Source organism: Heloderma suspectum, chromosome 3 (genome assembly GCF_057233095.1).
Source record: "Heloderma suspectum isolate Gila_16-S chromosome 3, 16-S_ref, whole genome shotgun sequence".
In the NCBI taxonomy this organism is placed as follows: domain Eukaryota; kingdom Metazoa; phylum Chordata; class Lepidosauria; order Squamata; family Helodermatidae; genus Heloderma; species Heloderma suspectum.
The window spans coordinates 83,394,160-83,466,248 of record NC_139460.1 but is presented as its reverse complement, the minus strand read 5'-3'; the positions used below and the strand labels follow the sequence as shown (position 1 = coordinate 83,466,248).

The 72,089-nt window shown below is 43.4% G+C and overlaps 1 protein-coding gene across 1 annotated transcript; it reads left to right on the top strand.

Annotated features, from left to right (window-relative positions):
- The first annotated feature begins 43,096 nt into the window (after nucleotides 1-43,096).
- Nucleotides 43,097-63,192, top strand: LOC146349825 (uncharacterized). The gene is made up of 4 exons (XM_084841711.1): nucleotides 43,097-43,334; nucleotides 52,058-52,143; nucleotides 61,097-61,270; nucleotides 62,956-63,192. The coding sequence occupies exons 1-4, from the start codon at nucleotides 43,291-43,293 to the stop codon at nucleotides 63,027-63,029; spliced, it is 378 nt and encodes a 125-aa protein (XP_084697837.1). The 5' UTR covers nucleotides 43,097-43,290; the 3' UTR covers nucleotides 63,030-63,192.
- Nucleotides 63,193-72,089: the final 8,897 nt, after the last annotated feature.

Genomic DNA, 72,089 nt, shown 5'->3' with positions numbered 1-72,089 from the left:
TGTGTGAGGGAATCATAGGTACACCCCTCATATTGAAACTCCAGGTGGTGAGGAAATCTTATCACTCCTTACTTCCATAGATTCCTGATCAGATACAGAGATCTGTTAAGATTATTGCTTAACAGACCGCTGAAAGGAGTGATTTGTGGGGTGAGTGAGATTTGCTGCCAAATTGGACTCCAAAAACAGCACTAGATTTTCCAAGCAAGGTTGTGACCTCGCTTTGGAACCTTCTGGTAGGACCTTACAGACTTTTGTACAGTTATTAGAATGCAGGAGAGGCCCTTCTGAATGGCCCCCACTTGCAGAGGCCTGTTCGCTGAGCTCACATGAAGGGGCTTTCTCCTGCATCACTCTCAAATTGTGGAGTGCTCTCTCATGAGAGCTAAGATGGAAAGAGCTTTCTGAAAAGCTCTTTCAGCTTTTCAGAAAGGAGTTAAGACACATCTCATTTGGCCATCTAAATTGTGAGCAGTGGTTTTTATATTGTTTCAATTGTTTTAATATGGTTTTATTGTTTCTATGTATTATTGTTTTTATTTTTATTTTTTGCAAACTGCCTTGGTGACATTTATGGAAAGGCAGTATATCTACATTATTAATAATAAGTAAGTAAATAAACAAACAGAATAAGAATTTTTGGCTGTGCTTTGTTATTACTTGGCAAATGGTTGTCTGCATGTGCCCCAAGTATAGCAGGAAACAAGCAGCAGAGCTCTTGTCTAAATTCCATAAATGTCTCCTGAACACAGATTTGTAGTGGCTGAAGTGTCCATTATGCCATTGAAGCAACAGCCCTATTTAGATCTACCTGAGAGTAAGTCCCATTGAACTTAGGTTAAAAACAGAAGACCTTTTCTAGAGAACAAGGAATGTGCATGCACAGGTGGTAGCGTGGAGATGGGGAAGAGGCAGCATCACAGCAGCAGGTTCTATCCATGCTTTTATACATATTCACTGGATGCCTGTAGAGAGCCCCCATGTGCAAAGGCTCTGTTTGCATGACTGGGAGGATGGAATCACGCCATGCCATGAAAAGATTTAAGTGATATCTCTGCATATCAAACTTCTATTAAAAGAAACACAAGTAAAGGAATACTGCAGGGGCAGGGGGGCGACTTGTGGCCCTCCAGATGTTTTGGCCTACAACTCCCATCAGCCCTAGCCAGCATATCCAATGGTAAGGGCTGATGGCAGTTGTAGGCCAAAACATCTGGAGGGCCACAAGTTGCCCATCCGTGCCCTACCCCATCCCATGGACTACAGTTTCCCAGGATCTCTGGAAGAGGGAACGACAGTTAAAACAAAACAAAACGTTTCACAAAGGGAATGAATTATGTTAATCAATAGTAACCCTAGGCTTAGAGAGCCACACTGATTTTCCTGTATGCCATCGTTTGGAAGGATTCAATCAAGAATGGCACGCCTGTATACCAACAGACTCTTCCTGAAAGGAGCGATTTGCAGGGTGAGATTTTGCTGCCAAATTTGACTCCAAAAACAGCACTTGATTTTCCAAGAAAGGTTGTGACCTTGCTTTGGAACTTTTTGTGCCCTCTATTTTATTAATGAGGGTTCAACCATTCATCTTTGTGCTTGGGCAAGTCTGACTTTTTACTGCTTCCCTTGTTAATTCTGAAGCAGTGTATCACTTCCCATTGTCCCACTCTCCAACAAAGGCATTAGTGTTCCCTGGTATTTCCACTGTTTCCTACTTTTGTACCTGCTTTTGACACCTCCTTAATGTACCACAAGTTCAGCCAATCCAAACATACTTTATTGGATTGGGTCCCAAGAGTAGGGTCGAGAAACAATTTCATATTTATTTCCAATTATTATGCATGGATCTGGAGAAAAGAATATTTATCATTCAGCCTTTCCCAACTTGCTGCCCTTCAGATATGTTGGACTACAATTCCCATCATCTTCAGCCAGCATGACAAGTGTATTTGTTTCCAATAATGTTGCATACAGCAGCTTTTAAGGAAAAGAACATTACATTAAGGCCCATGAGGAAAAAAAAAGTCATTCCACCATATAAAATGGTAACAGAGGGGTTGGTTGTTCTAACCTTTATAACATCTGAACGCTGTCACTAATCTTTCTGAAATGTACAGGTACCAGAAAGAAGTGTTCATTTTATGTACCCTGAAAATGTCAGGAAGATTGGTAAAGAGTAAAAACAATCCCCCCCCCCAAACCCCTCTCAGCCAAAATGACATTGAAAAACTGATTTGCGACTTTCTCTGCACACTATTTCTGGGAGGGGGGGGAAGTAGACTACCCACTTAAATCACTTCCTTGTTGTGGTGAAGGGGCTTGTGTAACTCAGTGAAGCCATAAGCTATGCTGTGCACGGCCACCCAAGACGGACAGGTCATGGTGGAGAGTTCTGACAAAATGTGGTCCACTGGAGAAGGAAATGGCAACCCACTCCAGTATTCTTGCCAAGAAAACCCCATGGAACTTTTCACAAGGCTAAAAGATATGATGCCGGAAGATGAGCCCTTCAGGTCGGAAGGTGTCTAATATACTACTGGGGAAGAGCAGAGGGTATTTCCAAGTAGCGCCAGAAAGAGTGAAGCGGCTGGGCCAAAGCCAAAAGGACACTCAGCTGTGGATGTGTCTGGTGGTGAAAAGAAAATCTGATGCTGTAAAGAGCAATATTGTTTAGGAGCCTGGAATGTAAGATCAATGAATCAAGGTAAGCTGGAGGTGGTCAAACATGAGATGGCAAGATTGACCATCCACATCTTGGGAATCAGCGAACTAAAATGGACAAGCATGGGCGAATTTAATTCAGGTGACCATCGTATCTACTAGTGTGGGCAAGAATCCCTTAGAAGAAATGGAGTAGTACTCATAGTCAACAAAAGGGTGGGAAAAGCAGTACTGGGGTACAATCTTAAAAACGATAGAATGACCTCAGTACAAATCCAAGGCAAACCATTCAACATCACAGTAATTCAAGTCTATGCCCCAACCACTGATGCCAAAGAAGCTGAGGTTGATCAGTTTTATGAAGACCTACAACACAATATGAACTTGAGCACACTCCGGGAGAGAGCGCAGAAGGCCTGGCATGCTATGGTCCATGGGGTCACGAAGAGTTGGACATGACTGAACGACTGAACAACATCAACAACAACACCTTCTAGAACTAACACCAAAAAAAGATGTCCTCTTCATCATAGGGGATTGGAATGCTAAAGTAGGAAGTCAAGAAATAACCAGGATAACAGGCAAGCATGGCCTTGGTGTAAAAAATGAAGCAGGACAAAGGCTCATCGAGTTTTGCCAAGAGAAGACGCTGATCATAGCAAACACTCTTTTCCAACAGCACAACAGGCGACTCTACACATGGACATCACCAGATGGTCAATATCGAAATCAGATTGATTATGTCCTTTGCAGCCAAAGATGCAGAAGCTCCATACAGTCAGTAAAAACAAGACCTGGAGCTGACTTCTCATGAGCTGCTTCTTGCAAAATTTTGGCTGAAATTGAAGAACGTAGGGAAAACCATTAAACCATTCAGGTATGACCTAATTCATATCCCTTATGAATATACAGTGGAGGTGAGGAATAGATTTAAGGGATTAGACCTGATAGACAGAATGCCTGAGGAACTATGGACGGAGGTCCGTAACATTGTTCAGGAGGCAGCAACTAAATTCATCCCAAAGAAAAAGAAATGCAAGAAAGCAAAGTGGCTGTCTGATGAGGGTTTACAAGTAGCTGAGGAAAGAAGGGAAGCGAAAAGGAAGGGTGAAAGGGGAAGATATAGCCAACTGAATGCAGAGTTCCAGAGAATAGCAAGGAGAGACAAGAAGGCCTTCTTAAATGAACAATGCAAAGAAATCGAGGAAAACAATAGAATGGGAAAGACGAGAGATCTCTTCAAGAAAATCGGAGATCTCAAGGGAACGTTTTGTGCAAAGACGGACATGATAAAGGACAAAGAAGGCAGGGACCTAACAGAAGCAGATGAGATTAAGAAGAGGTGGAAAGAATACACAGAAGAACTATACAGGAAAGATATTAATGTCCTTGATAGCCATGATAGTGCAGTCACTGAACTTGAGCCGGACATCCTCGAGAGTGAAGTCAAGTGGGCCTTAGGAAGCATTACTAACAACAAAGCTAGCGGAGATGACAGTCTTCCAGCTGAGCTATTTAAGATCCTAAAAGATGATGCTGTTGAAGTGCTGCACTCAATATGCCAACAAATTTGGAACACTCAACAGTGGCCACAAGACTGGAAAAGGTCAGTTTACATTCCAATTCCAAAGAAGGGCAATGCCAAAGAGTGTTCAAACTACCGTACAATTGCGCTCATTTCACATGCCAGCAAGGTTATGCTTAAAATCCTACAAGCTAGGCTTCAGCAGTATGCGAACCGAGAACTACCAGAAGTACAAGCTGGGTTTCGAAGAGGCAGAGGAACTAGAGATCAAATCCCCAACATTTGCTGGATCATGGAGAAAGCAAGACAATTCCAGAAAAACGTCTATTTCTGCTTCAGTGACTACGCTAAAGTCTTTGATTGTGTGGATCACAACAAACTGTGGCAAATTCTGAAAGAGATGGGAGTACCAGACCACCTTACCTGTCTCCTGAGAAACTTGTACGAGGGTCAAGAAGCAACAGTAAAAACCAGACATGGAACAACCGATTGGTTCAAAATTGGGAAAGGAGTACGACAAGGCTGCATTTTGTCACCCTGCTTATTTAACTTATATGCAGAGTACATCATGAGAAATGCCAGGTTGGATGAATCACAGGTCGGAATTAAGATTGCTGGGAGAATTATCAACAACCTCAGATATGCAGATGATACCACCCTAATGGCAGAAAGCGAAGAGGATCTAAAGAGCCTCTTGTTGAGGGTGAAAGAGGAGAGTGCAAAAGCTGGTTTGAAACTCAACATTAAAAAAACAAGATCATGGCATCTGGCCCCATCACTTCCTGGCATATGGAAGGGGAAGAAATGGAAGCAGTGACAGATTTTATTTTCTTGGGCTCCAAGATCACCACAGATGGTGACAGTAGCCATGAAATTCAAAGACGCTTGGTCCTTGGGAGGAAAGCTATGGCAAACCTAGACAGCATAGTAAGAAGCAGAGACATCATCACTTTGCTGACAAAGGTCCGTATAATCAAAGCGATGGTTTTCCCAGTAGTAATGTATGGCTGTGAGAGCTGGACTATAAGGAAGGCTGAGCGCCGAAGAATTGATGCCTTCGAACTGTGGTGCTGGAGAAGACTCTTATGAGTCCCCTGGACTGCAAGGAGGTCAAATCAGTCCATCCTAAAGGAAATCAACCCTGACTGCTCATTGGAAGGACAGATACTGAAGCTGAAGCTCAAATATTTTGGCCACTGAATGCGAAGAGAAAACTCTCTGGAAAAGACCCTGATGCTGGGAAAGACTGAAGACAAAAGGAGAAGGGGACGGCAGAGGATGAGATGGCTAGATAGCATCACTGATGCAATGAATATGAACTTGAGCACACTCCGGGAGAGAGCGCAGGACAGGAAGGCCTGGCGTGCTATGGTCCATGGGGTCACGAAGAGTCAGACACGACTGAACAACAACAATTCCTCTTCTACTGTAGTTGGTGGAATGGTATTTCTTTACTTTTCTTTATTTTTAAAATTAAATTTACTTCTTTTTTAAATAAGTTTTTTTTAAAAAAAACATGTAATGAGAGTCTACGGAACTGAAAAACATGCTTTGACATTTCTCTTCTTTACTGACAAAATCATCAGTCACAATGGTGCTAGGAAATACAGTTACAAGTACCCTAAGTCATTAGCAGCAGCACCACTCTCAGCCCTGTTCCATCAAAGGAGACCCCCATCTCCCACCGTCAACTCACAGAGTAAAAGCATGGTTCAGTTCACAGGAGGATTCCTCAGTGAGGCTCAGATGCTTCATAAGGAAATACAGGACCAGGACAATGTGGGCCATCTTTGCTGGTCCCAGGCACTCCATCCTCCCCATCTGGCTTTGGGCCTGAAAGGCCCAGAAAAAGTGTGGGTGCATGGAGGATAAGTTGTAAGCAAGCATAATTTGTGACATTGAACAACATCTTCATTGATCATGGGACATATCAATTAAGGCATGAGCCTTAGTTTCCATTTTCCTGGATTTTTGGAGATTGGACCAACAAAAGATAGCCTTAACTCTGGTCTTTTAAACTAGCAGGTTTTTTTTTTAAATCATTGAATATTACTATAGGGAGATAGCTGGTCCGAAAGTAGTGGCTTACCAGAAATGATTACACTTAGGGGTTCATCACACGGAGCTCTTATCCTGCTACTGAAATGGCTCTCTCTCAGAACTTTGTGGGCTCTTTAGTTGACACCGTTACCCTCCAAGGTGTCTCCCGCCATTTCCTCCAGCCTATCTCATGTTTTCCCCAAACACAAAAAAATGTGGTATTTTTTCCAGCCCACAGAACAGGAGTGCCATGACCTCCCTGTGAAATTCTCCAGTATCGGAAGAAATGGCTGAGTCTGCCTGCTGTGGGTGTTTGTTTTCAGTTGTTGGGGGTGCGGTCAGGATGAGATTTGACAGGAGCGAGGGTGAGAATCGCCTGCCGGTTGCATCTCCTGCCTCTGCATTTCTCAGTTGGAGGGAGAAGAGGGTAAAATGCCTCCTTGCAACGAAGGGAGGCACATCTGATCCCCCACCCCACCAAGCTCAGAAGCAACATCCTCTGTTGTCTCAGAGCATCCTATTAAGTTCAGTGGGGCTTACTCCCAAGTAAGTGTGCCAAGGGTTCCAGACTTACAGGGTGATCTTATGTCTGCAGCTGACGCCCACATAAGTGTGCCAAGGGTTGCAGTCTTACATTTGTAAGATGTCTTACAAGTGTGCCAAGACCGCAATCTTACATTTTATGTCTACTTAGAAGTAAGTCAGAGGTTTCATGGGGGCTGCAAGAGAACAGTACAGGAGAAGTTAAGCTATGAAAACAAGACTTCCTGCCCCTCCTTTGCACACATTCCAAGCAGGGAGGAAGGCACTCCCTCAGTTCAGACCACATGGCTGACGTGTAAATAAGCCCTTCCTAATACTGCAAAGAAACTGAAAGCAGGAAGCTCCGGAAAGGATGTGAGTTTTTGCGGGGGGGGGGGGTTGCTTAATGTAGAAACTCCCTTAGCTTCACTAACCTTCTATATGTAGATTTTATTTTCATCTAGAGAACAAATCGTTATCTTCTGAATTACAAGCAACCTGAAAGGACATGTTCTTTAACATGAATGTTAAAAGGGAACATAATGGTATTTTCTTTCTGATAACCTTATAGCAACTTAGGGCTAGTTTACACATTCACATTCAGCAGAATCAGATGGTAGTACTACTACTGATTGCAAAGGCATGTGTAACTCAGAAAACGTATGGTGGGGCATCTGTCTTAGACAAGGCAATATTCAAACAGGCAACCCACCACTTGTATAATCAAGAAAAAAACAAGGAAGTTCTTGTTATAAATCTGTTCTTAGGAGAGTCAGGAGGGCTTCTAGATGCTCCAGGGATTGCCTCTTCCACCAGAAGGAGACAGAATCCCATGTACTTCGATTGCTCTGTAAGGAGGTGCTTCTATGCTCCTAGACCAGGCTGGTAACAGCAGGGACTTACTCCAAAAAGAAAAAAAAGGCATAGAGTTAGTCATACTTAGAGTAGCCCCATTAAAACTAATGGGATTTAAGTTACTTATTACTAACCTAAGTCCCATTCATTTCAATGGTTCTACTCTAACTAAATCTGGCTCTGACCCATACTAAACATCCTGTTCAACATGGCTGAAACCCCAGATAGCATCCCAAGGAACAAACTATCATTCAACTTAACCTATAATTAAGAAGGCAAAAGTGGGAAAAACACACACCCAGAGCCCCTATTGGACAGTAAGTTCTCAGTTAACATATGTCTACAGGGAATTACATTTTCAACTGCCATTGAAGCTAATGTATGATTTGACAAAAGTTGTATTTTATTGCCAGAGATGAGGTGAAAATCCACCTAATAGTGGATATTTGAGTGCCAGAAAGCATGAACAAAACATACTACATATCTTTAGGCAGATTTCTAACCGTTACTTTAGAGCTAAAAGGTGTGATTTGTGACCCAAACAAGCAATATGCAAATAGAAGTGATTGAGATTTTCCTTACTTAAAAGGTTTTTTTTTTAATCTGTTATTTATATATTGGTATATTATGCTAGATATTCTTTTAGTAGTTGGAATATTTTGCTTTAGAGTTTATACGGTGTGTGTTATGATGGTATGGAAAGAAAAGTTAAACCATCTAGCACTGTGTTCTCTTTGCCAAGGAAAGAAAGGAAATCTGGGTATCATTCATAGGGAGATGTAGTTTGGTTCCATATTTCTTTTAACTTTGATTTGATTTAATCAGCAGTGTCTATAAATATGTGTGTACATGCTTTCCAAACGCGCACACGTGCACGCGCACACACACACAGACACACAGAGAATGAGAGTGAGAGAGAGAGAATGGTTTTAAAACTAAAGTGCACGTCCTTGGAAGTTAGAAATCATCCAGATCCAGCCCATTGCTGAATTTAGGACTGATCCAGGACTTGCACAGCCTCACCTGATTCAGATGTCACAGGGAGACAGAGCTGTGTCTCATCAGCATAGTGATGGCATTTAGCTCCAAATCCCCTAATGTCAGCTCCCAGTGGCATATAGATGTTAAACAACATTAGGGACAAGATGGTACCCTGAAGCACCCTATAGCTCTATTGCCAAGGGGCTGATGTCCAATGTCACTCTCTGAAATCAGCCCCGTAAGTATGACTGGAACCACTGTAGCATAGTGCCTCTGATACCCATCCCACAGAGTCAGAGGATACCATGGTCGATGGTATCAAAAGCTGATGAGAGATAGAGCAGAATTAACAGGGTTGCACCCCCTGTCCCTCTCTCGATAAAGGTCATCCATCAGGGTGATCTAGGCTGATTCAGTCTCATAACCAGATCAAAACCCAGACTCAAATGGGTCTAGATAACCAGTATCCTCCAAGAGTGCCTGCAGTTGCTCCACCACAACCCTCTCAAATACCTTCCCTAAGAAAGGGGTATTTGTGACTGGGTGGTAGTTGTTTAATACCGTTGGGTCCAGAGTGGGCTTCTTCAGGGGTGGCCTCACTAATGCCTCCTTAAGGACAGCAGGGACAACTCATAATACTCAGCAGAACGTACTCCCAAGTAAATGCATGAAAAATTGGATAGTAAGGCCATACCAATACATATCAGGCAAACAAACCAGCTTGTTTAGTCTGCATAAAACAACAAGGAGTCATCAGTATGAAACAGCTTTCTTAATAGAAATCATCTGGCTCTGACACATGTCCATCCGAATACCTGTAGTAAACCAACAGACTTCTTAGCAAACCTTCAGGATAAACTTTCAGAAATCTCCAGACTACCTTGGGTGGAACTGATTATTTGGATCCTTTCCAACCTGCCTTCAGGCCTGGTTTGGGGAAAGAATAACCTTGCTTGCCTTGAAGGATGACCTACACCAAAAACTGGACAGGGGAGTACATCTGTGTTTGTTCTGCGGGACCCCTCAGCTGCATTCGATACGCTGATCATTGTATCTTTCTGAGGCATTTGGCTTCTATGTGTCATGTTTTCTAGCCTCAGACATCTAAAGGAAGGAAAGAAAAGACATTATAGTTTCTGAGAAATCTCATATAATTTTAGTTTTTTAAATCTTATTATTTCATTCTTATCCTCATCTTTCCAAGGATCTCAGCTCCACATATGTGTTCCCTCTGCCCTTATTATCCTCACAACAACCCTGTGAGGTAGGTTAAACTTAAGAAAGTGTTATTGGCATCATGGCTGAACAGGGATTTAAACCTGAGTCTCTTAGCTGGACTTTAAGACTCTAACCAGTGCGACTCCATACTAGCTTTCAGGACCATGTGCAGAGATCGTGACTCTTATAAAATTTGAATTAACATGATGATTTTGTAGGGGAAAAATGAAATGGGATGGATTACAGGGCAGTTTTGCCATTTGAAAGTATAAACAGAAAAGGGAGGTGTAATCCTAACAGCAGGTGTCCTCAAACCAGTGTGACTAAACCCAGGCATTACAGGATATATGTACTAATCCACTTTATCTGGTGGCCTTAGGGTTACCAGGTTGCAACCTGTATAATGAATGTTTACTTTTAAATGAACTGATAAAGTGGAAGGTGAGACAGCCACAGCTGCTGCTGCTGCCTATTCTCCCATCAAGCTTTTTGTCTGCTCTCCTGCAATAGTGAGTAGGACTCCAGTTTTTAAGCAGCATGTGCCTCTTTGGTAAGCTTTTGGGGCCAACTTATATTTCTTCTTTTCTCTTTACAGTTCTAGTTCTCTTTAATTTTCAAGTTGATTGCTGTAGTCCTGATATATTAAAAAATCTATAGAAATATTGGTTAAAAGGCAGCTGCAAGGCACTTTTGTACCATAAGTGTGGACAAGGCAAGCACCAGCATGCTAGTGCCAATAGCTGTTGCTGTGCCATTGCCGCGAGCGAATAGCAATTCTGTGGTGAATGGTTTTACGAAGGATAAGATAATTTCACCATTAATAAAATACATCCTCTACTAAGATTTGCACTGGATCAAAATGAAAGTATGGTGCCCTTTAGGGTCAAACTACACGTTACACACGAACAGATGTAATGGTAGCCATGTAATGGCTTTTTAAAAACTGGATCAGGGGAGGTGTTTTGGACTAGAAAGGTAGCATAGTGATCAGTGTATCCCTTCTGCACCTTCCATTTTCCCTTTCTAAATCAATCCCTAGCAAACTTCCACATCCACAGGGTTTTAGACACATGTTCATTCTCACAAAGACACTAGTACCCTTCACATGTTATTCATGGCAAGGGGGAATCCATCAGAAAAGGGCTGCACCACTGGCTCAACGTCCAACATGATATGGCTTCCCTGCCCTTTGTCCCAATGTCCATGAGTTGGGCATGGACACAGGCAAAAGAGAAGCCCATGTGTGTAAATATCTATGCTCATGATTAGGGATAGACAGATTGTAAAGTCCAGTTTAGTTCAGTTTCTCATTTTTTCATGGTTGAGTTCATTTCTGTACCATTTTCTCACCAGTTTAAGAACATAGAACACAAGAAGGGCCATGCTGGATCAGACCAAGGGTCCATCTAGTCCAGCATTCTGTTCATACAGTGGCCAACCATCTGTCAACCAAGGACCCACAAGGAGGGCATGACCACAACAGCACCCTCCCACCCATGTTCCCCAGCAACTGGTGTACATCGGCTCAGTGCCTCTGGAACTGGAGGTAGCACATAGCCATCAAGACTAGCAGCCATTAATAGCCTTTTCCCCCAGGAATTTGTCTACCCCCCTTTTAAAGCCATCCAAACTAGTGGCCATCACTACTTCCTGTGGTAGCGAATTCCACAGTTTAACTCTGCTGTGTGAAGAAGCACTTCCTTTTTTCTGTCCTGAATCTCCCACCAATCAGCTTCATGGGATGACCCTGGGTTCTAGTATTTTGAGAGAGGGAGAAAAATGTCTCCCTATCCACATTCTCCACACCATGCATAATTTTGTAGACCTCTGTCATGTCTCCCCTTACCCTCCTTTTTTCCCCAAGCTAAACAATCCCATCTGTTGAAACCTTGTCTCATAGGGGAGATGCTCCAGCCTCTTGATCACTTTAGTTGCCCCATTCTGCACCTTTTCCAGCTCTACAATATTCCAAGAGTGGTTGTACCATAGATTTATATAGGGGCAGTATGATGTTGGCAGTTTTATTCTCAATTCCTTTTCTAATTATGCCTAACATGGAGTTTGCCTTTTTTACAGCGGCTGCACACTGGGCTGGCATCTTCACTGAGCTGTCCACCACAACCCTGAGATCTCTTTCTTGGTCAGTCACCACTAGTTCAGATTCCATCAGGCTATACTTGAAGCTGGGATTTTTTGCTGCAACTTGCATCATATTTGCAGTTTTTGCAGTCTGCAATTTTTAAAAAAATATTTGTGCATTTTTTGTGCCAGTTTTTCAAAATATATGCATTTTTGTACACACTGCTCAAAATATATGCACCTTTATATACACTTTTTCAAATATACCCATTTTTGAAGCAATTTCCCCCTAAAATAAATCAATTTTGTGCACTTTTCTGTAAAATATGCATTTTTGTGTGCACCTTTCTGTAATATATGCATTTTTTGTGTATTTTCTGTGCATTTTGCACACATTTTTTAATTTGCAAACTGCATTGCAAAATTCTGAAAATGTGAATATTGCTGTAGAACTACGTTTTGGTTTGTGTGTCAGTTCAGGAAGTGTGAATCTGTTAAGTTCACATTAAAATGTACACCAAATGATTTTCTCACCCATCCCTATTTATTATGATATACTTTCACTAGCAGTCTCTTGAATAAAATTCAGAATCCAGCACTTCTAGGAGCAATAATCTTTTCTTTCTTTTTTTCCTTCCAGCAAAGTAGGATTCAAGAAGTCCCGAACTATGGGCATGTGTTAAATCAGTTAGTTCAACAGCATAGCTCAAATTGACTGTTCTCCCAAACAGGTAAAAATATTGTGGATAAAAAGATGGAGATACAACAATTCAATCTTTATTTGTAAAGAAAAGATCAATTGAGCATACATTTGAAGAAAAGCCTTTCACTCTTTATGGTGGAGTTTAATACAGTGCAAAGTATTTTGCTGGTTGGAATGCCAAAATGTTTCTTGAAGAATAATGACTCATATTTTTTTTAGTAGAATATGTTACCAGGGTTGCCTTTTCACATAACTTTATTTCACTTAAACACAAAATGTTTAATGGGAATCCAGATGGGATTGTGATGTCAGCCTCTGAACCCAGGCATCCTATGTAGGGCGGGAAGAAGGAGCATGGAGGAAATCATCATCTCTGTACTCTTCTCACCCTGCATTTTTGCTAGACGGGCAATTTTGCCTGTCTAGCTGGAGCTCTGCAGAGCGGGAGGGAAGGAGGCTGGAGCAGATGAAGGATTCTTTGTAAGCTGGCCACCTGGGTCTCCTCCCCTCCCTGCCCACAGAACCACCCCCTTTCCTTCCTCTCGAAGCTCACATTTGCAAGCTCGTAGAGGCAGCTGGCATGGCTGGAGGGGAGCTCAGACTCCTGGTTCCAAGGTCAGAGCACTGTCTTAGGCCTCAGGTTCAGGAATCTGAAGTATCTTGTGGCCGCCTAGAATCTATTTAGCAGCCATAGGATTGCTCTTCCCATTTCTAGAGCTTCTGGGCCTTGACATTTTGCACAACCCTTGGTGACTTTCATCATCATCCCATGTTAATGATGATATTGAAAAGTGACTCATGAACCCCTAAAGCTCCATCTTCCATAGCCATCCTTTGTAAAAATAGCACAGAATCTGTTGGCTTGAGTGTTGCAGACACTTGGGGTTATGGTTTGTTTAATGTGATTTCTGACAGAGAATGGTCCTGTTCAGATGTCATGCTAACCCATGGTGGTCAGGAATTTCCAGTAACTACTGTGGCCTAGCATGTCATGTGGGGGGGGGGAGAAAACTATGTTTTGCATGGTTACTAAGCCACCCGGGTAACCTTTCTCTGCAAAAGGGTTAAGGGGCCCTGGGAAGGCTTACTGTGCCTTCTGGAGGGCTTGCTGACAGTTAAAACCAGCTTTGGAGGACTTCCAGGCTGTGACTGTAGAGGCTACCAGCTAAAGCATCTGCTATTGCGGGTGACACTCTAGCTGCCATGGACTTTCTCTATGGTCACGCGGCCATTCAGGATGATGAAGCGGCCATTGGGAGCCCATTCGCACTGCAGAGGATGTCGGAATGTGCCCTAACCACTCAGGTAAGCTCACCTGGTAACTATGGGGAGGGGGTAGTGGAACCACTAAGTGCCGCCTGGTTCCCGGTCATCTGGCAGGCCCATGTGTAGTGATTTCACTAATTCCCCCTGTAGTTCCCCTAACCACCCTTCTCCCATGCACATGTGAATAGGCCCAATGACAATGTCCCTGACCCTTCCTCCCCTGCACAACGTGCTAATTGTCAGACCAGTTACGACAATGTCCTTGCTTAGTTTGCAGAGAGGAAGACTGTTTCAGGTTTCAGATTTTTGCTTTTGTTTTAATGCTTTTCCACTGTTTAACGCCTGCAAGGAATACATGATTTTATTTAATGTTCAGATTGTCATCATTTGGTGCTTGTAGATTTCACTTTATTGCATGTGTAAAAGGCTACAGCATACATAAAAATAATGTCAGAGCCTTAATTTCTCTGTGTCTGTTTTTCTGTTCACTGCTAATAGAAGAGTTCATTTCCAGAGATATAGATGAACAGCATAAATGCACTTGCCATAAATTGACTTTGTTATTGTCCATTCCCAGGAGGCAATGGAGTTCTGTATGGAAAGAGTCTGGTTTATCTTTCTTGCTCCATATTGTAAATCAGGAACTAATACCATTGAAAAGCTTCAAGGAACAAAAAAAAAAAGGGGGAGGTATAAACAACAACAACAAATGTAAACAACAACAACCTACTGATTAAATTACCAGCTCTGCAGTCATTATTTTGCTTTATTTTATACAACTTTTTCTGTTTTATTTTAAGCAACTCATTTTTCATTGACCTTTAATTAAGAGTTGGGGTCAAAAGCACCCTGACAACACTGAAAAACATTAAACTTTTGTCTCAGTCTTCCACAAATCCACAATCCAGGCAGTCCTCAGCTATGACATGGTGCAAATTGCTGTGTAGTATTTCTCAGCCACCCTTCTTAACTTAGCAAAAAATTGATGTTCTTACTCTTACAACTTTTGGGGTCAATTCCACCCTACTGGAATGACTGGGACAACTAAAAAGACCACACACATAAGGTGGCAGGGGTCAAAGTGATCCCGCCAAATACTATTTAAATTATTAGTAGTTACTTGTCATGTGTACAGATGCTTAGCTCAGAACCTGCTCTATCCATTCCATATGAGAAAGGAGCACAGAGGGTTGAAAAAACGTTTTTGGTCTATTTTTATAACAGACAAATTACTCACTTCCCTTAACATCAACGTTAACAGTATCAGGATCAACAGCACACCACAGCTTTATGAAAACTCTTTACAAACATAGTTTTACAAAACATTTCCTCCCCAGTTTCAATCTTCTTTGTGATCCAGCAATACCGTTTTTTAAAATTGTTTTTAAATCATAGGTATAATTTGCACAAAACACACTAATCCAGCCTTTGGGTCATTTTGACCCCAACTGCAAGATTCTCTCAGAGTGCTTCATAACATATAACCATGTTACAGTTGATGAACAATTAGTGCCATTACGTTGTTGTTGTTCAGTCGTTAAGTCATGTCCGACTCTTTGTGACCCCATGGACCATAGCACGCCAGGCCTTCTTGTCCTCCGCTCTCTCCCGGAGTGTGCTCAAGTTCATATTCATTGCATCGGTCATGCTATCTAGCCATCTCATCCTCTGCCGTCCCCTTCTCCTTTTGCCTTCAATCTTTCCCAGCATCAGGGTCTTTTCCAGTGAGTTTTCTCTTCGCATTAGGTGGCCAAAATATTTGAGCTTCAGCTTCAGTATCTGTCCTTCCAATGAGTAGTCAGGGTTGTTTTCCTTTAGGATGGACTGATTTGACCTCCTTGCAGTCCAGGGGACTCGTAAGAGTCTTCTCCAGCACCACAGTTCGAAAGCATCAATTCTTTGGCACTCAGCCTTCCTTATAGTCCAGCTCTCACAGCCATATGTTGCTACTGGGAAAACCATAGCTTTGATTATACGGACCTTTGTCAGCAAAGTGATGATGTCTCTGCTTCTTACTATGCTGTCTAGGTTTGCCATAGCTTTCCTCCCAAGGAGCAAGCGTCTTTTAATTTCATGGCTACAGTCACCGTCTGCGGTGATCTTGGAGCCCAAGAAAATAAAATCTGTCACTGCTTCCATTTCTTCCCCTTCGATATGCAAGGAAGTGATGGGGCCGGATGCCATGATCTTAGTGTTTTTTTAATGTTGAGTTTCAAACCAGCTTTTGCACTCTCCACTTTCACCCTCAACAAGAGGCTCTTTAGGTCTTCTTCGCTTTCTGCCATTAGAGTGCTATCGTCTGCGTATTTGAGGTTGTTGATAATTCTCCCGGCAATCTTAATTCTGACCTGTGATTCATCCAACCTGGCGTTTCTCATGATGTACTCTGCATATTAGTTAAATAAGCAGGGCGACAATATGCAGCCTTGTCGTACTTCTTTCCCAATTTTGAACCAATCGGTTGTTCCATGTCTGGTTCTTACTGTTGCTTCTTGACCCTCGTACAGGTTTCTCAGGAGACAGGTAAGGTGGTCTGGTACTCCCACCTCTTTAAGAATTTGCCAGAGTTTGTTATGATCCACACAATCAAAGGCTTTAGCATAGTCAATGAAGCAGAAATAGACGTTTTTCTGGAATTGTCTTGCTTTCTCCATGATCCAGCGAATGTTGGTGATTTGATCTCTAGTTCCTCTGCCTCTTCGAAACCCAGCTTGTACTTCCGGTAGTTCTCGGTTCACATGCAGCTGAAGCCTAGCTTGTAGGATTTTGAGCACGCCTAATAAGGGACCATATGCCATTCAAATTATATTTATTTATTTATTTATTTATTTATTTATTTCTATACCACCCAATAGCCAAAGCTCTTAGCAAAGTATGGCACAGAAGTCTGAGTGTGCTGTGATTCCAAAACATCATATATTTATGATGCTGATATATTTAAGGGTGCTCCAGCAGCTCAAAGACATTGATAAACTACTAGCATCATATTTACAGGGTTCCAGATGAACTATAACAACCAATGGCCTTTTCCCCAGTGTGTTGTTAGATAAGGAATTAGCTAAGAAAAAATCTGACTCTGATTGGCACATTGAAACCAACCAAACAAAAATTTCCCAGTGTCCCTTGCCCACAAATCCAGATGTGTGAGAGTAGCAGCATTTTGGAGTTTCAAAAAGATTTCATGCTTGTTACTTATATACAAAAGGAAAGTATGTGATTCTCCTTTCTTCAGTGCATAAAGATATAGCAATGTCAGATACCAAAGCCCAAGATCATTCATTATTATAATAAGACTGAAGGTGGTCTAGAAATCTATGGCCAGAGGGTATCCATATACAACTTCAAACACATTTATTTATTAATAATGACATGGGGAGCACAGCACAGGCGAAGCATCCCCTGGCCAATCTGCTGACTTGGTCTCAGGGTGAGGTACTTAAATACAAAATGAAACAAAATAAAATCCTGTTACATACAATCAAAGACTGGGGGTGGATCTCCACAGTGATGGGTTTAGTTCATTCTACACTTTGCTGTGGTTTTTACTGGAGTTGAATCTGCTCCATCTGGGGATTCATGGGGCTTGATAGCCTGGATCATCCCAAAGCTAGCCTGGGGCTCTCGGCAGGTCACATGGCAGTTTACTGCAAATTGTTTGGGTGGCTACTGGATGGAGTCTCATCCACGTCATCACTTAGAGAGCCTGTTTGCGCCCACGCACTCTTGCATTGTTCTGCTCGTTCCGCTTTCCCTGGCCAGTGTGTGTTAGCACCTTCCTCCCATTTTTTTTGTTATTACTGCCCCTCTAAAACCACAGTAGCACAATAGCAGTTATAGCCACTCCTGTACAAATGTGCTATTTCCCGATAGCACTATTTTGAGATAGTGCTATAGTGCTATAGGGGGTATAGCTACTCCCACTTAAATGTGCTATTTCACAATAGTGCTATAGGGGGTATAGGTATTGCAACACAAATGCACTATTTTGCTGTAGCGCGATAGGAATATCTTTTAAATGTGCAATTGCAGGTTCCCCACTAACAACCTTGGAACCGCAATCTCACTGAGTATATGTATTCCTCAACTCATGGCATTTTTATCAGTGTAAGCCTTAGCTCCTGATGCAGTAACAACTTTGAATGTCCAAGATCCATACAGTTTACAGTCCACAGGCGGCTGCGGTTGGTGAACCTGGAGTGCTTACTCTGGTTCATGATGTAGCGCTAATGTGCTATTTCAACCTTGTGCTTTTATGCTTTATTTTTTTAAAAAAAGTTACAGGCTGACCAGAGCACACCTATATTTTGGGGTAAGGCCACCAGAGTTTAGTGGTAGGCAAGATAAAGTAAATACCGTGAGGTAGTTCAGAACTCTGACAGCCAGCCATGAAATGGCGGAAACATGTCCAGGGTAAACACTGGGAAAACACCCCTTGACTGGGGTCAGTGAGGTCACAACCAGGTGAAAGAGCCCTGGTTAGGGCTATCATGTAAATGTATCGGTAAATGCGGAGGGTTGGTGCACTCCGCAACAGAAATGCAGACAAGCCAAATTAAGGAAAACAATCAGACTAAGCATAGTCTCAGAAAAAATGGTTTTTCAGTGCAAAACTCCAGGGTGGTGTGGGATGGCCACAATGTCATGTTTCCTGAACAACCTCCAAATGCAGCAAACGCGCAGCAAATTGCTTGTGGAAACACCCCCTAGGTGTGGCACAAAAACATGAAGACTAAAATTTCAAGAGCAACCAATATTAAAAAGATTGAAAAAATATCTACAGAAATAAAAACAGCTCTTTAGACACAACTGGGTAGCAAATTGAAATGCCTGTGACAATAAGAAGGTCTTTGCCAGGGAAGCACTGAAAAATCAACAAAGTAGGTGCCAGGATGATCTCTCTGTGGGGGAGAGATCATTCCATAACTGAGGGGCTACCAGTGAAAAGGCCTGTTCAAGAACAGTCACCTGCCAAATCTCAGTATATAGGGGCTCTTGGATATCATCTGATGATATCAGGGCATGGGAAGGAACATATGAGAAGTGCCAGTCCTTCATATTTGGTGGCCCTAAGCCATAGAGAGCTTTATAGTTTAAAACCACCACTTTGACTTGAACCCCAAAATGAACTGGCAGCCGGTGAAGATGATACAATACTGACATAATATGATGATAATGTTCAATTTCAGTCAGTACTCTTGCCACCAAGTTTCTGGACTGTCTTCAGAGCAACCGCCCCAAATGGCTGAGTGCTACAAGGGAATATCGGGGACTGGGTTAGTGGTATTAGTTGGCTAACCAGGGAAGTGGCTGTCCTTTCACAGTTGGGAAAGGGGGGATTGGAGATCAGTGTATACGATAGAGAGGCAATGACAGATGTAACAGCAGAAAGGGAGCATAAATGCAGGGCAAGACAGAAGGACAAGAAGCAAATAGAATTATTACTAGCACTTTAAAGCGTTTGTTGTGCATTATCTTCACTGATGCAATGAATATGAAATTGAGCACGCTCCGGGAGAGACAGGGAGGCCTGGCGTGCTATGGTCCATGGGGTCACGAAGAGTCGGACATGACTTAACGACTGAACAACAAATCTTCAAAGAGGGCAATACCATTGGTTTTTTTATGAGACATGGCAGATAACACTGCTGATTGTCTAGACAGCTACAGTTCTGTCTTCTGTAATGCAGAAGGGGAAAGGGGTTTCTTATTCATTCTGAGATGCTTTGACATTAGCTTCTTTTGCTACTACATCTCCACAAAAACATTTCAGTCAGCTGCTCCATATGAGCTTAAAAGGATGAGAATGATCTGAGGTCAGGCAAAGTGAGTACTTTACCGAAACTGAGAGAGACAAAGGAAGTCTCCTTTAAAATACAGAGTGGTGCAGAAGCTAACTTCATGTGAACCATAAATCTGATAGAAGCTAAAAAATATTAAAGTGGTAATTTATTTGACACATTGTAATAAAAGAAACTCTTTGTTTCATGCTTTTTTATTACTTCTTGTGGACAATAAAAACATTCAACCCCTGTAAATTTTCCAGGGGTATGCATATGCTATATGTGTGTGTGTGTGTGTAATTTGGGAAGAGATTTACAATTTTTGATTTTGCTCTTCTTTGTGGTTTTAATACAGCTGTTCCCTAGAAACAAAACAGATTTCCAAGCAGTTACAAAACTGACACGTTATTATGTAAGTACAGTTCTGGATTACTTTTAATGTTATTTTTCTTCATAACAGAAGGCACTAAAGCTGGTGGGGCAAAGTTCTAACATCGGGTACCTGGGTTTATTTTAATACAGTTGAAGGAGTGTTGGGTAGTGTGAAGCAAAGCAGGCAGAGGGCAATCTAGATGAATCTACCTAATCAAACCATATCCACCTAATGTTAAAGCATAGTAAATAAGGGATACTTTTTTTTTTTTAAACACCTTGCAATTTACATGCAGGTAGCAGCCAGGAAAGAATCATGCACTTGATCTCATGTAGTTTAAAGGAAAAAGCCCCTTGATTTATAAATGCATTCACCAATTGTAATTGACAGAATATACATATGTATAACTTAGGGAGCAGTGTTATGGCTCCTATGCAGTGTCTGAGGGGCCATAGGATAGTTCAGATTCTTGGATCCAAGGTTGGCGACAGCACTCACCCTCTCCCTCGCCCCCTTGCAGCCGGCATAGAGAGAACTGCACAGGCTGCCTCTCTAAGCTCTCAAAAGTGACGTCGGAGAGGAGGGAAAGGGGCTGGTTCTGTGGGCGGGGCGGTGACTGTGGAAACAGGGAAGCAAGCTCTCCCCAGCTCTTCCTACTGTCGTTCCTTACCCCCCTGCAGAGCCCTAGCTAGATGGGCAAAAACGCCCATCTGGCAAAAACGGGAGAAGCACAGCAGAAGCCGAGTGGGAGAAGCATGGAGGCGACATTCGCCTCTGTGCTCCTCCCACTCTGCATAGGATACCTATCAGCCTTCATGTTCAGAGGCTGATGGGCATCTGGATGGAATGGTGGCCTTAGTCCCTAAACAAAAATGTAAGGGCGCAATCCTATGTATGTTTAGACAGAAAAAAAGGTCTACAACTCCCAGCATGCTCCAGCCAGCCATGTCTTGCAAGCAATAGGGATGGGCAAACCTGTCACTTTTGGTTCTTCTGCATTCATTTTTTTCTTTTTTTAATCTCAAGTCCTTTCTCTGAAGAACTCTGCAAATTTTCGTAAATTCTTATCAACAGCAATGTGAAATGAAAATCTCACCTATCTGGACCATCAAAATTCTACAGGTACAGCTATTCCCAGCATGGAGAGGACCATGGCTTACCTGCCTGCTATATAGCTGTTAAAGATGATGGGCTTGTCGGAAAAAAGAGGTGGCAGCCCTAACTCAGCACTAGCATGGCTGAATACAAAGGGATTCAAACCCAGACTTTTAAGAGCACTTCGAATACTGAATGAACGTTTGTAAGAGTAGTTCAACATGAAAATCCATTGTGGATAGTAAATCTAATCATATTGACCTTATTATGTTAAAATGTGACATTACTGCACTGTCTTTTAGCCCCCTTTAATTCAATGAGCTTAAATCCAATTGAACAGGGTTGTGGATAGTGTTATCGATAGTTACATACCTGCTTATTTTTGTATTTCTTAATCTTTTTTATTCTACCATCTGAGCAAGTCACATAAAGATACCATTGTTATTTTAGTAGTAGTGTCTATTACTGCAAAGTTATGTCTGCATATATTTTCAGTTTTGAGGAGAACTTGGTTTCTGTTATGCAGAGCTGAGCCTAGCAAACTTGCCATCCAGGACAGGAACTATTGAATTATCCACTTCTTTTGCCTTTACCATGGCATTAAGGCTGCAATCCTGTGTGCCCTAGGAGGGCACTCCAGGGCCATAGGATAGAGCGGATCTGTCTCTGAGGTTGGCAAGGGAGATCTGTTCTATCCTATGGAGGGGTAGGTACCCTCCACAGGGTTTGTGAAGAGCTCCAAAAGGATCTCTCCAAGCTGGGAGAATGGGCATCTAAATGGCAAATGCGGTTCAATGTAAGCAAGAGTAAAGGGATGCACGTTGGGGCAAAAAATCCCAAATTCAAGTATAACTCCATGGGATCTGAGCTAGCAGTGACTGACCAAGAAAGAGATCTTGGGGTTGTGGAGGACAACTCAATAAAGATGTCAGCCCAGTGTGTGGCTGCTGTAAAAAAAAAAAAAGGCAAACTTCATGTTAGGCATACTTAGAAAAGGAACTGAGAATAAAACCGCCAATATCATACTGCCCCTATACAAATCTATGGTGTGACCACACTTGGAATACTGTGTATGGTTCTGGTCACCACACCTAAAAAAAGATATTGTAGAGCTGGAAAAAGTGCAGAAAAGAGCAAGTAAAATGATCAAGGGGCTGGAGCATCTCCCTTATGACAGAAAGTTACAACAGCTGGGATTCTTTAGCCTGGAAAAAGGAGGGTAAGGGGAGACATGATAGAGATGTACAAAACGGTGCATGGTGTGGAGAATGTGGATAGGAGACATTTTTCTCCCTCTCTCAAAATACTAGGACCTGGGGTCATCCTATGAAGCTGGTTGGTGGGAGATTCAAGATAGATAAAAGGAAGTACTTCTTCACACAGCAGTACAGAGTTAAATTATGGAATTGACTTCCACAGGTTGTAGTGATGGCCACCAACTTGGATGGATTTAAAAGGGGGTTGGACAAATTCCTTGTCAGGGATGAGTCCAAGCCCCTTGAGTTGTCTGACAGCTCTGATTCTGAATCAGAGTTGGAACAGCTAGATCAGAGCCCAGAGGAGGGGCGTTCCATAGAGCCCCAAGACACTGGGAGAGATTCCTCTGAAGGCTGGACTCGATGGACCAGTCTGATCCAGCATGGCTCTTCTTATGTTCTTATGTCTGCCTTTGGAGAAGGAGGCCTGCCTTTGCAGGCCTCTCCACTGTGACTGCAGAAAACTCCATAGTCCTTGCCTCACCAACATCGGTGCCAGGTGATGTGCCTAGGGCAGACTTGTCGAAGTCTTGGATCTGCAGAAAAACCTCCAGTTTCCCTGACACTGCCCCCCTCCGACAGCAAAATTTCCCTCTCATTGGAATCAAAATTATGGTGGTGGTGAAAGAAAACCCAGTGAAGGAACCAAAGGCAGTGGGGTGGGGGTGGGGAGGTAAAAAAAAGCTGCTCCTCTCACCTTCTCTGTTAATGCAGCCTAAGACTGCATTAGGTTTTCACATGTACTGCTGCCAACAAGGTTTCCCACATCCTGTATTTGTGTCCTCCTCCTCCTTTGTATCTAAATGCAGGACTTTACTACACTTACCTTTGTTGAATTTGGCTTTGTTGGTTTTGGCTCAGTGTGCAGCCTGTCAAGATTGTTTTGAATCTTGATTCTGTCTTCATTGGTGTTAGCTATCACTACCAGCTTTGTGGCACCTGGACATTTAATAAGCATTCTCTCTATACCCTGATCCAAGTCATTTTTAAAATATTGAACAACACAGAGCCAAGAAAATAGTCTTGTTGTGCCCCACTCAAGACCTCCCTCCAGGTTGATGCAGAGCCCGTATGCTTACTCATCCAGCTGTGGATCCACCTAACAGTAGTAGTGTCCAAATCACATTTGACCATCTTGTCAACAAGGATATCATGGAGTACTTTGGCAGATGCTTTGCTGCATTCCCATAATCTATCAAACCAATCCTGTGCTTTTTAAAATTGATGTATAATAAGAAATGTACATGTAAACAACAAAACAAAGGGCATAATATATCTCTTCAAATCGACTGAACATATTTGGACAGACTCATTATCAAACTAAAGATAAGGCCTAAACTAAAATGTAAGTAAATATCAGTGAGTCAATTAGTAACTAACTAACTAACTAACTAACTAACCCTGTGCTTTAACTCAGAGTTTAATGTGCCTTATTTGTTAGTGAATAAGAATTTGGTCACATTTTAGACGGATTTGGGCCCATTAAAAAATCACAATATGCCACACTCAAAAAGCCATTTTTATAGGTAAAATGGCAGTGCTATCTGATTCCTTAGTGCTAAAATTATTAAGGACCTCAGTATGAGCATATGATAGAACTTAGAATATATGATGTAGGTAGAATATATGATGGAGCACAGAAGGTGTGTTGGCATTAGTTTGAGATGAACTCATTATTTGCTTGTGGTAAAGCCAAGAGTGGCTTATGCAGACAATTGGAAATGTGTGGCTTAATAAAACACCTATATCATCCACATTGTGTACTGTGCCTTTGCCACATGTTTTAGAGGAAAATGATCACAGTATTCAGGAGTTTCTTTTCCTTTTAGTTTTATTGGCAACTCCCTTTTTTTGTATCCTTCCATTTGCTAAGCCAGATGTCTTAGAACCATGAATCCTGCCAGTAAACTCTAAAACTGCCTACAGTAAGTTTTGTGTAGATAATAATGTCACAGTTTTATGGTCTAATACTTTCTCACAATGCATATGGGCCTGAAATATGTTTCTTATATAAATGCTTATAAGGTTTATGAGGCCGTAGGAGCTCAATAAGTTCTGGTCCAGAGCAAAGCATGTTTTGTACTGTATCTTGGACTAGAATAATTCTGGTGGAGAAATTAGATTTTGGAAAAGAAATACTTATTTGGAAAGAAGCAGGGGTTCATTTATGAACATAAGTGGGTGTTATTTAAAGTTCCTCTGAAGTTGGAATGTTAGATTAAGTCCCAATGGAAAAAGGTTAGGTGGGCAGAATACCAGACTGAAGGTCAAAGCGAGGTGAATCATAGAAATATTCTGGGTTTTTCAAAACTACAATAGCAATGCTACATTTTGTCACTGTCTTTATTTAATCTTATATATATATTTTAAAGAAAATAACCAGCTATTGGGACAGCTTGACAATAGGCCCTCAAAAGAGTTGCTATCAGTTATAGAACCGGTAAGTATACATATAACAAACGGATGAGTGACTGCAGGGCAGCTGCATAATTTAGGAAGCAACCCTATAGCCCCTAGGCAGAGTCTAGTAGGCCATGGGATAGTTCAGATTCTGGATCTGAGGTCGCAGTCAGCGCTCCAGCCTCAGAGCCAGGAATCTGAGCTCCCTGCCCCCTCCCCTCCCCCTCACAGATGGCATGGAGAGAACCAAGTTGGCTGCCTCTCCAAGGTCACAAAGGAAACCTCAGAGAGGAGGGGAATGGTGCAAGCCAGTGGGTGGGGAAGGGACTGGGGAGGCCGGCTCATGGCGTATCCTCGGGCCTTCCTAGTCTCCTTCCCTCTCAGGCTTACAATGTATCCTCGGGCCTTCCCTCCCAGCTAGACAGTGAAAAAGCCCAACTAGCCAAATTGCAGAGTGGGAGGGGTGTGGAAGCAAAGATCACCTCTGCCGTTTCTCCCACTCTGCATTGGATGGCTGTAAGCCTCTGAGTTCAGAGGCTTATGGCTATCCCTATAGGATTGCACCATTATCCATTTAATACCAAGGGACACATCTATGACCCTGAATCAGCCTTCTCCCTTAAGTCCCATTCTTTTCAATGGGTCTCTCTAAGTAGTACCAGCATTGGATACAACCCATGTTTTGGAAGAGAGATTTAGTTAGGAGAAATGCAGGGCTGAAATTCACACACTTCAGTAGACCTTAAATTACAGCTTTTGTATGAACCATAAATGTTAAAATGAGAAATATTTTTACAATGATGTCTCACCTTGATTGTGCATCCATTGGCCATGGAACATGTGCAGTAATTAAATCTTACTAATTAAATGTGCACCAATTTATATTACTAATATTATTAACTGTATTATGAGCAACATTATACTAATATATTTAGAAAAATCTTAATGAACGCTGTGGTCCAACTACACACTGAAAACACCTTAGAGTTTAAGACTTAGACCACCTTGCATGAAAACATATTCTGTTCCATATCCTTTGCTTGCCTCCCAACATGCTTCGTGCTCCCCAGTCTTGCCTGTTCTTGTGCTTTCCCTTAGCCTTCTCATTCAGACCACCTATCTGAAATCAGCAACCACCTGTTTCCTTGACTACGATTCAACCTAGTCCTTGTTAAAAGGCTGCCTTTCAGTCATCCTAGCTGGTGAAGACTGTGTTAGTTACATACTGTTGACTTTTTTTATTACTAAGGCATGGTCAAAAAAGCAGAAATTCATCATGAAAAGAGAGGATAAAAATGACACAGAACTGTATAAAATATACAAATGGTAGTTTAAATGTAGAGATACAAATGTATCCTAGCTAATAGCCTAGCTACAGTTATCCATGCTCTGATAACTTCTCGTCTGGATTACTGCAATGCGTTATATGTGGGGCTGCCTTTGAAAACGGTCCGGAAACTTCAGCTGGTCCAAAATAGGGCAGCAAGATTGTTAACAGGGACTGGCCTGCGAGCTCATATTACGCCAGTACTTTTCCAGCTGCACTGGCTGCCAGTCCATTTCCGGGCCCGATTCAAAGTGCTGGTGTTAACATTCAAAGCCCTTAACGGCTTGGGGCCAGGTTACCTGAAGGATCGCCTCCTCCCATATGTGCCTGCCCGGACCTTAAGATCATCATCAGCGGCCCTTCTCCGTGAGCCCCTGCCAAAGGAAGTAAGGCGGGTGGCTACTAGGAGGAGGGCTTTTTCTGTTGTGGCACCCCGGCTCTGGAATGAGCTCCCTAGTGAGGTTCGCCTGGCGCCTACATTGTACTCCTTTCGGCGCCAGGTGAAGACCTTTTTATTTTCCCAGGCATTTTTGCTTTCTAAATTTTTATCGTTGCTGTTTTAAATCTGTATTTTAAACTCCTGCACTGCTGCTAGGTTTTATTGTGGTTGTATTGTTATATTGTGGTTTTAATGTTCTATATATTTTAAATTGTTTTATTGTGTGTTGTTTGGTTTTAATTTTTGTGAACCGCCCAGAGAGCTTCGGCTATTGGGCGGTATAGAAATAAATAAATAAATAAATAAAATGTAGAAATAATTGTTGTTCAGTCGTTAATTCGTGTCCGACTCTTCGTGACCCCATGGACCATAGCACGCCAGGCCTTCCTGTCCTGCGCTCTCTCCCGGAGCGTGCTCAAGTTCATATTCATTGCATCGGTGATGCTATCTAGCCATCTCATCCTCTGCCGTCCCCTTCTCCTTTTGCCTTCAGTCTTTCCCAGCATCAGGGTCTTTTCCAGAGAGTTTTCTCTTCGCATTAGGTGGCCAAAATGTGAGCTTCAGCTTTAGTATCTGAATAGAAATATGATACATCTCACTATAGGGGGGAAGACTGTGACCAGGAGCTTTTCTACTTGAGACATTTATTGTGCACTTGTGATTCCTTACTCACAGTTGTTTATGGGTTCTTTAGATGATGTTGTGATCCTCCACTTTTGCCAGTGTTTGTTAAGGGAACTTCCCTGGGTTTCAGAGTGGGGAAAGTGGGGTATTGTTTCTCAAAGCCAAAGAAAAAAAGGCATTTTCTTCCTCGAGTATTTGAGCTATTCTGCTATAGCACACCACCACCTAGATGTTATGTAGCAGAAAAACAGGAAAGTAAAATCTCTTTGTGTAGAACTTGGATCTCAGTTATATGTTGAAACTGAAAGTAGATACAGCTATTAACAGACTCATGTAGAAAGCTATAAGCGACCCGCATGCCTGTTTAGTCTGCTGTCCATGTACTAAGTATTGACGGGCAACTTCACAGCCCTACTCTTATGGTCCTTTATCTTAACACTGGCCCTGGTCTAGATAGTCCTTAAAGGAGAGGCCATTTTCAAATAGAAGACAGTCCCCTGTAATGTTGGACACCTAGCCTACAAATCTACAGTGCAATCATACTTGGATATAAATCTATGGTCCATCCACATTTAGAATACAGTGGAGAAGTGCAAAAAAGGGCAACTAAAATAATCAAAAGGCTGGAACAACTCCCCTACAAGGAAAGGCACTATGTCTGGGGCTTTTTAGCTTAGAAAAAAGCTGATTAAGGTGGGACATGATAGAGGTGTATAAAATTATTCATGGTGTGGAGAACGTGGATAGGGAGACTCCCTCTCTCATAATGCTAAAAGCCAGAGTCAGTCAATGAAGCCGAATGGTAGGAGATTCAGGACAGATAAAAGGATGGACTCCTTCACACAGTGCATAATTAAACCCTGGAATTCGTTACCACAAGATGTAGTGTGATGACCATCAACTTGGATGGCTTTAAACAGGGGTTGGACAAATTCATGGAGGATAAGGCTATCCATGGCTACTAGTCACGATAACTATATGCTACCTTCAGTACCAGACACACTATGCGTCTCAATAGTGATGGTACTGTTGTACTCATGTCCTTCTTGTGCTCTTCCCATAGGTATCTGGTTGGCTGCTGTGGAAACAGAATGCTAGACTAGATAGGCCTTCAGTATGATCCAGCACAGCTCTTCTTATGGCCACCCTACTGCCTTTACCCTTTACATGCCAGTCCTGAAAAAACTCAAACATCTTCCAGAGGGCCTGATCTTGCAAAGGGGTAGTTTTCTTCTGGCATGGTCCAAAAGCAGCTTGCTTCCCCTTCATTTTCTTCTCTAAAAAGGTAAAGGTGTCCCCAACCAGTCGTGTCCGACTCTAGGGTGCGGTGCTCATCCCTGTTTCTAAGCCGAAGAGCCAGCGCTGTCCGAAGACGCTTCCGTGGTCATGTGGCCAGCATGACTGAACACCGAGGTGCACGGAACGCTGTTACCTTTCCCGCCGAGGCAGTACCTATTTATCTACTTGCAATTTCTTGCTTTCAAACTGCTAGGTTGGCAGAAGCTGGGACTGAAGATGGGAGCTCACTCCGTCACGCAGCACTTGGGTCTCGAACTGCTGTCCTGCCAACCTTCCAGTCTGCAGTTCAGTGTCTTAACCACTAAGCCACCGTGGCCCATTTTCTTCTCTAGTTACTTTAATATTTGCATCAGGCCTTGCATGCTCACTAGCTTTGTCCTTTCTAAGGGGCCCATTCTTCCAGCTGCTCCTTTCTAAACTATTTGCCCAGCTCTTAAAAAATATAAAGTTTCATAATTACATCATTACATAATTCTAAATGTGGTAATTGTTTCTCTTTAATGCAAAATATAAAAGTAACTTTTGGGAAGGTTGGGTGTGGGGCACAGAACGGTGGTACACACATTGGTTGCTTAATTCACTGCTGCAGTTCTGGAGTGAAACATTTTTTCTTTTAGGCACAGGATGGCAGCAGAACTCTGTAAGAATGTATAACCTATCACTGTTTAACTGTAAAGAAAAGGTCTCATGAATCTCACTGCCATGAAATCTCTCTCAGGCTATCCTTCAAAAGAGAAGACCAATGAGTAGTACCTTCTTTATTGGTCACAGGAGGATGAAAGGAATGGCTGAAGTTGGTTTTTGAGTTTTACAACTTGTGCTGCATAGAAAGAATGTGGGGAATTTGTGACATCTATTATGATCTGGCCAGCTCAGATTTCTCTGATGGTCAACCAGCAGTGTGTATTGCTTTCTTAGGAATCTCAAAATCATCTGGAATATATGGTGCAATTAATTTCTAAATGTTCTTCTATTGGCTATGCTTTTTTCTATGATCATCAAACCACCTCTTATATGTTACATTTATTTATTTGTTTCATTTTGAGCACAATCCTAAGGGATTGATGCCCTATAGAGAGAGGACTTCACTCCATCTACCCTATGCTCTGCTCTGATGGCTATATCACATGACTTTCCAAACAGAAGACACAGCCATTTTTGACCATGGGTTAAGATCAATGGGTCTGCTCTAAGGATGACTAATTCTTGATTCAACCCCATGCAATTTTATCTGAATCCTGATTCTAATTTGTCGTCTTCAGGTCTGCATCAAACTGCCTTCTTCAAAGATCAATTAGTTTGGTTAATAATACTAATACTAATTTCTACGATATTTAACAATAGATGGCAGTGTTGCATTTCTCTGTTACTGGGGAAAATTGAGAAAATTATTATTCAAATAGGTATATATGGGCCTCAGTAATTCATGCTGTTTGTAGTGCATTATAATTAAAATATATGTAAATTATGGAGTTCATTCTGAAGTGGTATGAGATGTAAAGTTCATTACACAATTCTTTGTAATGGGGATTAAAAGGCAAGGACAAAGAAAGCTAATAAAATGTAGCAGAGAGGGATTGACTGTCTGAGCTCAAGAAGTAATTCATTTCTCCTGAGAGGGAGTGATGTGATCCCAGTTGCTCTGAAAGAGGCAGCTGTGAGACTTCTTTTAAAAAAAGACTTCCCTGGACTCTGAAGATTTTATCAGATATCTCGTCCACTTGCAGATATTTCCTTCCTTGGCAAAATGCGTGTGCAGGTGATGGCTGGACAACTGCAGGCATTCCTGGATGGAGCTGTCTAGACCCACTTCAGCTTGGCTTTAGGTCTTGTTTTGGCACAGGAAGTGCCTTGTCAGAAAAATGGCAGGGAGAATTCTCCTGGACCTCTCAGCAGCTTCCAGGACCATTGGCCAGGGTTTCCTTCTGGATAGACTCTCTAGGCTTAGAGCTGGAGGCCCAGTGGTTCCACTTCTGCATGTAGGACCAATTCTAGAAGGTGCTGGTGGGGAATTTGTTGCTCAACCCCATTATATTTATGCTGTGGGGCTTTGGGACATTTCATCTTGTATTTCATGCTACTTAAAATCAACATGAAACACTGGGGGAGGACGTTCAGGGATTTGGGCTGAGTATGTCAACATGAGTAGGTGGATTACATCCAACTCTATTTCTCATTTTCATTTATATCAGGGAAGTGCTCAACTGGTGTCTGGAAACAGTGATGGGCTAGATAACAGCCAATAAATGGAAACTTAACCCTGACAACCCAGGAGGTTTGTCTGCTCAGGGAGTTGGTGTTCAGCCTGTTCTAGATGGGGTTGCACTCTCTACAAAGATCAGGGACACAATTTGGGGGTGCTCATAGATCCAGCACTGTCACAGGATGCTCAACTAGCCTCTCTGGCATGGATAGAAATGGATAAATCCATCAAGCTTCTTTTTGCTCAGGCTCCCATTTTTCCAGGTCTAAGTTTGTTCTGTCCCACTTTTGGATTGGATTGGATTGCATTTTTTTGGTTTGCACAAAATTGTGTATGCGTTTTTGTACACACTTCCTTTAAAAATACACATTTTCCCAAGTGTATACATTTTTTGGGGGGGACCTTTCATGAGCCTGGTGTGTCAACTGCAACTCTTTATGGACAGAGATAGCCTGACCACAGTCACCTATGGTCTGGTCACATTTAGGATTGATTCATGGCTTATAAATGGGATTACTTTTGAAGATGGTCCAGAAACTAGTTATTTCAGCATACATTCACTAGCTTACTAATTGGGACTGAGTGCTGGAAGCATATCACTCCAGTGATTAAAGAGTTACACTGCTGAAATTGTGTTTCTGAGCACAATTCAAGCTATTGGTATCCACTTCCAAAGCCCTACATAGCTGGATATCTAAAGGAATGCCTCTTCTCATATTAACCTTCATGTGAGCTGAAATAATCAAGTCAGGCTCTCTTCTGTGTGCCCCTGCTTTCTGAGGGGAGGTTGATGGTGACTGAGGAGAGGACCTTTTTGGTGATGGCTCATTTAAGGAATTCCCTCCCTAATAGAGAGGCTCAACTGGTGCCTATGTTACTATCTTTTCAACACTAAGACCTTTTTTATTCTCCAATACCTTTTATTTAGTTTTATAATTGTTTCAATCAATCTGCTGTTCTAACTGCTGATTTTAATTGTGTTTGACCTTGTACTGATTTTGTAAATTTTATTGTTAGTTTGTCTTGTTATGAACTGCCCTGACAAACTTCTGGTTGAAAAGGAAAGGTTCCTCCTGTGCAAGCACCGGGTCATTACTGACTCCTAGAGGGACATCGCTTTCGCTGGCATTTTCATGGCAGACTATAGCGGGGTGGTTTGCCATTGCCTTCATATAAATATATAATGACTGAATAAAAGCCTACTGTATCCTGACTCTTCATGCCTTCTCACATCAGTAACCAGATTTAAGTAAACAATATATGCAGTATGTGCACCTCATATTATCCAGAGTTGTAAATGAATAACAAAGGTTAATGTTTTCTAAGCTGATCACTCTCTCACTGACTGCATGTGCTTGCATGTGTATAATGGAAAAGTGTTCCTCTAGAACCAGGTATCTAGTTCCGGGAGGTTCACAAGCAGGGCATGATAGTGATGTCCATCCCTTGTTAATCCCCAACATCTGGTTGTCAGAAGTAACCTGTCTCTGAAATTATTCATTGCCTGTCCAGCTGAGAAAGTGACTGTCCCACAGAAATACATTAGGGTCTTACACTGTGATACTAAACAGACTACATGGAAGTAAGATGCATTAAAATCTATGGGACCTGCTTCCAGTATCTGCTTCCGTGGTGCCTTCTGGACTGCCTATCTGGAGTGAGGTTTTGGGGGAATGGTGTTATGGTGGCTCTGGCCTTTCCTGGAGGGCCAGTCTCAGAAGGTGCTGCTGGACGACTTTCGTTCCACTCTATGGCCCAGGGTTTCACCTTGACTCCCATGCATTTTAATATTGACATGAAATCACTTGGTTTTGACTGCAGCAATATGCTACAACTCTACTTCTCATTTCCATCTGTGGGTCCAGGAAGGCTGTGACAAGATAAGCCATGATAAGATAAGTGATGCTGTGGGTGTGTGGGCCTCTGTCTCCAAAACTGGATGGCCATGTGCCCTACTTTACAGAGCACAGTCTGCTATTTGAATGGCTACCCAGGCCAAGTCCAGTTAAAAGACAAAGAACCATAACAGGGGAGATCAGAGGCCTTGATGATGCCCATATTAGCACCTGGACAGCAGACTACACAGGCACACAATTCACCTGGTCACCTGCTTCCCCACTATAGTGAGATATATTACCTTGCTATTTCAGTTATAGTAATTATTTCTATATGTATAAATTAGCTGATTCACTGATTGGTATTTATTAATTACTTATATTAAATAAAGGTATAAGCAGTATACAGAGGACAAGAGTACCTTCCTGGGAATACCACAGAAAGGTTGGCACCTGCCTAGTTTGTAATGGAAGGGAGTTCCAGAGAGTTGGCACTATGACCCTGAAGGCTGTATTCTGAGCCATGATGGGCTGAACCTCCAACATCTTGGGCATCATCAGGAGGGGATGTCCTGATGATCACAGCAACCAAGCAGGCCAGTAGAGGATCAGGCAAGTACGTATCCTGGTCCTTAGCTGTTTAGGGCTTTGTAAACAAGTACCAAAACCTTAAACCTGGCCTGGCAGCACATGGGCATCTACTGTAGTTCCCTCAGCATAGGTTTAAGATGCTGGTGATAAGCCTCTCTGATTGCCAGCCTGGCTGTGGCTAGGGATGGCAGAGAAATCCACCACAGACTCCAATGAGGCCAGATTCTTGAGGCCAGATTCTCAGAGTCCATGGCGGAATGGACTACCCCCCCGCGCCACCCCACGCCATTTTCCCTGGCCAGTCTGGGTCCATCCTCTGCCATCCGTTGCCCTGGTCTGTGGACTCAAATGGCGTCCAGCGTAGCACACGCCATCTGCGTCCCTGCTTTAGCCTTGATAGGCTACATAAATCTTTACGTAGCCTATCACAGCTGAAGCAGGGACACAAATGGCATCTGCTATGCTGGACACTGTTTGCAGCCGCAGACTGGCAGCTGACGGAAGTCTGGCTGCAGATGGGCCTGGCCAGTGGCTCCATGGACTCGCTGCAGAGCGGAGCTGGCCAGGGAGGATTCCAAGGGGAGGGATGGATTGCCTCCCCCCTCCCAGCAGATGCCCCAACCAGATGGGTGAGTGGGGTTTGTACACCCCTAGCTGTGGCATTCTGTACCAACAGAATTGTCCGAACCCAGCATAAAGGCAGCCCCACATAAAGCTCATTACAGTAATCCCCTTTTGAGGTTACCAGTGCATGGTCCACTATCCAGGAATGGCCATAACTATCTTACTTGCATTTGTAGCCATTGAAGACACCTTCAGTGACAGTACTGTATTTAGGAGCACCTGCTCCTTCAGGGCAAGTGTAACCCATCCAGACCAGGCAACTGACTGACATGGGAGCCATTTGCCCACAGAACCTTTGTCTTGTCAGCAGTCTGACTCAGTTTATTGGCTCTCATCCAGCCCACCACTGCATTCAGGTACTACTGGTCCAAGGCTTGCACAGCCTCCCCTGATGCAGATGTCACAAAGAAACGGAGCTGGATTTCATCACCCTACTGATGGCACCTTGCTCCAAATCTCCTAATGACTGCTCCCAATGGCTTCATATTGATGTTAAGTAGCATCGTGGACAAAACGTACCTTGTTGCACCCACAGCCTAAATTCCAGGGGCCCACTGAGCATTTCTCCAAAACTACACTTTGAGACCAACTCTGCTGATCAGATTGGAACAGCGCCTCCGATACCCATCTCACAAAGTTGGTTCAGAAGGATACAGTATTCGATGGCACCGAAAGCCACTGAAAGATCCAGGAAGAGCAACAGGGCAGCACTCCCCACATCTCTCTCCCGGTGAAGGTCATCCATCTGGGTGAGCAAGGCCAATTCAAACCATGCCTGAACCTAGACTGGAATGGAAATGTTATGCAAATTGGTGTCCTCCTCTGTCCTCTTTTTGGGTGATATTTCCTCCTTTTTTTTGCCCACACACAAGCGTACACCCTACTTCAAAACCTTCTTCTTTCTTCAAAGACTAGGGAGAAAGTAGTCTGCTTTTCTTTATTACTTTCCTTTCCTTTTCTCTGTCTTCTTTCTGAAGACGTATAATGCTTTCCCCTTTCTGCCTAAGATTTGTTCTGGTGTGACAAGAGCATGGGCTCACTTTTTCTAGTTACTCCTGATTGCTATGGTCATTACACACTGGGCTCAGTCCAGAGAAAATGGGGTGCCCTTGCTCTACTGAAAACTGCTTACCTTTAGACAGTGGATGCAGTCCTTCTATTGCTGTAAATGGCAGGAACCCCCCCCCCCCATGACATTTCAATGGGGCCCCACTGCATTTGTTCTGCTTAGGATGGTTGTATTAGTCAGCAATAATTTACCTTCTGCTGTTTCTGGCTGTTGGTGTGCCAGACCCCTTGAAATGTTGTTGAGTTTTGACATGGCAGATTAAAAGTGCTGTGCAGCAAGATAATACCCATGTTGACTTAGCGGTCTTCAAAACAGAAAGACCCAAAGGTCTGTCCATATCAGTTCTGAGAAAATGTCTTTGAAGTTGGATAATTAAAATAAAGCTGATAAGACTGGAGGGTAATCCAAACTGGCAGTCAGGAGTACCTTTGAAAGATATCGGAGGTTATACACAAGACACTTCTGAACTAAATCCCTTACTTCTCTTGCACAGTTAGCATCAACATTGGAGTAAGACCCAGATTGTTTCCTCTTCTTACGGCTTTGCCTGCCTTATATATTTTCTGTCCATAACTTTCTCAGAGAAAAGCACTTTGGGATTTGCTTTTTCAACAGCTCATTTCTGTACAAAGGAGGCCAGTGAAGGACTGTGTACACTGAGCCATAAGAATGACTTGTGAAGTGTGTTAAAAGTAGGGATGGGTGAGAATTTGGTTTGAAAAATTCACAACATTTCTTCATAAAGAACTTGAGATTTTAAAGAATTCAAATGTTTCTCCAAAGAAAAACTAACGTATTCACCCATCCAGGCAGAGGGTTTTGAGCGCTTAGCACTTAAAAGTCTGGTTTTAATATGGTGCGTTCAACCACGTTAGTGCTGAAGTAGGATTGCCACCTCTTTATCTCTGACAGGCTCCTCATCTTTAAGAGTTCTATGGCAGGCAGGCATAACACGGTCCTCTCCATGTTGTGAATACTTATTGAATTTGGCCAGTGCAGATGGGTGAGAATTTGTTTGATTTGGGGGTGGGGGTAAGAATGTGCCAACATTTGCATGTACCAACATTTGCAAATTTCTTCATAAACAGGACATGTCAAGGGCTCCTTGGAGGCCTCTCTCAGTCTAATCCAGTAGCCAAGTCCAGACACAAAGGACTTTTCAAAGCTTTATTCCTCTTTTACAACTTAACAACTCTACTGTTAGCAACTAGATATGAGCAGCAGAGTACCTATGCCCTAAGTTGGAACAGTTGGTCCCCGTTTGAAAGGGAATCACTGGCAGACCCCGAACTTATGGGCTAGGGAGAGTCCCTCCCCTTTTCCCTTGGGTCCTCTGGGCGCAACCGTTGTTTGCGCGCCAACCAGGCACTTCGGCTCCTTTCCGCGTCCTCCATTTGGCGCCGTTCCCTGCGTCGGTGTCGCGTGTCCAGCAAGTCTGCTTCCCGCGCTCTGTCACTCCCAGGACTGCTATCTAAGCTAGGAATGCCAGTGGGAGGAATCTCTGTCAGCTGTTGGCCCTGGGAAAGATGAGCGCACTCCTCTCCCAGGAGCAGCTCCTCTTTCTCAGAATCAGAACTACTCTGGGATTCTATGGGCTCAGTGTCCACCCTGACAGGACAGAAAGAACTTGAGGTGTTTTTTTTTTTAATTGCATGCGGGAGTAAGTATGGACAGATTCATCCATCTCCTAGTGTAATTACCATCAAGGAACAGTAATTCATTAGAAATCAGAGCCCACAAGAACAGAGAACATGCACTAACATGTTGAACTTATTATCCTTGGGTAAGAAGCCAGTGAGAGTGGTCTTTAAAATGGACAACTGGAGAAAATAGACTATTGGTGGTAGTTGGGGAAGTTGGAAGTGTACTGCTTGGAAGATGACGAAAAATGGACAAAGCAAAACCATGTGATTTTGGAGATGTCTCCAATGAGAACATAGCTGCCAAGAACCTGGAGAGATTGCAGTGTAGTGTATTTCATTAAATATAGTTAATTTCAATATTCAAGATTGAACAAATGCATACAGATATTTTATTAAAAATATTAAGGAAAACAGTTTCTTAGTAGACATCTCAACAACTCAGGTATCCAACTGAGAATCTAGTATGATCATTTTAATATTAAGACAGTATATCTCTTATTATTGATTTGGAAAATTAATCTATTTTTTGATTATATGCATGGAACTGCCTTATGCGGAGTCAGAGCATTGGTCTATCTACTACAGTACTGTCTTTTCTGGCATGCAGTGACTCTCCAAGGTCACAGGGGACAGTATCCTCCACTGCACCTGAAGGAAGCAGGCTAGATACTTACAGGCACAGGAAAGCGATGTGACACACAGCTATCTCCTCCAACAATTTGCTGCCAACTCTCAGCATCTGCCTGCCACCTGAGGCGACTGTCCCAACTCTGCCTAATGGTAGGGACGGCCCTGCTGCTTCTGAATCAGGAGCCAATATGACTAATAGCCACTGAGAGACATATCCTCCATTAATTGTTCTAATCTTCCTTTAAAGGCATCTTAGTTTGTGCCTATAGGTATATGTAACAATTTTAATACCTCTCTATTTCTCAATAGATAGACAGAACTATACATAGAGACATAGATATTCTTCCTGGAAGATGGGCTGTTGGCAAGAGATGGGTTGCACCTCACAAAGGCTGGGAAGTTCGGGATGTCAGAGAATTTCTCCACGACTCTCGGGGAGGCGGAATGCCAGCGCATTCGGCCCCCCGAAATTGGTGGAGAAACGGTCTGCCCCCCCGCCCCCCCGGGATGAGACTTACCTTGCTCGAATGTCCCTGGCAGCGGCGGCTCTGCCGCCATTTCCAAGTAAAACAAACAAACAAACATGATAGGCTACGTAAAGATTTACGTAGCCTCTCACGGCTAGATTTTTAAAAAACACCATGATAGGCTACGTAAACATTTATGTAGCCTATCACGGCTGACTTTGAAAAAAAAAAAAAAGCGCGTACGCAAATGGCGGCGCCCATGGGCGCCGCCATTTGCGTTCCTTATTTTGGCACATGTAGTCTATGTAAACATTTACGTAGACTATGGCGAAAATAAGGGGAACGCAAATAGCGTTGCCCTTATTTTCGCCGTAGTCTACATAAATGTTTACGTAGACTACACGTGCCAAAATAAGGAATGCAAATGGCGGGGCCCATGGGCGCCGCCATTTGCGTACGCACTTTTTTTTTTTTTTTAAGTCAGCCGTGATAGGCTACGTAAACATTTATGTAGCCTATCACGGCTGACTGCAGGGATGCAAACAGCGGCGGCTAAAACCGCCGCCATTTGCATCCCGGCAGGAGATGAAGTTTCACGGCCGGAGGGACGGGGTGCCTCCCCCCCGGACAGAATTTCGGCGGGGAGGGACAGGACGCCTCCCCCCCGGCCAGAATTTTGGGGGGAGGGACGGAGTGCCTCCCCCCCACCGCAAAGCAAGCGTCGGGATCAGGTAAGGGACTTTTGTCCATGCCTAGGAAGAATGTGTTTGGCCACAGCATGAAGAACGTCATCAGGAGGGCTTTAAACTGAATCCTGCGGGGGAGGGAGACGTAAAGTCAGGGGTAACAATGGATGAAAGCTCATGCACCACAACAGAGAGAACAGCTCTAATAGCGCCCAATAATAGTCTTCAGACACATGTAGCAAGAAAAGCCAGACTATGAAGCACATGAACTTCAGTATCTATATACTATTGCCCAGAGTATGGGAAACAAACAGAACGAACTTGAACTCTTAATACAAGAGGGAAATTATGACCTGATAGGTATAACTGAGACTTGGTGGGATGACTCTCATGACTGGAATACAGAAATTGAAGGATATAACTTGTTCAAAAAGAACAGGAGGAACAGAAACGGACGTGGGGTTGCACTGTATGTGAAAAATACATATCTCTGCACAGAAGTACAGGAGGATGAGCTTGGTAGCCCCATCGAGAGCATCTAGATCAAAATAAATGGAGCAAAAAATAAAAGGAACCTGGTGGTTGGATTCTAGTACCAGCCACCCCATCAAGGAGAAGATGAGGATGAAACTTTTGAAAAGCAAATAGCCAATGTTTCAAGGAAGCATGATGTAGTAGTAATGGGGGACTTCAATTTCCCCGATATTTGTTGGGAGACAAATTCTGCAAAACATGGCCCCTCCAGGAAATTCCTGACTTGTGTGGTGGACAATTCCTCCTATAGAAAGTAGAGGAAGGAACTAGAGGATTGGCTATCCTTGACTTGATTCTAACCAACAGAGATGACTTAGTGGATAAAGTAGCAGTTACAGGAACGCTGGGGGAAAGCAACCATATTATACTTGAGTTCTTGGTTCTAAGGGAAGCAGAAGCCGAGTGTAGTCAAACGCGTACCCTGGATTTTAGGAAAGCTGATTTTAATAAACTCAGAACAATGATCAGTAAGGTCCCATGGCAAGTGACGCTAACGAGAAAAGGAGTCCAAGGTGGGTGGGAGCTTTTAAAAAAGGAAATTCTCAAGGCACAATTACAAACAATTCCAACAAGAAGAAAAGGTGGAAGACAACAGAAGAAGCCAATGTGGCTTCACAAAAAGCTTAGAGATGACCTGAAAAGAAAAAAAGGACACATAGGAAGTGGAAAGAAGGCCAGGCAACAAAGGAAGAGTACAGGCAGGTAGCAAAGAATTGCAGGGATGGCGTCAGGAAGGCTAATGATGAAACGAAAGGTGCCTGACAACCTGTGAAACACAGGCGGAACGGATTTTACACAATCCGTGCATCCCTAACAGGGGTGGGCAGGAAGTTGCATAGCATGATGGTGTCACTTCAAGCATTATTTCTCTTATATGCTACAAGAACAGGGAGTAAAAAACAATGGAATGGCAGTGTCTCGTTTAGCCCTAAGTAAGGTAGTTGTCAACTATTCATCTTGGCTGATGTCCTAACTTTTTAATAGTATTCATGGCAGTCGTGTTTAAATATTTTTCCTTATTCTGAAAGTCAGGTTTCTAGTGAAGGATTTGTAGATTTAATTATACAATATCGTAGAGATGGGACATGCCTTTTTAGATGCATATCTTATGTTTGGGCTTTTGGATCAACTGTACACCAGATTTTAATATCTCTTATAGGCCATAGGATTATTAGGAAAGCATTACCCCACTAAAACATGCTTTGCTTGCAATCCTCAATGTGGATTCTATGCCATTGCCAGAAAAGCACAAAAATAAATCTGCCCTAGATTGGAGGTCTACAGTATTTCTTCTGTTGGCCACATGTTTCCATATATAAATTTATATTAAACAGACCTGGATGATGAAAACCAAAGATGGTTTTGACTTGACCAGTCTGTTACCAAAAGTACATACACAACGGCAGGTGTCTTCAAATGGGATGGTTGTAGGTGCAGCTGGAGTAGAGGAACCTACTGTCCAAAAAAGAAGAGATCATTTGCAGGGCTCCATAACCTCTAACGTCACTGCCTGACAAATGCTACTTTCCAGAATTCTCTCAGGGTCTAGGTCAGGAGTGGGCAATTTGTGGCCCTCCAGATGTTGTTAGAACACAACTCCCATCAGCCCTAGCCAGCATAGCCACTTATGACATTCTGGGCCCCCCAATTCTCTGGAGCAGATTTGGGAGTGCATGGGGGAATGAAGGGGGTGAGGGTGAATCTCTTTTGCCATCTGGGTCCATTCTCCTGGTGGACGGACACGCCATTGAATGCAACTCCTTGTCAATGTAATCATGTGCCAACACAAAGTGAACAGTGAAAGTGTCTGATTGCTTCTAGGGATGTCAGAGAATTCCGCCACGGATCACGGATTCTGCCTGAACGGATCCCCCAAAATCTGTGGCGGAACGGCCTGCCCCCCGCGCCCCCGGGACGAGACTTACCTGGGGCGGATGTTCCGGGTGGTGGCGGCGGCGGCGGCTGGTCTTCTGACTGGCTGCCACCGCCATTTGCAGTCTTGTCGGGTTTTTTTTTTTACAGAGACGTGATAGGCTATGTAAAGATTTACGTAGCCTATCACAGCTGGGTTAAAAAAAATGCGTATGCAAATGGCGGCAGCTACGGCCGTCACCATTTGCGTTCCTTATTTTTCGCCGTCTTAGTCTACATAAATATTTACGTAGACTATTACGGCGAAAATAAAGGGGAATGCAAATAGCGTAGCGGGTGCTATTTGCATCCCTTTTTGATTCGCCGTTTTAGCCTACGTAAATATTTGATTCGCCGCCACTTGCGTACACGGTTTTTGTTTTGTTTTTGTTTTACCCAGAGCCCTCCACGGCCAGAAATCTGGCTGCGGAAGGCTCTGTCCTGGGCCTGGCTGGCTGCTCTGCAGAGCCGCCGCGGAGCACAGCCAGCCATCGAGGATTCTGGGGGGGAGGAACGGATTGCCTCCCCCCCCATCGAGGATTCCGCGGGGAGGGACGGAACGCCTCCCCCCCATGAGCATAATCCGCAGAAAGGTAAGTGACTTTTGTACATCCCTAAAAATTGCTTCCTATGAAGGAAACAGAACCTTGCCCTAGAAAATGTGCATGTATAAGAAAAGGCAGTAGTTATCCATTCTTATTGGCTGGAAGATTTAGGAATGTTCCTTAGAATATGGCTGGCATGTAGAGCAGGGATGCAGAACTTCCATCTGGGCAGGTGGCAAATCTGGCCCTCCTGGATTCCCAATCCAGCCCTCTGGGGTTACCCAGATGGCCCAATCCCCTTCCTCTGGCCCCACCCATTCCCCCCAACCACTGACCATTCAGTGGTTTCTTGGCTTTTGTGCAATCCTCCCCCCCATTTGAAATGCCTCTTCTAAGGCTTAGTTACTGGCCTTAAACTAAAATATGCTGGTATTTTGGCCCTGCCCCCTTTGCCTACAGCCACACCAATCACTGGAATGCAGGGCCTAAATGCTTATTCAAATGGAATTTGGCCCTCAGGCTGAAAGAGGTCCTCTACCTCTGATGTAGGGGCTTCTTGAAATTCCCTCTGTGGGGCAGCTTTTCCTCTTGATGAGCCACTTGCTCACTATGTGAATCAGCTGCTGATGTGTTATGTACTTTGCCTCCCTAGTGTCACAAGTGGGGATCGTGTAAAATCTGCTCTATGTTTTGCAAATTGTCAGGCAGCTTTCATTCAGCTGTCCACTCATGGATGGAATTAGATTTTTTTTGTTTCTGAATTTGCACAAAGTCTCAATGGTGTGAATGTGCAGTTGCGCAAATTTGCAGATGTAAAAATGCAACCCCCTCCCTAAATGCACATTCTCTCGCTTTAGGTTAAGGGGAAAATGCACATTTTGGGCTGGGTGTTTTATTTTGTGTATTTTTAATTTGCACAAAAATTTGGGAAAGTTGAAAAACTGGTCCCCAAGTCCACAGAATCCACTGGACAGGGGAAAAGCTGGTCCGCTACAGAATCCACAAGTTGGATTCATAATAATCTGAGGGTCAGGTTCATAATAATCCAAACTCATTTAGTTTCATTGCGGATTTCTTTGACATCCCTAGCCACAAGGCATCATCAGGAATGTTTGGTAGAGAAGAGGTGACATACACACTCGGTGAGCACATCCCTTGGTAAGCAGTTGTCTGTTTAGTTGTACACATGGAGTCCAATCTCATGGTGGGGTTAATCTTTGTGGCCAGGTAGTTTACAGGAGCAGCTTGCTGTATGGTGCATTTTTTTTCATAGCATGAAAAAAAAAAGAAGCTCTTATGTAGGCACAAAGGTCTGAAAACGTACCCCCAAATCCTAATACACACCTCTGAATGGCAGAACAGTTCTGTGTCATGAAGCAGCTAACGTCTATTACTGTGACTGACATCCCGGGGATATCTGTTTACTTTGGTTATGTAATGACTGAATCTGAGTTATTATTGTCTACAGTTTGACATCTTCTTAGCCACCCTCAGCATTAGCATAGCTGACAATGCTGAAATGAACAGCTTGCTAGTTTCATTTCCCATTGCATTGTTTTCTTTTTAAAGAAAACACCCAAATGTTAGTGGTAACTTTAGTCTTTGGGTCTTGTACTTTCTTGACATCAGCCTGACCTCTCCAGTATTCTGGAAAATTCTGCATTTCTTTTTATTAAAAAAAATTCAAAGTTATTTAATTTAGAATGGAAGTTGCAGAAGCCCATCTAAAATACACACTGATTATTAAGCTGGACATACTTTAAAATAGCTGTAAGAAGAGCCAGGCATTTGGGATAGACTTTTGGCAATTATCTGGAGCTGATAGGCAGTGGGCCAGTAGTCCCAGAGGGATAGTCTGCAATGGCTTCCTCCACCAGCATCCAGATTTATATCAGCTGTTTGTTGACGCTGTCTTGATTCTCAGGACAAGGAGAAATCTGCACTGTGCTTCTACTATCCCAGCTCATTGCATGTGGTTTCCTCCACTGTTAGGAGCATTGGTAGCACAATGACTACACCAGCCTATGGAGCTCCTGGTTTAAGCTCTGCAGTGCCTCAGGCTAAGTTTCCTCCCACGGAAATATTGCTACCTGTTTAACAGTCCTCCAAATGATATGGATTCTTATGAAGGATGACCTTATTCTTTATCAGAGGTAAGCAACCTGGTGCATGCCAGGTGTTTTTGGACTACAGCTCCCATAATCCCTAATCATAATTGGCTGGGGCTGATAGGAGCTGTAGTCTCAAACATCTGGGGGGAATCTAGACCTGCTTTGGGTTGTAAAAACTGAAAATACATTCTTACAGCCCTATTGAATGAATTATTTGACTATTGATTCCTTGACAGCATCTACATTGAAAATTCCTGTCATTACGTATTACCTTTCCAGTCTCCTATAACTATATTATAATGCATTTTGCTATCAGATTTCTGTGAGAAGGACAATCACTGAGGGTTGCCTTGAGGCAACACCTAGCCAGAGTCTTGGTCTTGGCTAAAGAGTGGTAATAGCCCAGGTTATTCCAGTGCTTTGTTTCCATGGGAGCTAATTGTTTGACAATCTTCCTTAAGTCTCCTGAATAGCTAGAAAATGCCAGAAAGTGGCAATTTCTCCTTAAACTCCTTGCTAAAGAGAATGTCACCTAGTTGTCTCTATGTAAAGAGAAACAATAGAAATAACAGCTTGAGCCTGAGACAGCAGTTTTTCAGTCGGACTAAAAGTGCAATCCTATACATGCCTACTAAGAAATGAACCTCATTGAGTTCCAGGGGGCTTACTCCCAGGTAAGTATAGGTATATATGGGTATAGCTTAAGAGAGACACAGACTGAATTTAAGAGAGACACAGAGAAGCTGAGTTTGAGCTCTGTAAGGTAACAGCATTTGAGTGGTTTACACTCTCTATGTGGTGATTTGATGTGGGGCAGCGGATTTGGCTATCCGTTGGAAGTGTTTGAGTTGTGTTTCCACATAAGCTGGGCAAGCACTGTGCCCCTGGAACTTCTCACTGCTAAGAGAAGTGTGGTGAGTGTAACAGTACAGAGCGTGTAATTTTCCATGGGGATTAACAGTGATTTTTGCTAGAGCCAAAAGAAATAAGTGCACCGTGGGAATTGCTATAACATTGAGGAGTTACATTGCACTTAAACATATAGGTCCAAATCTGAACAAAAAGGGCCATGCATGTGGAGGAGAGAAGTCCATGGACACAGCTGGAACTTGACTTTTGCTATTTGCACTGCCAAACAGATAGCCTGGGTTGACTTGCACCAATGAAAAACATTACATCTGACCTATTCCTTGGAAAATGTGGAATTTCATGTTTTTGTGTCTGCTCTGACTTACACCAGGTGATAAAAGGCTGCCTGTGCCAATTTACAGAGCCAGACACACAGAGATCTAGATATACATATATACAAATGCAGCAAAACTTCTACTCCTAAAGACTGATGTCTGACACAGTATATAGCACTGTCACATGTTCACATTGTCTGACATTATACGTAACTGATAGATTTCTTTCATATTGCAGAACAAATTGAGATCTGGTCAACTGGGCTAATACAAGATCCCTTTTCTTCCTTTGTTCTTCTGGAATTTTGCAATGCAACATCCCAAAACACTAGAAGCTGCAGATATGAGAGACACTTATTTCTTGCACTGTGTGTATCCAACACACTGTGCAACATACTATATCTATTCTTCTTTTACCAAAAACAGGAAATATCTAAAGGTAATGTATTGAAGATTAAAAGAGTTTAATGTTTTGTATATCTTAAAACAGGTTTTTTGGGTGGTTTTCATAAACCACTTGCCTGCTTCCGGTGTGCTAAACAACCCAGGGATGTGATGTCCCTGGGTTGTTCTCCATGACACATTAACCTGGAACTTTGGGTTGTTGAGGGAGAAACAACCCAGAGTATAACACAAGAACAAACAATGGGTTCCAACTCTGTGTTGTTTCTCCCTCAACAACCCAGAGCTCTGGGTTTGCACATCACAGAGAAAAATCCCTGCGCATCAGAAATTTAGTACACTAGAACTGGGTGAGTGGTCAGAAGCTGGCATATTTGCTCACTCTGTGTGCTCTCAAATAACCGATGGTTAACAAACCATGGGTTGTTTAATCATGTGAACCGGGTCATTGTGTAAGTAGCTGACTGTAGTAAAAAAAAAGGTAGGTGGCAGAGAAAGGCAAAGCTGAAGCTGCTCCCAGATATTGGTAAAATGTCTTTTCCTGCTGTGGACCGAAACATGGGCTACCACCCTCAGAATCCCAGGTGGGAAACTGATGCTGTGTATGCCATTCCTACTAAGGAGAATTCAAGAGAATTCTCCTTAACACCAGTTAAGTTGTATTTTATTCATTATCCTAATGATTGCTTGGTAAGAATAAAGGCATGAGATCTGTTGTTTGCATTTCAAACTGCTTGTTAAAGCAAGATGAGGTATGCACTAAATATGGAAATATATTTCCATATATATATTTATATATATATGGAAATATATTTCATAGCTCATATTACGCCAGTACTTTTCCAGCTGCACTGGCTGCCAGTCCATTTCCAGGCCCGATTCAAAGTGCTGGTGTTAACATTCAAAGCCCTTAACGGCTTGGGGCCAGGTTACCTGAAGGATCGCCTCCTCCCATATGTGCCTGCCCGGACCTTAAGATCATCATCAGCGGCCCTTCTCCGTGAGCCCCTGCCAAAGGAAGTGAGGCGGGTGGCTACTAGGAGGAGGGCTTTTTCTGTTGTGGCACCCCAGCTCTGGAATGAGCTCCCTAGTGAGGTTCGCCTGGCGCCTACATTGTATTCCTTTCGGCGCCAGGTGAAGACCTTTTTATTTTCCCAGGCATTTTAGCTTTCTAAATTTTTATCGTTGCTGTTTTAAATCTGTATTTTAAACTCCTGCACTGCTGCTAGATTTTATTGTGGTTGTATTGTTATATTGTGGTTTTAATGTTCTATATATTTTAAATTGTTTTATTGTGTGTTTGGTTTTTAATTTTTGTGAACCGCCCAGAGAGCTTCGGCTATTGGGCGGTATAGAAATTAAATAAATAAATAAATAAATAAATATTTGATTCTTAAATATATTAGCTCTCTCGCTCGCTCGCTCTCTCTCTCTCTCTCTCTCACACACACACACACACCAGCATCAGCAACAAAGCTAATCAGTAAATTATTATAAAAAAAACTACTTCCAAATTTTGTCACATTTACCCAGTGATGTATGTGGGAAACATTGTAAGTAGAGCCATGTGAAATGTTTATATTAAATCTTAAAACTGTTCCAAACTGTACTTCACACTGAGGTCTGACAGTGTTTTCTAACCCTGGGTCAAGAGTAGGGGTGTATGAAACCCCGCTTACCTGGCTCCACTGGGTTCCGCAGATGGGGAGAGGCGATCCGTTCCTCCCCCCGGAATCCTCGACGGGGGGAGGCGATCTCTTCCTCCCCCCCAGAATCCTGCCTGGCTGGCTCTGCTCTGCAGCCAGGCTGCAGAGCTGCCGGCTGGGCCAACCCACAGTGGGGCCTCCAGCTGCTGCTGGGCTGCTGCAGACGCAAATGGCATCCTGCGTAAGGGATGCCATTTGCGTCCCTACGCCGGCTCGTGATAGCCTATGTATATATTTACGTAGCCTATCATGGCTAAAGCGGGAACGCAAATGGCATCCCCTACGCCATTTGTGTCCCTGCTTTAGCCGTGATAGGCTACGTAAATATATACATAGGCTATCACGGGCCAGCGTAGGGATGCAAATGGCGGCCACTGCGGTGGCAGCAGCCCAGCAATGGCCAGAGTCGGAGCCGCAGCCGGGTAGGCTCCATTTCATGGGGCTTTTGCAGGGTGGTGGGTGGGGGGCTCCGTTCTGCTCCCTAGTCAAGAGTATTATGGGGAAAAAATGCTGCCTCCCTCCTTTTTATGTATACAAGCGAGAATGTATCCGTATGCTACTGGAGATCTGAGCATGTCAGTTCATATGCCTGGTTTCCAGTGGATAGCCTTGAGACTCTACCCTTTGTCTTCAGTACCTTTAGAAACAGGGAAACAATGCTATAGCAAAAGGACAATTTATTATTGTATCTCAAGAAGAGGTTTAAACAGGAATGTTCTAGCCGATCTGCATGAAAAGCCTCCCTTACTCTTGGCACACACTTTAGTACAGCCTTGTAAATAAGGCCACAAAAGTTACTAGCCTGTTTTTTTGTTTTTGTTTTTTTGCTTTTTCTACTAGTCTGCTGTGGGCTGGCAGAGGACAGGCTGAAAGATCTATTTCTGTGCTGGGTATATAGGACTGGGCTGCCTTCCCTCTAGCAGCTTGGTTCTATGCTGGGCACAGAGGGGAGATGGAGCTCTCCATCACTTAATAATCCCTTAATGCCAGGGGGGCTCACACAACACCCCTCAAGCATTCATGAATGCATGGGGGGGCAGGATCATCCAACTGGCCACACCTTGTATCTGCCAACACATGCCATCCTGTTTTACAGAGGACAGTCCTCTACTTGAAGGTAACTTCTATTTGAAGGGTTGTCTGGTTTACAGATAAAGAACCACAGGAAAGATGGGAGAGCAGGGCCTTTAAGTGGCCCATCAGCAGGTAGAACTGGATGACAGCCTGAGCAGCAGGCACTTGGGAAGTACAGATTTTTAAAGCCCTTCTGTCTGTGTTTTGTGGATTCCCAGGCGTCTTTCATTACATCATCTGCTCACTGATGGAATTGGATTTCTTTTAACCGGAATTTTATTTTACTTGCATTAATTCATGTTACCATTGCACCAATGCTAATTAGTGCAAATCCCCCTCAAAATATCCCTCACAAGCACCCAGGTCACCTGGTCATAGTCTTCCCAACTACAGTGAGATGTATTTCTATTTAAAATATACTAATTAATTCCAAATTTGCACCTATCCATATAAATTAGCCTATGAAAATGTTATGCAAAACAGTGTCCTTTTTTGGCAATGTATAAGTGGCCATCCTACACTGGCCACACACAGTACCAGCTGGGTGAAAGGGCCATAAAGATCTACCGATGTACACATACAGGGCTCCTCCATTCAAGGGGCAATACTGACCATCGTAGGATGACCCCTTGCATGGGGGGAGCCCTACACTCAAATGTATGTCTGCTCATGTGGCCTTTTCACACTGACGCTGAACATACAGCCAGCGGGGAGAATGCCAGGCATGTGTATCAGCATCCAAGGGGCTTGATCACACTCCCTCTCATGCATTTGTGAATGTGTGAGGTGGCTGTATGAACCTCCTAACCCTTTAGCTGGCAGCAAATGCCTAGTTGTTTCAGAGCGGAAGTGTTTTATTCTTCCCTTCCTTTTGAAAATGCCATGGTGACTGTTCCTATCCCACTGCCAGCCATTTCTGAGTCTCTTGACAGTGTCTCTCTCTGTGTGTATGCTAATGAGCAATCATAGTCCAAATAAAGCTGTTTGTCTTGTATAAATGTTGGTCCACCACCCACTCAATGTGAAAATAACTGAATATTTCTGGACATGCATCCCATTTGCTAGCCTTACTTGAGGTGAGTAAACAGTTTCCACCATACTTAGTTGCCATTAATTTGCTGAAAATAAACTTGGTTGACTGAACAACAACTCCTCCAGGAACCACTAGAATTCCAAATAATTTTTTAAAAGGCCTACTTGTTACTGAATGTTTCTTTTCCTGTCTAGAAAGTGAGGCAGAAATTAGTTTGATACTTTTACAAGTGCAGGAGGTTGACCTTAGTCTTATCATCCTAAAACGGCCTTTCCCAACTTGGCAGCCTCCAGATGTTTTGGACCACATCTCCCAGCATTCCTGACCATTGGCCATGCTGACTGGGGCTAAAGGGAGTTGTGGTCCAACACATCTGGAGGGTGACAAGGTGGGAAAGACTGCCCTAAAATATTTACTGACCCCAAAATTTCCAATTCCTGATTTTATGATTTCACACATGTCTAGACTATTATGATGATGTCTTAGGCAAGCAGGTGGTAATCCTGTCTCCTGAATCTCTTTATGGGGCTCCCATTACATGGCAACAGCCATTTTTTGTGGGGGAGAGAGATGCAGGAAGTCAGAAGCTATCACCCAGTTCCAAACAACCTCTCACACAAAACATTTTTGGGTTATGCTGAGGTAAGAAAGTTCATGGTCATTTTTCTGTCTGGAATGGCTCTTCCTGTCTGACAGTCAAACAGAAGCTGTTCTCTGGAATATACTTAAAATCAAATATTTGCTGTTAGAGGGCATGGTTCAGCTAAAGTTATGCATTTTAAACCTAATAGACTTCAGTGGGAGAAATCAATGTGTTCCCAGATCATGCTCAGGTAGGACAGAGTAATGTGTAAAGCATTCACTCTGAATCTGCTGACCCCGGCACTTCTTTCTGAATATGCTGCATCAATGAAAACTATCAGCATGTTCTGTACTCACTTACCTGGGAGTAAGACTGATTGAACTCAATAGGACTTACCACTGTGTAGATGCACATAGGATTACACTGTAATAATCTTTTTAAATGTGAAATTGGGGCGCTCACCTTTTGCCTTTTAAACAAAATATACTTTTGGGATCAGACAAAATGATCATACTCATGCAACCGTTGCATATTAACAAATGGTTTATACAAATTAAAACTTGATTTGAAACACTGTCGCCTAGATCCAGCAGCTCCGTGCATGTGCATGGGCAATGGTGCAGCTAGGTAATTATAGAACCTGGACTTACTGGTCTTGCCAGGGTGGGGGTAGGGGTGTCAGAGAAATCCACAGTGGAATCAAATGAGTTCCGGTTTTGATGAATTTGACCTGTAAATTCCACAGTGGGCTGGTTTGCCCCAGTTGGGCTGATTCCATGGACTTGCAGACTATCCGTCAAGTTTTCTGGAGTTTTGTGCAAATTTAGTAATAGAAAAAAATACACATTTAAAAAACAAGGCCAAAAATGCACATTTCCCCCTTTGGCTAAAATGTGGATATGCACATTTGGGGGCAATTTGTGCATTTTTGCAAGTGCAAATTTGCACAAGTGCGAATTTGTACAAATTTGGAAACTAAAAAAGATCCGATTCCATCGATGAGTGGACGATGGAACAAAAGGCGTTTGCCAATCTGGGAAATGCAGATGGAACAGATCTTACACAATCCGAACATACCTAGGTTGGGGGTGGGCTTTAGACAGCCATGTGCATTACTTAGGGATGTATGAGAATTTCATCTTTGATTTCAAAAGATGCAAGCATGCCCTGTTCGAAGCCCAGAATGTGATAGCATGCATGTGTCCACTGAGAATGTTCACAAATTGCTGGACATTATTATCATTATTAGCATTTCTATACCACCCCATAGCGGAAGTGCTCTGTGCAGTTTACAGAAATTAATGTGCTCACGTCCGATTTGCTCAACTTCCCCAGTTTGATTGTGTAAATTTCTCCATTTGCACAATTTTTCCTGTAAACAGCTCAGACCTGCTTTAGACTATGGGGCAAAGTTGTACAGATTTCACATTTGATCACTGCTCAATTTGCACAATTTCCCCATTCATGCAGAGCAAGCAGCAATCACAAACAGGAATAACGCACAGTGCAAGTGGAGGATGATGTCTGGGGAATCCCTAGCATTGTCCTGCTTTAAACTAGGTCCTGGCTTTTTGCTAACCAATGTAGGGATGTAGACAAGAGAGTGGTCAATTAAGCAGGCAAAGGGTCAAAGAACAGGAAATCAGCCCAGAATATGGAGCCAGGCAAAACAGGAGTGGTCAAATAGATGAAAGGTTAAAGCTAGGGAACTTCTGTAAATGTAATATATATTGCACACATAAAAGCCCTATCTATGCAACATTACAGGCATGAATGTTGCATTAACATCTGTAATTTTGTGCAGATAGGACCTTTACTGCAGCTATGTTCACGGTATTACATTTACAGAAGTTCCTATGTCACCATTTTGCAAAAAAAAAAAAAAGAGAACAAAAAGGCAACTGTGGGAATGATGAGCACTTGGCTCTAGGCAGGTATGGGTGGCTCAGCCAGCATGGGGAGGGGAAGGGGCAGCAGCTCAGCTGGTGCAGCCCTGAGGTGAAAGCAGGGGTGGGGAGTTCTTCAGACTCCCAGGCTCAGTTGAGTGCCTACACCATCCCTAGTCAAAGCACAGGCAATCAGTCCAGTATATGGAGTCAGGCAAAGCAGGAGTGCTCAGACAGGCAGTAGTGAAACACAGTTACGCAGCCAGATACATTACTCAGTTCAGAAGCAAAGTCAAGAAGAAGTACAAGGGTCAGTATCACAGAGTATCAGTCACGAGGCCTAGTCCAGGAGGAAAGGCACTAGAACAGCTGGAACAGTGTTGCTTCTAGCACTGGCTAGGCAGATACTGAAGGCTTTTAACAGCGGAGCCTTTTGCCCCACCCAGGGCTCAGCTGCAGCACATTAGAGGTCTATGGTCAGAGCCCAGCTCATGAGGAGACCCTTTCCTCTTGAGTAGACCTCTGCTGCAGCCTGGCACTTTGTTGGGGTTCCCTGAGTTAGGCCTGCCTCCCCTGGTACCATCACTCCCTGGGACTTGGGGGCCGATCAGCTTCCTCCTCTGGGTCCCTATCTTCCTGAGTGGCTGGGATCTCAGTAGGCTCCTCCATGGACTCAGGCTCCTGTTGCAGTGCAGGCCCTGGCAGGAACTGGGCATCTTCTGCTGTTGGGCCCTCTAACTCTTCTTCCTTGGAGGAGGAGTCCAGTGGGGGCATGACAAGTATTACTTCCATTGTGAAATATTTCATTGTGAAATGCACAGGTGACATTTCTCTTCTCCCTTCCTCACCATTCCATGCTTCACAACTCTTTCTGCATTGTCTTTCTTTCTCTTTCAGAATGGCTTTCCTAGCTACAGAGATCATAGCTTCACAAGTCGTTTCAGTGCTGGATCCAGCCGTCCCCCTCCAGCAAAGTGAATGGGGTATGTCAGGGCCCACACACAGGGGTAACCTGGCAGCTAGGGATGGACCGCAGGGCCCTGCAGCCCACGGATACTCCAAATGACTATCCAGTCAGTGGCAAATGATGGGGCAGTGGCAAACAGGCCTTGCGCTAGCACCTGGGCCAGCAGGGGGACGCCAGGGCCTACCAAGGGTGATGCTGCTCACCACGGAATCCTTACTTCTTATTTTTAAAAAATGTTTCATAGTTAGGGGGCAGCTAAACTGGGCACGTACATGGTCACAGATGCTAATTTTATTTTGCTTTAAATATTGTCCTTTTCTACAACAAAATGGTGTTTATTCCTATGTAAATGTATTTAACTTCAGAGGTGCAGAAGCAAACTCCACTGTATTCCTGCAATCATGATGGTGCCATGAGTACTGAGTTTGAAATGTGAAACTGAGACTGCTCAGAGTATTTATTTTTCATCAGAGGTGACAAATGTTGTTGTTGTTAAAGAAAATACCTCTCCAGAATGAACAGAGTTAGTTACTGAATATAGACAGGGAGATGTTAATCTCTTGATACCATAATCCTGTTATTAAAAAGGGCTACTGCCTGGGCCATAAATAAAGTCAAAGAGTTTGTTTCCATAACATTTTTATTATTCCGATAACAACTGTTTGACATTTTCACATTGGCTCAGTTAATCTTTTTCCAATACCCTTTTTGCCAGAAGGAAAAGAAACCCTTAGTGATCCCCCCCCACCAATTTTAAATCTCATGTTGGGGGGGGGGAAAGCTATTTTCTCTGATTATTATGGAATACACATGCTGAATAAACAGCTTCAAATATATAATCTATGAGAGTGCTACATAAACCAGGGTACTGTGGGGAATCACAGCAACCAATCAGAAATCAAATCCATGTTTTGAGGCCCCTGAGGATACACAAGAAGCAACAGACGTTTAAGTGCACTGCCCAAATGAGGTGGGGATTGTCTCTTAATCCTTTATGCCACAGTAACTCCAAGTAAGAATGGTGAAGAGAATTTACAGCTAAACTCTGACACCATAACGAATCTTCCTGGTGGGCCAAAATGGGTGGTTCCAGAGGCAGGGAAGGGGGATGATCAGGGGAGGGGCCAGTTTACTCCTGGTCCTGTCCTCCTCCAGTCCTATCCTCCCCCACCAGCACAAAGCTGCAACAGCAGAAGAGCTGACTTAAATATTAGAGCTGTGCACAAATGGCCTCTCAAAATCCTCCAGCCTATTTGTGAGGAGATAAAGTGGAGGACAGTTTCACTGCATTTCTCCTAGGGAGGAGAAATTCTCCAACAGTTTCTCACAGATAGGGCTCACTATTGGCAGGGGTTGCAGCACAGGTTCTTTCTTTTTTCCTAAGGGTTTTTGGTTTACTGCACTGCTTCTGTAGGTGGCAACAGGATCAACTGTGTGGAGGCATCCACTTTTTTGAGGCAGAATTTTGGATTTCTTTTGGTGGTATTTTTGAGCTTACCTAATAACTCTGGGGTGGTTGAGGGTGCCGTGTGTGTTTTCTCTCTCTATTGCACACCTTTCCATTGCTCTGCAGACTCCCAGGCCACCTGCACTTCCTGAATAGGGATGTCAGAGAATTCCGCGATGGATCTCGGTGAATGCCAGTGCATTCAGCCCCCCGAAATCCATCGCGGAATGGCCTGCCACCCCCCGCGGATCCCCCCTGGGACGAGACTTACCTGGGGTGGATGTTTTGGACAGTGGTAGCTCCAGCGGCTTCGGCGGCGGTGGCGGCTGGTCTTCCGACTGGCTGCCGCCGCTGCCATTTGCAGTCTGTGTCGTCCCCCCCCCCCCCATAGACGTGATAGGATATGTAAAGACTTACGTAGCCTATCACATCTGGGAAAAACAAACAAAAAAAAGCGTACACAAATGGCGGTGGCTACAGCCGCCGCCATTTGCGTTCCTTATTTTTCTTCATCTTAGTCTACGTAAATATTTACACAGACTAAGATGAAGACAAGAAAGGGGAACGCAAATAGCACCCAGTACGCTATTTGCGTTCCCCTTTCTTTTCTTCATCTTAGTCTACATAAATATTGACGTAGACTAAGACGAAGAAAAATAAGGAACGCAAATGGCGGTGGCCATAGCCACTGCCATTTGCGTACGCATTTGTTTTTTTACCCAGAGCCCTCTGTGGCCGGAAATCTGGCTGCGGATGGCCCTGGCCTGGGCCTGGCTGGCTGCTCTGCGGAGCCGCCGCAGAGCACAGCTGGCCGTCGAGGATTCCGGGGGGGAGGACCGGATCGCCTTCCCCCCCACCATGAACAGAATCTGCGAAAAGGTAAGTGACTTTTGTACATCCCTATTCCTGAACTGAAGTAGCCCCATGGGAGGAATTGCCTCGTGACGTCTTCCTCACGATGGCTTTAATTGGAGTGTGTGAAGCCTAGGGAGCTACAGACTGCCATAAAGATTGTACAAGGACAGACTTGACACTCATGCACACTCCTCAGCCACCTCACAAGTAAGGTAAGCATAAGAACTCCAAACCCTACCCATCTCCAAAACGTCTCCTCCTTTGAATTTCTTTTTGGAAGCAATTTCTTTTCTATCAGATTGAATGAGAATGGTTGAAAAAAATGTGGGAGAAATATTTGACAGCACTATTAAATATAGAGATGTCTAATCTGGCTATGGTCACACGTCTTAGTTACCTCCCATTTGGACTACTGTAAAATGCTCTCTGTGAGGCTGCCTTTGCAAACTTGTTCAGGAACTTCAGCTAGTCCGGGATGTTGAAGTCATACTGTTGACTGGCGCCAGTTACAGGGAGCACGTGACTCTCCATGGGTTTGAATACAAATAATGTAAGTCTTATGAGGAAGTGGGGCTCACATTAATTTTCATTTATGTAAATCCATCCTTTGTTGACCAGCCATAGAATTCTGAAGACTTGCTTTGGTCCAGGCCTTCATAATTTGTGATCCACCAAGCCAAATAAAATGTAACCCACCAAGATTGATGAATCTCTTGGGTTTACTGTCCACCAGGGATTTAGAAAACAGGGACTTCTCAAGCACTTGGAAGTAGGCCACCATACATGGCTACATTCAGACTGGTGCATCATTAGTTGTGTAGGCCAGCTTGAACATCAGTCAAGGTTGGACCTGAAAATTTATGATGCAAGGGAACTCCCACCTATGTATATGGATTCATCAGCAATGTCAGTGGGGGCAGTTATCCAACTGCATTTTCAGTGTTGGGCTAAGAACAACAGGTTTGATGGGGTTCATATTTTTGTATGTATTCATATTAACATGAAAATGGGAAGTACAATCTATGCCATCTTCCTTTTAAATATTCTTTGCATCACCATCTTACACTGACATCACACATTTTCGGCCTATAGAAACAAGGTGTATGTAACTGAAATAGTAAATACAGTACAGCTATGCGAAGGGGAAGTCCTCTGTCATTTTCCTTGCAGGTGGCTTCAGGTTGCAATCTTCTTTTTTCTTCACAAGGTAATTCCAGGTGTTTCCTTGTAAGTGGCATGGAAAAAGTGGTGGCAGGGGGTGGGTGGGTTAGTACTGTAAACCAACAAATACTAGTGTACTCAGGATATATTTTTCAGCAAGGAAATTCTGAATGAAGAAGTGTTTGATATATAAGGTGTTTTCATTGTATGGGTTTGATTTAAGGTTGAGTATACAAAACATTTGTTTCAACAACTTTTTTGCACACTTAGCACATGTGAAATGTGAAGTTATTTTCTTCTAGCTGGCTCATCATTCTTTTTTGCTCATTTCTTTCCCTCTCAAGTTGAAGCCACTGTATAGTACTTTGTATCTTAAGTACACATTTAAGAATATATTGCCTTGATCCAGCAGAGATGATCCACATGCCAAACAGCTTTATGTTTAAGGATCCTTTTTTGGGGAATCAGGAACCTCAAATGCAAAAGGGTGTTCTGTGTATAGGTTATATCAGCGGATTCAGCATTTAGCATCTGGGGCTCTGTATGCACTTCCTGTTGCTGAATTGGAATAATCATGTACAGAACTGAAGAGATGGTTGGTAGTATCCACTTTAACAGTGCCAAACCACCCATTTTCAGGCCGAAGTCCACATCCTTTAACAGGTAATTGATTGCTGACTTTTTGTTGTTGCTGTCTCAGTGCTTATGGGTATCCTTGGTGACTCAAATGTATCATTTGTGGCTAAATTGATAGAGAAGGTGGTGGCCTTGCAGCTCTAGACACAACTGGATGATACTGGAATGTGGACCCATTTGAACTGGACTTTTGGCTGGGATATAGGACTGAGACTGCTTTGGCCTCCTTGGTGGATGACCTACATGAGAAATTGGATGGGGGAGTATTAGTTCTCCTGGACCTCTTGGTGGCTTTTGATACCATCGACCATGGCATTCTTCTGGACTGCCTGGTAAGGTTGGGTCTTAGGAGAATGATATTGTAGTGGTTCCAGTCCTTTCTGTTGTCTTGTGTCCAGAAGATGGTGTTGGGGGACTGCTGTTTGACCCTTGGCCTACAATGTCCTACTGGGTTCTGTCTTGTCCTCTATATAATTTAATATCTACTTGAAACAGCTGCGAGAGGTCACCCAGAGCTTTGGAATGAGGTGCCACCAATATGCTGATGACACACAGCTCTACTGCTGTTTGACACTTAACACTAAGGAAGTGGTCACTACCCTTGAACATTGCCTGGGCTTGATAAGAGGCTGGCTGTTCGGGTGGTGAGACTAGCAAGGAGTGCATTTGCACAAATCATTGAGTGTGCCAGGTGTGACCTTTCCTGAGCCAGTCAGATTTAGCAACAATGATCCATGCCTTGTCACATCATGTTCAGACTACTGTAATGTGCTCTTCATAGGGCTACCCTTGAAGAGTATCTGGACGCTTCAATGAGTGCAAAATGCAGCAGCTGGACTGCTGACCAGTACATGATATTAAGACCATATTGTGCCAATGTTTTTCCAGCCTCACTTCAAGATGTTGGTTTTAACTCTGAAGGCCTTAGATGGCTTACAGCCTGATTATTTGAAGGACCAACTGTCTCACTATGAAGCTGTCCAGTTATCTAGATATGCAGGAAAAGCCCTTTCGAGAACACCATCACTTGTGGAGTCCTGCTTGTTGGGCACACGCGAGAAGGCTTTCTCCTGTGTCACTCCCAAACTGTGGAATGCACTCCCCTCAGTACTGTGATTGGTCCCATAACACTCTCTTTGCTTTTAGAAAAGGTGGCAAGACACAATTTCTTAACTTGTCCTTGTATTGCCCCTGCAGTGGGATTCGACCTCTTAATTTAGAGGTGCCAAGATAGTGATAAATCAGATCCAGGTTTACTTACAAGGAGATACTTTACTGAGTACAGTCAGCACACAGGCGTACCCAGTGATTGGATCAGACAGCTTCTCTGAACCCAGAGCCAAGTGGTACAATGTGTTTTACACCATACATGTTAGCAGTGAGGCAGCATGACAGAAGCAAGCATTAATTAGTGTTCATCTGCAACTTTCCCAGCACAGGCTAACAGTGTTTGTTCAGAAGGAAAACAATCAGAACTTTCCCAGCACAGACACCTGTAGCTTGGCATAAACATAGCCTCACTTCTCAGGCACATCCTAGGCCCTGATAACATACTAGCCTTCGTTAGCATGGAATGTGCTGAGGCTGCTACTATTGATCTTTGACTCATCTCGCATGCTCAGAGGCCCACTAGCAAGGGAATTGCACCAATAATGAACCCAAGCAAAGCATTATGGATCTCTAGGCCCCTGCAGAACTACAGGTGACTTGGTTACAGGCCTGGGGCCAATACAGGCCTTCAATTGTTTTAGTGGTGTTTTTTTAAAAAATTGTTATTTTAATGGGGTTTATTACTGTTTTAATTGTTGTTCTTATTATGTTGATATGTTGTACACTGCCTTTGTGGTTTTTACAGAAAGTTGGTATAAAATACTTTAAATAAATAAATAGTGGTACACTTGGTTCTGTATGTGATCTGGCCATCTGGGCCATTGTCTCATTGCAAGGATACAGTTTCTGAAGTATATGTCAAGTAGGGATGGCGGAGAATTTCTGAGAATTTCTCCACGAATCTCGGGGAGGCCGAATGCCAACACATTCGGCCCCCTGAAATTGGCGGTGAAATTCTCCGCCCCCCCGCCCCCCGGATGGGACTTACCTCCTGCAAATGTCCCTCTTGGCGGCGGGTCCCGGCGGCAGTTCGGCGGCGGTTCGGCAGGGGCAGGGGCGGCGGCCAGTCTTCCGACCGGCTGCCGCCGCTGCCATTACAAAATAAAGTAAAAAAACAAACAAACCCCGTGATAGGCTACGTAACGATTAACATAGCCTATCACAGCTAGATTTCCAAAGTCAGCCGTGATAGGCTACGTAAATCGTTACATAGCCTATCACGGGTGTGTGTGTGTTTTTTTTTACTTTACTTTTTTTTTTTGCAATGGTGGTGGCAGCCGGTCAGGAGACCGGTCGCCGCCCCCGCCCCCGCTGAAACGCCGCTGAACTGCCGCCTGGACCCGCCACCAAGAGGGACATTCACCGAAGGTAAGTCCCATCCCGGAGGGGGCGGGAGGCCGGCGGAGAATTTCCCCAACACTTGCGGGGGGCCGAATGCGTCGGCACTCGGCCTCCCGAAGATTCGTGGAGAAATTCTCTGCCAACCCTACCAGTGGCCGGCTGCTCCATGGAGCCACCGCTGAGCAGAGCCGGCTGGGCAGGATTCCGGGGGGGGGGGAGGACCGGATTGCCTCCCCCCCGTCGAGGATTCTGGGGAGAGGGGCAGAGTGCCTCCCCCCCCAGCGAATGCCCCGACTGGAACCAGGTAAGGGATTCATACATCCCTACAATCCTGTCCCCCTACCAGTGCCATTGAGTATACATAATGCTCCTGAGAGCATTGGAGGCATAGAGGTTGTAGGTAGGGATGTACAGCCTATGTAAAATCTGTTCTGTCTGTGTTCTGTGGCTTGTCAGGCAACTTTCGTTCCATCATCCACCAGTTGATGGAATTTGATTTTTTTTAGTTTCTGTATTTGTGCAAAGCAAAGTTGCCTGTGCAGAAATACAAAAATTCCCACGAAATACACCCCCCCCAATGCGTATTTTGATAGTTTAGCCTATGAGGGAAATGCACATTTTCATCTGGCCTTTTTATTTTTGCATATTTTTCTATGATGAAATTTGTGCACATTCCAGAAAGTTAGAAAAACGGTCCACAAGTCTGCAGAATCTGTCCGACAGGGGAAAAGCTGGTGCACTGTGGAATCCATGGGTCAGATTCATAAAAATCTGAACTCATTTGGTTCCTTGCAGATTTCTCCAACATTCCTAATTGTAGGTGGGGACTCCACTGCACAAAGCAGCACATGCAGAAGTGGGTGGGAGAAGAAAGTGCAGCAAGGGACTGTCCCTCAGAATTGAATCTCTGGCCTCTTGAGAACTACCAGTTCAACCCCCCCCCCCCATGTTTCAAGTCCTCATGACTGAAGAGACTGTTTTTCGAAGTTTTGGTAATTGCATTACCAGCACTTGGGCAGTACTTGTGGATAGGCATTGACTTAATATCTTCTGAACCTCTTTCAGCCTGAGACCCAAATTCAATTTCTGAGATGCTCTCAGGAGCCACATTCCAGAAGGGGGTAGGGCTGAAGACAAAGGGGGCTGGGCCAAAATGCCAAGAATGCCAGCATCTTTTAACTTACTGCCAGTAACAAAGCCTTAGGAGAGGCATTTCAACCATTCTGAGTGGGGTGGGGGCAGGAAATGGAACTAAGCTGGGAAACCACCAAATGATTGGTGGTTGGAGAAAAGGGGGTAGGGCCAGGAAAAGGGGTGTGGCCATCTGGGGAACCTAAGGTTCCCCACCCTGGAGCTCTGGCATAGCTCTAGCAGTGGGACTACTATGCAGGAGATGTGCTGTGCAGATAGATCTCTAGAGCATAGGACTAGCTCCTCACTTCATGCAATATTTGTTGCTTTCTATTAGGTGTCTACAAACTAACAGTACTCTTTATGTCAGTATAAATGACCAAACCTTTCTAAATGCTTCATACTTATTGATCCACATGTGCAAAAGTGATGCAGGTCATTGAAATTACTCTTTCATACAACGCTGCTTCTCTATAGAAGGAACCTGTTAAGAAACGATATTTAGTCAATGGTACTTGATAGCATACCGCCAATACACATCCACAAATCCATAGATTTGTGGGAGCATTATGGGGGGGGGGGATTTTGTGCCTGAGAAATGGTGCCATCACTCTTTTCAGAAAGGTTATTACGACTGTTTCTTAACCTTTCAGAATGAGTCCATAATAACTTTCCTGTTGTTTCAAGAATAATTTTAGGCCTTCTTGCCACAGAGAAAAGTCTGAGTGGCAAATTCCTTTAAAAACATAAATTAAACCTCCCTTGCATATTTAAGGAGCCTGCCTGCTACAAATGTACATCATGCTTGCTTGAAGGGGTATCTGTAGTGCTAGGAGGGCCCGTTCTTTACAGAGCAAATGAGCATAGTGCCATTTTATTTCAGATCTTTGAAATGTTAGTCTCACACCTCTAATGTAGGATTATTTAAATGTCCATTATAGCTGTTAGAGCGATGAAGCCCTCTTATGATTATTTTTTAAAGACTCTACCACTGGAGGCTGGTGGCTCCGATGCCAGTGGGATGGTGAATCCCCTCCAGGTTTCAGTCAGAACTCTACAGGGGCTATCCAAGGTGCAAATGCCTTCATAGTTCTGACTGGTTCTGTCTGACACCTGGAGCGGATTCACTGCCCCGCTAACATCGGAACCACTGGTCTCCACTGGATCCTACTCCATGCTAATGTGTACAATAAGCTCCAGTTCTAGCACACATCGTGCCTTTCATGAAGGAGAAGCCAATGCTGGCTGCTTCTTTTTCACAGTGCTTCACTTTCATTCCTCTAAATAGCAGACCTGCAAAACGTGACCTTTGCTGAACATTGGTGGGAGGAAAAATGCCAAGGCTTCTGGGCTGCTGTTCAGAAGGGCAGTTTTATCTTGGATCATGGCTCAGACCTCTGCTCAGCTTTCGTCAGAGAACCAGGAGTGGAGGGTCCTCTGGGAGCACACTATCTCCGAATCGGTGAGTGGATGAAAACGAACAGTTATCTTAATGATGGCTATTCTTCAGCTGCTCTCAGCTACTAGCATAATATATCAGCACTGGAAAATGGGCTTAGTGTACTTCATTAAATAAATCTTTCTCAGAAAAAAGAAAGGAAAAAGGATTACAAGGACCCATTAATTTGACTCTTCTCCTTCGCTCTTATGCCCAATCCGCCGAGTTGGTTATCAACAAAGGTTAGCCAACATACTCAGCCAAGCTTTATAAAAATGTAACATTGTTTTGCACTGTTTTGTATCTGGAAAAAGAAAAGGGGGAGATCTGAACACCCTTCCAGTCATGATAGGAGGCTCTTGTTTGTTCACTCTGGTTTTAATTAGTGCAATAGCTAGAAGGCAACCAACTCCAAGGCCTGACCTTTCTGTGTGTCCTCAGACCTCACATAGCCTCTGAAACACAGCCTTCCACAACTTGGCACACTCCCAGTTTGCTGGACTGCAACTCCCATAATTCCCAGCCAGCATGGCCATGGTCATGCTCTCTGGGAATTATGGGAGCTGCAGTCCAACACATCTGGAGGGTGTCAGGTTGGGAAAGGCTGGGCTAACATAGTCAGTGGTAAGGGATGATGGGAGTTGCAGTCCAATATCTGGAGGACCACACATTCTCCATCCCTGATATAACCTCTCCAACATATGAACATAGGGACACTCCTGCTTACCAGTGTGGGGCAACGAGCCTGCAGGGAGGGGGCAAAGGCTGGGGAGTAACTTTCAGCCAGACTTGAGATCCAGCCTCTTGATTTTTAGAAGTTAAATGCTTTTTTAAGAAATTCTTGGAAGAATCACAAAGACAGCATGTCCACCATGGGTTGGATCAAGTCTAGGTTAGTTGCGCTTAGTTCACATTGAAATCAGTGGGACTAAAGGCATGGCTAACATTCATATTGATTTTTGTAGGACTGCAGTACGAGTCCCATGTGTTCATTTAACCATTTATTCATTTAACCAGTTCATTTAACTGACAATATCCAGTTAGGAACAAGGCTTCTGTAGCAGAAGGTAGCTGCCTTATCTTGAGTCAGGCCATTGGTCCACCCAGTCCAGGGTTGTTGACATTCGATATAGCTCTCCAGGGTTTAAGGCAGGACTCTTTCCTAGCCCTCACTGGAGATGCCGGGGGTTGGACCTGGTAGATCAAAGCACGTGCTGTACCACTGAAATACAGTCTGTCCTCTTATGTATTCCAGGCCCACCAAGATTTAGTTCCAGAATCTTCTTCAGTACCAAAACTCTGCTCTGGAATTTATGAGGTAGTTGCAAGGAAGGATCCCTCCTCTCCCAAACTCAGCATGCACCTTTCATTTTTCTTGTTGTTGTAAAGGTCTTCTCCTCACTCTACAATAGAGAGAGAACAATGGAGTTGTGTGGGGGGGGAGGGGAGGGGAGGGGAGGGAGGCTTTAGGCAGAGACAGATCTGGGGAAGGAAAAGTGAGGTCACGAGAGATACAGACAGATGAGCGAGAAAGAGGCTGAGGGATGGACTGAGCTCCTAGAAAGAGACAGCCAGAAACAGTCTGAAAAAGACAGAATAGAGGAGATATAAAGGCTAAAAAGATATATGGGGAAGCTGAAGCTGAGATATCGATATAGCTTAGTGATGAATATTATTGCTGCTTCTAATATATTCATATCAATTTTCAGTCAGACAGGTTTCCACAGCAACAGAACAATTGCAGCCTCTCCTCCCACATATTTGGAGTGAAGGATCAGGATGACTCTGAGCACGCGTTCATCCCAGGAATCTGTTTCCAGTTCCAGAGCTGATTCCACAGTTCTGCCATGCCACAAAATATCCACTCCTGGCTTTCCCCCAGCCTCCCTTCATCCTAGTAACCTAATTCACAAAATAAAGACATATTTGTTGTTGTTGCCATTGTTAAAAATACCAGCCCTGGGGCAGTCAATGGTTGAAGTGGAGAATTGGGAGTAATTGGGAGGTCTTCTTCATATAGCATGTGCTGCAGAGGCTACAGCTGCTAAGTCCCAAGAATAGGCTATATCTGAGGGGGAGAAGGAGGGGGTTCCAAAAAGAGTGTGGGGGAGCTAGGATTGCACATGGATGGGGGAGTAAGCAAAAAATAAATACCCGAGTAGAATTTCAAATTCTTAGACTGAAATCTGGCACTACCACACCCAACTCAGCCAACCTCTGTCTCTCTCTCTCTCTCTCCCACACACATGCACACACACCACCCCCACACTTGATTTCAGGATGGTGCATAATTCCAGAAAAATACAATAAAAGAAACCACATCCGCTAAAACAAGGGCTGGGAATCTGTGGGCCTACTGATGGTGTTGGACTCTAACTCCAGTCAGGCCTAGCCAGCATGGTCAATAGTTAGGGATGATGGGAACTGTGGTTCAACAACATCTGGAGGGCCACAGATTTTTCACTCTGGCGCTAATGAGAGGATGAAGCAGCAGAACAGAGTTCAATTAAAATCATCCAACATATCTAGATAGCTTGGATGAAAAGCACCTAAGTAACAACAAAGAAGGCACCTGCCAAGTCTCCTTGGTGGAGGGACTTCCACAAATGGAGTGCCACAGCTGAAAATGCTCTCTGTCTAGTCGCCATCCATTTACTTCTGATGGCAGGGGCAGCCAGAGAAGGCCATCACCAGTTGGGCTCAGTACACTAATGGTGCAACCAAAGCTGACTGCAGAATGGATCAGCTGGTCCTCACAGAAATGGTAGAAGTGTGTGCTGCACACACAGGTGCAATCAAATATCAAAACACGCATGCAGCGCAAACACTGGGATTTACCAGGAGCTGCTGCCACTTTCGCATTATAGGTCTCTGAAAATGGGCCTCGGTGATTATAACAAATTGCACTGAAGCCATCTAGGAGCACAACCTCCCACACCTGCAGGAATTCAACAGACAGCTGCAGGTGTAGATAACGGAGAGAATAAAACAAAGACACTGTGTGATTTCTAATGGAAATGGAAGACTAATACAAGGTGATAGAAAGCTCTATTCCTTTGGCTGTTGCTGAGAATTTTAAGAAACTTTAGTTCTAGAAAGAACTTTAAATTCTGGGACTCAGAATTATTATTAACACTTTTAAAAATCTGATTATTAATCAATTTCTAAATGACCATAAATTATCATGGTGGTCTTGACAAGGAAACAACATTTGCTTCTTGAAATCTCCCAAGGCAACACTAGCAAGCCTCAAACTGACAAACTCAAAAATCAATAAAGGATTTTTTTTATTCCACTGATTGAAGGCGCTCCTATGGAGGAAAGCTTAGAAGAAGCAGGGATTTGGGTAGGTGATCTGGAGGAAGGGGACGCAAAGGACTTTTCTATTTTTGATGTGAACTCCCAGGAAACCAGTATGCTGTTTCAGCATCTGTCCCAGCTGGAGTCTCCACCATATCACATCACCCCTACAAATGATGATGGGAACACACTCAAGGATGGCTCCTCTGCTCCTGATTCTAATCAGCCAGATGTTGAGTTCCAACATTCTAATAGCTCAGCTGAGCCTAACACAAGTCCCTTGTCTTTTTTAGGGGATCACTGTTTTTTTTACTGTTGCACTTGCTGAACAAATCTTCAGTGGAATAACCCAACTTAAACAAAAAGTACCTGGACTGGAAGCCACTGTATCTGCTGTATGTGAACTGATCGAATCTGGTATAATGACATTCGCTCCCCCAACAAATTTTTTTAAATATGGAGGGGAATATGGGTGAGCAAGCAAATTGCAGAAAGTCCTCTGCTAGTTGTGGAGATCCTTTACAATCTTCAGTTCAGACTGAAAGTAATTTTCCACCTGCAAACATCTTTAATGATATACTATCTCCAACAGTTGTCACCCCACCCAGGGAAAGCCAAGGAAATTACAACTGGTTAGGGAAAGCTATGAATGAGGATAGCTCCTTGGTTGATAATACTACCAGTCAACTGCCAGAGGATACCATGTGGACTTTGGATGAACTCAGCGAAAACTCAAACGGGTCCAAAATTTCTTTAGATGACAAGGATTCCTATAATTCTAAAGATACATCCTTGCAAAACAAACTTTTTGACAACCCAGATGTTGTCAAACCGCCAGAAGCTGCCTAGAATCAAACTCTCCAGAGCCAGAAAAGAACTCACAGGGCTCCTTCATTGGCAAGCAAACACTGTTAAGAGACCCATATTGTTTTTTGGGAGTCCACCTAGAATGGGAAGAAGTTCTGTTGTTAAATGTATATTATTCAAATGGATTATATGGGAGTGTTGAAATGGGCTAAATTACAGAATTTACTGATAGAAATTGGCCCCATTCAACCTATGCCTTTATTAGCCTTTACCCGTCTTAGCGGAAAGTCCCTAAACTCAGTCCCAATGACCCCTCCGAAATTTAAGGAGGTCCTCAGAACTACAACTCAGGACCTCAGGGAGGGGAGGAGAAACTTCCCATTGACTTTCCCTAATAACATACCAATCCGGAACCCTCGTATGAGACCCTCAAGATTCCCAAACAGCCTGCATGAGCAAACTCAGAAAGCAAACAGCCACTGATTCAAAGAAATGGATCAGGGAGCTTACATGAAAGTTCAAAATTAAGGGCCCCACCTGAGCTTTTATTCATAAAGAAAGACAGCAACCTATGAACTCAAAATTTAAAGATAGAGGCATTATCCATGAAGAATTCTCTCTATCAAACCACTTTTCCCCACTTAGCTCACTAAATGATTGACTAGGCCATCCACGTATTTCTCATCCTAATTTCACCCTTCAGATCGTCTCTTGGAATGTAGCAGGATGGAGAAATAAACTCGTGGACTTTGAATTTTTTCGATTGATCCAAACCTTTGATATTATCACATCCAAGAAACATGGTTATTGGAGGCTAATTCTGTTCTTGTACAGGGTTATAAATCACTAGAAGTACTGGCATTTAAAGTCCAGAAATTTGGTCAGGGAAGTGGAGGGATCACACTATTAGTTTCAATTGAATTAGATATGGAAGTAGCGATTCTGGACAAGTATACAAATAACTTTATCCAGGTTGCTCTTCTCAATAATCCCCATATAGGCAGATTTATCTGCTTAAATATTTATATCCCCCCTCATTACACCTTTTTATCTAGAGATGGTTGGAACAAACTGGATGAGACTTTATATAACATCTCATTAGACTACCCAGAAGCAATGCTCATTTTACATGGGGATTTTAATGCCTGGATGGGCGCTGACTGTCAGACTCTGGGAAAGGTAATGCAATTGGATATTGAGGAGTTTTTTAGTCAGATATGGTCATCACAGGACAAAAAGGTTAATAAGGCTGGTCAGGCATTGTTTCATGTAATATCCACATATCAGCTATTTTCTGTAAATGGATGCCCCATAATTCTAAGGGTTACTTCACCTATTTATCAGACAGAGGTGCCAGTGTGGTGGACTATATACTAGTCTCCACATCTGGAACCACATTCTACAACTAATAATAGAAAATAGAGCTGAAAGTGATGATCTGCCTCTCATATTGATGGTGTCACTGCCCTCTTGCCATCTTACAATGTGCCCTAATCTGGTGGAAGGTACTCTTGTTGGCAGGAAATGACTTAAATGGTCAATTAAGATGGATGAGGAAATTGGCTCTGTTCTTCTAAGTGGAAAACTATGTAATCTTAGGCACCTCTGCCTGGAAAGGGAAGAAAATATCATAGAACTCCACCAGGAAATAGCCCTCGCTTTAAGATCCCATGTAACAGCTACCCATACCATAAAGAGGAATATCCAACTACTTACCTGGTATGATCAGAAGTGTCGCAATGCGAAAAAGATGTTATTCAAATGGATCAAGATAGCTAGGCTAGACAGGTCTGGGGAAGCTAACTTTGCCATCTTATCCCAATGACAGATTTATAAAAACCTACTTAAACAGAAGAAAGCAGCATTCTATGAGAGGGAATGGTTGGCCCTATGCCAGGTGATGGTAGATAAGGATGAGGCCAGGTTTTGGAGACTTGTGACAGTAGGTGAAGGGAAGGGAAGATTTGCACAAGAGGCACTAATCCCGCCCAATGGATGGGTGCTGCATTTTAGTAAAATCTTTGGGAACGCTTCAAATGAAGATTCCGTCACTCCCGCCCACCCTACAAATCAGGTTCTTCCCCAGTGGCAACCAGTGACAACAGAGGAGATGCTGGAAGATATTGCATCACTAACTAAAGGGAAAGCACCAGGTGGTGATATGTTACCACTGGAGATATACGTATAAGATCAACCCTGAATGATGGGCTCCTATACTCACCAGAGTTTTCACATATATCAATACAACAGGCATTCTACCCCCCAACTGGTCCTCTAGCATGATTATTCCTATATTTAAAAAAGGAAATATCCGTGACTCAAAAAATTACAGACCAGTAAGACTGTAAGTAAGAATGTAGTTTCAAAATTATACTCTAAATACTTAACTACGGAAATTAATGGCTTTGGAAGAAGCAAATAAGATAATTAATGAAGCACAAGCAGGTTTTCATAAAGGCAGCAGCACAATAGATCAAAGCTTCAACCGCTACCATTTAATCAGAAAAACCATACAAGGACCTTTGAAAAAATTATACGCGGCCTTCATTGACTTAACTTCTGCATTTGACACAGTAAATAGTGTCCGTTTATGGGAAAAGCTTGCCGATTCCAACATTGATGCAAGACTTCTTTGGTTAATTAAAACACTCCATCACAAAGACATCTCCCAGGTAAGAGTAGGATTAAATGGTCACCTTACAGAAGACATTAAAGTTGGCCAGGGAGTCTGTCAGGGCTGTATTTTGGCTCCTTTCTTATTTAACTTCTTTGTTAATAACTTAGAGCAAGAAATGGAATCCTCAACCTTCCCACCCCCGAAAAACTTGACTCAACCAAGGTCCCAATTCTGATGTATGTGGATGACGTAGTTCTCCTGTCACTTAACCAGATAGGTCTGAGATGCATGCTAATCAAGTTTAGCTCTTTTTGTAGGATTGAGTATCTTAGTATTAATTACTCTAAAACTAAGATAGTGGTTTTCAGGAAAGAAAACAAAAAGCACAAATGGACAATGGATGGCCATCCTATCAAGCAATGTAGCTCATTCAAATATCTGGGTATCCATTTTAATGAAAGAATTAACTGGAAAACTGGAAAGAATTAAATTTGCAATCAAATTTACAGTATCCAGATCCATACTACAGATCCTGAAATTCTTTTTCTCCAGGGGTGGTCAACTAGTAGATCCAGTCCTAAAAATATTTGTTGGGAAAGTAGTCCCTCAAATGCGCTATGGAGCTGAGATCTGGGGTGAAGGGAATATTGCCCCATTGGCAATACTCCAAAATGGTTTTATAAGGAAAATACTCGGTTTGCCCCCAGGCACACCAGCAGCCCTGCTGAGAGCAGTCTGGTCTGCCCTCTATCGAATCTAGACTTAACAAAAGTATGATATGATATTGGTGCAGACTGAATGAAAGGGTGGATTCTAGACTCCCTAAGAAATGAACAACTGAGACAGGGGGGATGGGCAAAGACCTGTCAGATAAGAATGAACCTGTATTCAATCTCCATAGGTTCTGCAGCTTCATCTGGCTTTCAGCTCAGCTTTAACCAAGAAATTGAAAAGTCCATCATTCCCTTGATAGGGAGATTATTAATAACAACCGCTCTTCACGATGGTTTACTGCCATTAAAAAAGACCATCAGGTGTCTAGGTGCCTAACAACTATTACCTATCCACTTCTGAGGAAGGCCTTTACAGAGCTAAGATTCCAACAGATGCCATCTGCCTATCTGGATGTCAGGTATTCTCATATCCCCCTTAATCAGAGACTTTGTATATGTGGGAAAGGTTATGTGGAGGATTTAGATCACTACTTATTGTGCTGTCCACTGTTTACCTGCCCTAGAGAACATTTCTTGTCTCACTTTGTGTCACATTGTAGCAGATGGCCAGTCCAGCATCTAATAATCCATCTACTATCTGATGAACAGGAATATGTGCCTCATCCAGTTGCTTTGTATGCAATCGCAGCAAAGAAAATTAGAGCCAGAACTCTGAAGGAGATGGTAGCAATCCTTAAGGGAGATTTAATGATCTGATAAGTCTACCTCATGAGGAATTTTAACAAGTTTTAAGTTTCATTTTATTTCTGAGTGTTTTTAAGTTTTATGTGTTTCCTTATTTCACATTTATGCTAGTACTTTTACGAACGTTGATTCTATAGCTAGTTTTTGTGAACAATTTTAACACGATCTAGGTTTCTATTTCAGCGGATGTTCTGAGGTGTATTTTATTTGTAGTGTTTAAATATCATGTACAGCCCCTCCCTATCATCTCTCATTTGTATCCATTCTGAGGGATGTGGCTTTGGTGCGTTCCACTGCAATGGCCTATGGCTAAAAGCAATAAACGTGTTGTTGTTGTTGACATGAGTCCAATAGCCCATTAGGGCACAATCCTATGGCCGCTAGACAGCAGCTAGATGGCCATAGAATTGGTTGATTCCCAGACAACCTCCTCCCCTCTCCCTCCTCTGCTGCGTCATAGGCAGCACAGATCGTCCCTGTGTTCTGTGCTCATAAGAGCAGTGCGAAGCGGGGCAGAAGGGGGCGTTCCCAGGAGTGGGGAGGGGTGGGGAGTGCGGAAGTGCTGGTACGGTGCTTCCTACGCATTGTCCGCACGCCGTAGTCTGACGCCCTGTGGCTAGACAGCTGAAATCAGCCGTCTAGCCATGAATGCAGGGCGGCTTGGAGCATGGAGGAGAGAATCCCCTCTGTGTTCCTCTCGCCGTGCATTGGATAGATGGTCACCTCTGAGTTCGAGGCAGCTGCCTATCCCAATAGGATTGCTCCTTTACCTGCATGTGTTCGTTAGAACATGGATGCTCTCACTTGTAGTGCAAGGACAACAATTCTGAAACCACTTACCCAAGAGAGTATTGCACCACTATACATCAAGGGAGCAGAACCTCAGGACCAGGTGCCAAACCTGGTCTGATTGGAGTCCTAATTCCAGGGTTCCCCAGATGGCTATGCCCCCCTCCCCCCCCATTTACTCCAACCATTCATCACTTAATGGTTTCCTGGATTTTGTGCATTGTTTTCCCATTCAACAAGATGGAAAAGCCTCTGCTAAGGGTTAGTTGCTGGCAATAAGTGCTTTACGCTAAACCATGCTGGTATTTGGGAGATTTTGGCCCTGCCCCCTTTTGCCTTCAAGCCTGCCCACCACCAGAATGCAGCCCCTGAAGGCTTCTCTGAAATTGAATTCGGCCCTTTAGGCTGAAAGAAATTCAGCACCCCTGCTCTGTTTTAATAGCAACCCCATTCTCCAGGTATAGATCCAAAATGGCACCCGCCATGCACAATAGGGAATTTTTAGCTGGTAATGACGGGTAATGAAAGAATGAAGTCCTTCATTGGATTGGTCGTGAAAGGGAGTGGGGAGAAAGCTAGGCCATCCTGGATGCTAATTCAGCTATGTGGAAGTGGATGATAGTAGGGAAAAACAGTTTCCTTTTCACACCAGAGGTGTTCTGTCAGTCTCTCTTCACTGGGATGCTGTGAGAGGTTTCTATATTTGCCCCACCAGAACTTGCCCTAGTTACTACACATTTTCTCCTACTGCTCTCACAAATCAGTAGATCTTCTGGATCCTTCCCACAGCTCCAATCTGCCTGTTCTCACCTCCAGCAGGTTGAGTAATTTCCACACTTGATCCTTTTTATTGGAGATGCCCGGGATTGAACCAGGGACTTTCGACATGCAAAGTATGTCTGTGTTCTACCACTGTGCTATGGTCCCATCACATATCATAGTCAGAAGGCACATCATGCAGCAACCTTGCTGAGGCTAAGTAGGCCTGGGTTTGATCAGTGCCTGTATGGGAGATGGCCTTAGGAACCCTGTGTATGCCAACTTGAGTTCCATGATGGAAGAAACATGGGGTATAAATGTGAGAACAGGTTAATTGTAACTGGAAAAATATGTAGAGTACATTTGGGATGTATTGAGTGCAATATTGCATCGATATGCTGCTGTTCATACTTGGTGGACGGTGATGACAAAGGTCTCCAAGGAATCATGCAAGCTTTGAAATGTTGCCAACATGTGCTTGTGGTATTGCAGTGCATCTTTCTTTCTAAGATGCTTTCTCCAACACACATGAAATCAGGAAATGCTGGGAATTTCTGAAATTCCTATTTTCATTATTCTTCCACATTGAAGATCTTCAGCCAAAATTCCAGTACAAATTTGGAGATGTGCATATTTGTACTGGACTCATCCAGACCTTTGAGCATTTTGAGGTTCACACATATTTTGGAAAATAACCTACAAGGGAAGACTGAATTAGCAATAACTTAACTGGGACACTGGCTATGTACCATGAAATGTCAGAACCTTGTCTTACATTTTGTCTATATTTATATTCTTTTTGGCTGGAACTCACAGAAATTTAATAAATATATTAATGAAATTGGAACATGTGAGCCTATATGTACTGTTCCAAAACCAAGTTAATCCTGCCATAGTCCATACTGGCCTGCTCTTCACCCTTCAGCTTTGGTGTGGCTTGCCTATAAATCCTAATTGACAGTCAAGGTCAAAACCAACCAGCTAAATCTGCATCTTATAACACCACAGTGTCATCTGTAATGTTCTGAATAGGGATATACAAGTGTTTCTTTTCAGTTTGCACATCATCAGTCTTGCCCCATTTGCACCCCTAAATGCAAATGTGAATGGGAGCACATTTTTCAGAAAAACCTTGCACATTACCAAACTTGTG

What these genes read in the sequence shown, in the direction of transcription:
- LOC146349825 (XM_084841711.1), top strand. Translation starts at nt 43,291, where the DNA reads ATGATATGGATTCTTATGAAGGATGACCTTATTCTTTATCAGAG. An exon ending in GACCTTATTCTTTATCAGAG is followed by an intron (nt 43,335 to 52,057) that starts GTAAGCAACCTG and finishes TTTCTCTTTCAG; the next exon opens with AATGGCTTTCCTAGCTACAG. An exon ending in CCTCCAGCAAAGTGAATGGG is followed by an intron (nt 52,144 to 61,096) that starts GTATGTCAGGGC and finishes TCCTCTAAATAG; the next exon opens with CAGACCTGCAAAACGTGACC.